Source organism: Tamandua tetradactyla, chromosome 2 (genome assembly GCF_023851605.1).
Source record: "Tamandua tetradactyla isolate mTamTet1 chromosome 2, mTamTet1.pri, whole genome shotgun sequence".
Classification (NCBI taxonomy): Eukaryota; Metazoa; Chordata; class Mammalia; order Pilosa; family Myrmecophagidae; genus Tamandua; species Tamandua tetradactyla.
This window is the reverse complement of record NC_135328.1, coordinates 42,104,492-42,176,580: the sequence shown is the minus strand read 5'-3', so window position 1 is coordinate 42,176,580 and position 72,089 is coordinate 42,104,492. Positions and strand designations below refer to the sequence as shown.

The 72,089-nt window shown below is 39.2% G+C and overlaps 1 pseudogene; it reads left to right on the top strand.

Moving 5' to 3' along the window:
* Positions 1-28,913: 28,913 nt before the first annotated feature.
* On the top strand, positions 28,914-30,189 carry LOC143659803 (zinc finger protein 550-like; annotated as a pseudogene).
* The last annotated feature ends 41,900 nt before the right edge of the window (positions 30,190-72,089 follow it).

The window sequence follows — 72,089 nt, the reverse complement described above, 5'->3', positions numbered from 1 at the left end:
GACTTTCTGATAGGAGGGCTAAAACTCAAGAACATCTCTGCCTTAAAAGCAGTTGGTTACAAAACCAAGAAACAGGCATCCCAGGAAGTAAACCACATAGTTAATATTTACATGCGCAGTGTGGAACAAAACAAGATATAAGAACTGATGGCTGATACAGAGGAAGAGCCCAAAAATACAGAAAACACCACTTAAGAAGACCAGAAGGTGACATGCCAAACAAAGACCTTAACAAAATGATCTTAAGAATGTACAAAGAGATGAAGGGAAGTATAAAGAAAGAACTAAGGAATATTAGGAAAACAATGAATGAGCAATAGGAAAGTCTTAGCAAAGAGAAATAAATTTTAAAAAGGAACCAAACAGAACTACTGGAGTTGAAGACCACAATAACTGAAATGAAAAATTCCCAGGAGGGTTTCAAGAACAGATTGGAGCTGGCAGAAAAAAAAGAATATGTGAACTCAAAGATAAGATACTTGAAATGACTTGCACTGAGAAGCAGAAAGCAAAAAAGAATAACAAAAATCAAATATAGCTTAATATACCTCTGGGACAACATCAAGCATATCAGTGTATGTTTTATGGGATCCTCAAAGGGCAGAAAGAATACTCAAAGAAATAATGATACAGAACACCCCAAACTTAGCATAGGATGTAAATATGCACATTGAAGAAGCTCAGAGAACACCAAACAGCTTAAACAAGAAGAAAAATATACCTTGTTATATATCGATTGTATTATAAAATATAAAGGATAAGGAGAGAGTTCTGAAAGCTGAAGAGAAAAGTAGTGTGTTATATACAAGGAAATGCCAATTAGATTGAGCACCAATTTCCCATCAGAAACCATGAAGGCAAAAAATCAGTGGGTTGAAATACTTAAGGTGCTGAAGGAAAACAACTGCCAGCCAAGAATTTTATACCTAGTGAGACTATCTTTCAAAAATAAAAAACATCTTTAGACATTCTTAGGTAAACAAAACTGAGGGAATTTATCACCTCTAGTCCAGCCCTACAGGCAGTGCTAAAAGAAGTTCTTTAGACTGAAAGGGGAAGAATGCTAGATAGTGGCTCAAAGCAGCATAAATAAATAAAGACCTGTGGTAAAGGTAACTATTTGAGTAATTATAAATACCAGTATTACTGTATTGTATTATTTGGTATGTAACTCCAATTTTTACTTCCTATAAGTGCTAAAATGCAAACACATAAAAAGTAATGATAAGTCTAGATTTTGAGACATACAGTGCACAAAGATAAAAGTGATAACAAGTTTAAAATGGTAGGGGTATAGAGGGGCAAAGGAAAAGCATAGGGCATGCTATTGAAGTTAAGTTGGCATCAAAACAAATATGGTTATATATTTAGGATGTCAAATTTTAACTCCATGATAACCACAAGAAAACAGATGAAAAATATATTTAGATAGAAATGAGTAGGCACCTAATAGGGTAGAACACACCAAAAAGAAAATAAATATAAAACTATCCTTTAATGGAAGATAAGGACAAAAAGGATACAAGACTTATAAAGGTTAAATGGCAGAAGAACACTAGGAAGTCCTGCATTATTGGTGCTGACTTTAAATATAAATGGATTAAACCTTCCAGTCAAAAGACAGAGATTGGCAGAATGGATATCAAATAAGACTAAACTTTGTGATGCCTGCAAAAAACGTAACTTAAAGTCAAAGGTATAAGTAGGTTGAGGGTGAAAGAATGGGAAAAATTGTATCATGCAAGTAGCAATGAAAAGAAAGCTGGGGTGGCTATAATAACATTGGATAAAATAAACTTTGCCAAAAAGTTTTGAGAGATAAATATGGTCATTATGTACTGATAAAGGGGACATTTCAAGAGATGTGACAATTATAAATATATGTGCACCTAACAGTAGAGCCCCAAGATATATGAAGCAAATATTGACAGATTTGAAGGGAGAAATTGATGGTTCTACATTAATAGTATGATGATTTAGCACTCCACTCTTGATATCAGGTAAAGATCAATAAGGAAGTACAGGACTTGAATCTTGCACTAAATAAATAGAGCTAACAAGCATATATAGAACTCCGTACCCGGTGAAAACAGAATACCCATTCTTCTTGAATACACATAGACCATTCTTCAGGATAGACCATATGTTGGATTACAAAACAAGCCTCAATAAATTAAAAAATATTGAAATCATATAACATATCTGGCCAACGGAATGAAGCTATAAATCAATAACAGAGGGAGAAATAGAAAATTCACAGTATGTGGAAATTAAAAACACAGTCTTAAACAACCAATTAATTAAAAGAGGAAATCAAAGGTGAAATTAGGAAGTTTCTTGAGGCAAATAAAAATGAAAATACAACATACCAAAACTTATGGGGTGCAGTAAAGGCACAGCTGAGAGGGAAATTTATAGCTCTAAATGCTTAAATTTAAAAAGAAGGAACACTTCAAAAGTAGATACCTAACTTCAAAACTGGAAGAATTTTAAAAAGAAGAGCAAACTAAACCCAAAATGAGCAGAAAGAAGGAAATAACAAAATCAGAACAGAGATAAATGAAATAGAAAGCAAAAAATAGAATCAACAAAACCAAAAGCTGGTTCTTTGAAAAGATTAATAAAATCAACAAAACCTTAGCCAGATTGACAAAAAAAACAAAAAAGAGCAAAGACACAAATAATGAAAATCAGAAATGAAAAGGGAATATGATGATATTGTGAGCCATTGCTTGTATACCATATATGGAATGTTTGTATGTTAAGAATGTATGCTTATGTTGTTTTATTAATAAAAGTATTGTTTTTAAAAATGAAAAGGGGGACATTACTACCAACCCACTGAAATAAAAGGACTATAAGAGAATATTATATATATTTATATAGTAAAATATTATGTATCTATAAAATACCATTAAATTAGATACCATAGATTAAAGAGACAAATTCTTAGAAAAACACAAACTACCTACATTAATGCAAGAAGAAATGGACTATGTTAACAAACTAGTTACTTTTAAAGAGATTAAATCAGTAATCAAAAACTTCCCACCAGGGTAAAACCCAGGGAGCAGATGGCTTCACAGGGAATTCTACCAATTGTTCTATGAAAACTTAACTCCAATCCTGCTCAAACTCTTTCAAAAAATTGAAGAGCAGGGAAAACTCGCTAACTCATGCTATGAGACCACCATCACCTTCACATCAAAGCAAGATAAAGATGCCATAAGAAAAGAAAATTCCAGACCAAAATATCTTATGAATATAGATGCAAAAATCCTCATCAAAATACTAGTAAACCAAATCATTCATTGCTCCTGGCAACGTAAAATGCTGCAGCCACTCTAGAAGACAGTCTAGCAATTCCTAGGAAAGCTAAGGGTAGAACTACCATATGATCCACGAATCCCACTACTAGGCATTTACCCAAAAGAATTGAGAAGAGGGACTCAAACAGATATTTGTACACTGAAGTTCATAGTGGCATTATTCATATTGCCAAAAGATGGAAGCAACCCAGGTTGCCATCAACCAATGAATTGATAAATAAAATGGAGATTATGCCTAAATGGAATATTATTCAGTCATAAAAAGAAATGAAGTCCTGACAGATGTGATGATATGGATGAACCTTGAAGACATCATGTTGAGTGTAATAAGCTAGATGCAAAAGGACAAATCTTGTATAAGCTCACTAATTTGAGACAATTAGAATGAGCAAACTCACAGAGTGAGAATTTAAGATATAGGTTACCAAGGGACAGGTGGGGATAGGCAATGGGAGGTAATGGCTTAAGATGTACGGGGATCCTATTTGAACTGATGGAAAATGGATGGTGGTGATTGTAATACATCAATATGAATGTGATTAACAGCACTGAAATATATATATCTGAATGTGACTAAAAAGGGAAAGGTTACATTGTATATATGGTAACAAAGGAATTTTTTTTAAATCCATGAAACTACCCTACACAAACAGTGGGCCCTATTTAAAACATGGACTTCAATAAGTTGTACAATTAGAAAAATGTGTTATCATCAATTGCAACAAATGGTTCACACCAATGCAGGGTGATGGTGGAGGGGTGGTATATGGGACTCCATATTTTATGCATGACTGTTCTGTAAACCCTCAACTTCTTTAATAAAAAAAAATAATAAAATCTAAGAAAACAATATTATTACATTAATTTTAATTAAACTCCAGACTTTCTTTGTATTTGCCCAATTTTTACACTGTCTTCTTTTCCTGACCCAGAATCCAATCTAGGATACCACATTTCATTTAGTCTTCATATCTTCTTAGTGTCCTCAGGTCTGTGACAGCTTTTAAGACTTTTCTTATTTTTCATGCCTTCTGAGTTGTTAAGACTACTGGTCAGGTATTTTGTAGAATGTCCCTCAATTTGAGTTTGTCTGATGTTTTGTCTCATGTTAAACTGGGAGTATGGATTTCTGGGAAGAATTCCACAGTGGTGAAGCTCTCCTGTCATCACATCATATAAGGGGGTACATACTATCAGCATGGCTTGCTGCTGATGAGGCTTACCTTCATTCGGGTAAGGGTATGTTTGCCAGGTTTCCTCTTTGTGAAGTTATTCTTTTTCTGCATTCCATACTTTACCCTTTAGCTACAAGCCACTAAATACAATTCACATTCAAGAAAGTGATGTGGGGAAAGTGTCGGAGGAGGAAATGCCTACTTTTGTTTTTAACCCAAAAGCAAAGCCATTATACACACTGAGTGTACTTTGAAATAAAAGTAGATCAGTTAAGTCTCTTATCTAACACCTTTCCATGGTTTTCCACTGTCCTTAGATTAAATCCAAAATCTTACTCCTTTGGTGTCGTCCACCTGGAATGCACCCACCTTGCCCACCCCTAAACACACATATTTAACTCCTTACCTGCCTACTTCCTACTTATCTTTTAGGTATCAACTCAAATGTCACTCTCTCAGAGAGGCTGCTTTGTGTTCCCAGAAATAGAATTTAGTTTTCCCTAGTATTACCTGCTAAAGATGTAGTTTTTCCTCATAGAGATACTTATAAATTATCACAATTAGTAATTAAGTATTTATTTGTATGACTATTTAATTAACATTGGCCTCTTCATTGAATCTTTTAGGTATCATGCACTCAGGTCTGAATATCTTTGTCCATCAGCTATACAACTCTTAGCATAAACACGATTCTTATACGTAGGCAAAAGAAACTAACTCTGGATGATTAAGCAGAAACAAATTGTTTGAAGGATATGAAGTTGCTTTCACAGAAGTGTTGAGGGTAAGGGTGCTAGAGAATCATGTTTTGAGTTGAAATTTCAGAAAAAAATGTTCAAAACCATCCTGTAGAACTGGGGTGATAAGGACACCTCTGTCACAGCTGTGCCCTAATGTGTACTCTGAAGACGAAACCACCTGGACTTGACATTAGAATATTACTGTCACCAAAAAGTGGATGCCTCTGAGACCACCCTTTTCAATAGGAGGGATTCTAAGTAAGGCTTCCTTTCAGGTTACTGCCTCCAGAGTTCAGCATGGGTGAATCTCATTGGCAGAGCCTGTGTCACAAACTGTGACCCACCTGCAAAAGGGACTGTGAGCTGACTTTTTCATTCTACCTTTATGAGACAGAATTCAGAAAGGTAGAAACCTTCACATACATAATGTGGGAATTCAAAATATGATGGGTAACCAGAAAATAATGAAAAGCGTCCCATTCATTAGTACATATAGTAGGTTTTCAATAAATACTTGTCAAAAGAAGTAAGAAAGGATCTTAGGGTTGCCTGATTTTGTAAGTTAAAAAAAAAAAAAGTAGCATGCCCATTAAATTTGAGTTTCAGATAATAAGTCATTTTGAAAATGTAAGTATGCCTGATGCAATATTTTGGACATGCTAAAAGTGTACTTGTTGCTTTTCTAAAATTCAAATTTAATTGTGTGTTCTTTATTATATCTGACAATGGAAAGAAGGAGGGAAGGAAGGAAGGAAGGAAGGAAGGAAGGAAGGAAGGAAGGAAGGAAGGAAGGAAGGAAGGAAGGAAGGAAGGAAGGAAGGAAGGAAGGAAGGAAGGAAGAAAGAAAGAAAGAAAGAAAGAAAGAAAGAAAGAAAGAAAGAAAGAAAGAAAGAAAGAAAGAAAGAAAGAAAGAAAGAAAGAAAGAAAGAAAGAAAGAAAGAAAGAAAGGAAAGAAAGAAAGAAAGAAAGAAAGAAAGAAAGAAAGAAAGAAAGAAAGAAAAAGAGGACAGAAGAAATCAGGTAACTTTGTGCCACTAGATTTTTGATTCATCTTATTTCAGATTTACCAAGAAAACATCTGATTATAATTTGGCATTTCATGAGGATCTAGCCACTGGGAAAGAGTAAGCTGGTAGACTGCCTGGAATTTCCCACTGTTAACTGACAAATTGGCATTTGACTAAGATGTGGTTGTTTGGTACAGGGAAGGAATGTCCTGGTCTCGAGTACACTCATATTCCAGCCACGTGAGGACTATATTTTGCAATGTAAATTAATGAATTGTAATTCTAATTTTGTACTTCATTCCTGAGTTTAATTAATGTGACTCTGACTCTTGACTTTACTCTCAATGGATATGCTTGTGAGTGTGGACAATGCAAGTCTCTATAGTTATGTTGGCAAAATTTTATTTCTTAAACTGGGTATTAATTATTTTATTATTTGGTCCTTTTTGTTTATCTGAAATATTTTGTAAGCATTTTAAAATAAAATAAATTCCACTGTGGTGAAATCCTTATGGACAATTGAATTTGGTTTCAGAAGATACTTGTTTAAGCCCCAGATTAGCTACTTTTTTTCCCTTTCCTTCTATTTTACACTCCAGAAACATTAAATTAATTAGATTTTCTCTTCCATCTCCTGCTATGCCATTTCTTTTCCAGTTCCCTGCCTTATACTTTGCCTTCTGTTTCGGAAAGCATTCCCTTCTTCTTTCCTTCAGTCACTCCCACAGCGTTTTTTATGACAACTCATAAACACCCTACAAGACAATTCAAATTCAGTAATCAGTAATTTTCTTTCTCCTGGGAAGCCTTCTCTTTCCCCCACTCCTCATTCCCTGGGACATCCACCAGCCCCCACTCTGCTCCATCTCATCTCTCCATCCAACTGTGTTGTCAGTCCCTGTGTTGCCCCCACCACATTGCTCATGATTAACTTGTAACAAGTCCTGTCCTGCCAGCAATTGAAACTCCTCAAGGGAAGGTACTGAGCCTTATTCAGAACTCCACCTCCTGTACCCAATAACAATATGGGTGCCCATGTTTACAAAACTCGTCTTAGGAAATTCCCATTTCAGAACCTCAGTTTCCTCCTATAAGGCTGCTAGATGGATATTTGTATACACTACCCCCCAGACCCCCCCCCCCACATATATATACACACAGTGCAGCTTAGAGTAAATTTTCTGCCACATATAAACTGCTTAAAACAAAGCTCACTTCTTGGTATTCTCAGAGCATTACAGCTATGCCAACTTCCTTCTTTTCAAAATGGCAAAACTAAGGTGCAGAGAGGGAGAGCAACTGGTACAGGATCACACAGGATGGGGAGCCAATCCATAACCAGAAGCCAGGCTCCTTCCCAGGGGACCTGTGATGGGTAATCATAAGCAGGTTATCAAATCTCCCAACTGCCCTATTCTGAGAAGTCAGATGGAAGAGTTCTCATTGCAACTTCCCCTAGCCAAATCAGGTCCAACTTCCAAAGAGCAGCTGGGACTAGTGTCTGTGGACTATTAACACAGCATTTTCACACTTGCCAGTGTCTGGCCCAATCTGGCAACCCTGCTTCCTTCTGGTCAAAAAGTTCATGGCACACAGAGTAAGTAGCATTTGTAGACTCTTTGAAGGTCTTTCCCCTAGAGTCTCATTAGCTTCAGCTGCTGGAGTCTCTAACTGAGGCTGCCCTTACCTTTTTCTGACGACCTGAGGTTATTTGGTATGAATGGAAACAGAGGAATTGGCTCCTTAGAAGTGTATCCTACAAAAACAAGTTACTTTCTTTTAAAGTTGCAAATTCCATTACCTAACTAGAATGGCCTTTATGGATTAGGCATCAGATATGGGCTTGCCCTTCCCCACCCCATCACAATGTTGGAGGTAAGAATGTTCTATCCTTAAGGATTTTCAGTGCCAATGTGGAGGGAACATTCTGGCATGCTTCTCTGGGACTGGCTGTCCTTTCTTTGGGAAAGTGTCATCTTTTTTATCACCTATCCCCATTGCCATGCTGGTGGATGAATGACCAGTTTATCATGCACTACTTCTTTCCTTTGTCCCCTGGTTCTATGGGGAAATTTCAGGATAACCCTGTCTGGTCCCAGATGAATCCAAGAAGATTCTCAAAGCTAGAAGGGCCCTTCCACCTCACCTTGGTGAAGACTTCATTGTTACAAATGGGGACACAAAGCAGAGAGAGAAAGAACCTTTCACAAATGCTCACAATATTAGAATTGGGCTGAATTCAGGATTTATTGTTTCCTATCAAGATCTCAGAACTATAAGGAATTCTCAAATGATTAACAAAAAAGGACCGCAAACATTGATACTATTTCTCAAAAATGTCCTATTGTCTCATTTTTCAGATGCCCTTTCCCATTTCTCTTTCTTTTTTTTAATATATGAAAAATATTTTAATTTGCATTTGAGATTGAACAGTAAGATATTGTTTTTCACCTGTCAAATCAGAAAAGATTTCAGCACTACCATGCTGAAGAGGACAAGGTAAAATGGGGCAGGGTTATATGCTGTTGGGGGGGAGGTTGGGTGCAGAGGGTATAAAGGGGTAGTTAGAAATCACTTTGAAAATATCAAGAGACCATTTGAGAGAACATATTTAATAAGTGAGTTGAATATACAGAAAAAAAAGGTCTTTCAGGCCCTGGCACTCCATTTGATCACATACATATATGTGTATGTAATCAAGAAGGACTGTGAGCTCCTAGGAAAGGGCTATATTTGGGGTTCAATTTTGATACCCTCATCACCAGTGCCTTGAGCATAGTTAAGTACCCAAATGTTCATCAAATTAACGGGTATTTTAACAACAAAGAGACCCCTTTGCTATGATCTAATTTCAGACATGGAGTAATTTTTTGTGAGTGATAGTACCCAGAAGTGAAGAGACAGAAAGCCCAAGAGTGTTCTACAAACAAAAAGGTCTGAGTAGACCCAGGGTGTGTTGGCATCTATTCCCTGTTACTCCTAACTCACTATGGCTTGGACAGTAAAGCAACTGTGAAGGCCTCAAAGTTCTATGAGAATGTTTCCTCTTGGTTGCATTTCATCTCCCTTCTGTTGGAGTTCTCACAGTCCATTTCCCAATCAGTGGTGAGGGCAAATCTTCCATCTAAGCATCTTGGTTTTTCCTAGTAATCCATTTACAATCATTTTTCAAACAAGCAGAAAATGGCTTTCTGGAAAAATAAAGATCACAGCTTTTCAGCCTTTACCCATGTTTAATGAGAGCAATTTGCCCCGCATGTAAATCTTCACTAAAACAATGGAGACCAACAATTTTCATGTTTTTCACTACCACAAGACCAGTTCTCATCATCTGTTTTTTGTCAGTAGGTACATTGACTATGTCTTCATTATCTACTAAGGGTCCATGCTTTCCTTCTTTCTTTTTCTGATATTTTTGCCTTTGGGCTTATGAAGCTGGGAATAGATCCATCCAGAGACTGAGGAGAGTGAAAAGGTTGACTGTGGAAAGCCTTGGTGTTTGATCGATCATACTGCAAGTCTGGGGACTGACTGACTGCACCATCCCAGCATTCTCCAGGTATTGCTTCTGCCCTGCTTCTTTCATCCCAGCTCTAGCAGCCTCTGCTGTCCAGGAAGACTCTCTCTGTCATTCATGATCTTGGCCCCAGTGGCTGCCCTTCCTGCCTCCTCCCCTCACTTTCTTTATTCATATTTATTCTTAACTCTTCATTCATCCATATATTTTGTCAATTTGCCAGAAATCCCTCTCAACTGTCTTCAACTTCAAATCCCTCTCAACTGTCTTCAATCAAAACTCAGCTCAGAGTCATTTCTCTATGAAATTCCCCCCCCTCACACTTCAACTGTGCCAGTTTGAAAGGATTTATACACCCTAGAGAGGCCATGTTTTAATCTTAATCAATCTTGTGGAAGAAATGATTTCTTCTAATCCCTATTCAGTACTATAGGTTGGAAACTTGATTTTGATTGTCTCTAAGGAAATGGGATCCAATCAATTGTGGGTATTAAACTTGATTAGATGGAGCATGTGTCTCCACCCATTCTATGTGGGTCTTGATTAGTTTACTGGAATCATATAAAAGAAGAGACATTTTGGAGAGAGTTCCTTTTGAGAATGAGGAGAGAGTGGCAGAACTATGACAACAGGATGAGAGAACCACAGAGCCCATCAGCCAGTGACCTTTGGAGATGAAGAAGGAAAATGTCTCTTGGGGAACTTCATGAAACAAGAGGCCTGGAGAGGGAGATAGTAGGCATCACCCTGTTTGCCACGTGCCTATCCAGTGAAGAGAAAAACCCTGAACTTAATCAGCCTTCTTGAACCAAGGTATCTTTCCCTGGATGCCTTAGATCAGACATTTCTATAGACTTGCTTTTGGACATTTCCATGGCCTTAGAACTAAAACTAGTAACTTATTAAATTCCTCTTCTTAAAAGCTGTTCCAGTTCTGGTGTATTGCATTCTGGCAGCTAGCAAACTAGAACACCAAACTAGATTGATAGTTCCAAACTGTGCTCCATCTGAATTCCTGGGGTACTTTGTGCTGGTGTGAAAGTTTTATGTATCTCATAAAAGCCATGATTTAATCCTGATTCAGTCTTCTTGAGACAGCCATTTCTTTTAATCCTAATTCAATACTGTGGCTGGAAACTTTTTTTTTTAAGCTTTATATATTTTTTTTATTTTTTAATAGACAACCAAAACATATGAACATGAACATTCTTAGCACACAAGCATTTCATACATGGTGTGCAATCAATGGCTCACAATATCATCACACAGTACTATATTCATCACCATGATCATTTTTTAGAACATTTATATCACTCCAGAAAAAGGAATAAAAAGAGAAAAAAAAAAACTCATACATACCATACTCCTTATCCCCCCTCATTGACCACTAGTATTTCCATCTACCTGATATATTTTGACCTTTGCTCCCCCTATTTTTTATACCCCTTACCACTCCCTTTCATTGATCACTAGTATTTCAATCTACTCAATTTGTTTTAATATTTGTTCTCCCTATTATTTATTTTTAACTCATATGCTTTACTCATCTGTCCACACCATAGATAAAAGGAGTATCAGACACAAGGTTTTCACAATCACATAGTCACACTGCAATAGCTATATCATTATGCATTCATCTTCAAGAGACATGGCTACTGGAACACAGCCCTACAGTTTCAGGCACTCCCCTCTAGCCTCTCTAATACGTCTTAAACTAAAAAGGGGATAGCTACATAATGTGTAAGAATAACCTCCAGGATAACCTCTGCAACCAAAGAGGTTCTTTGGGGGTGACTCTTAAGCCTAATTTTAAGTAGGCTTGGCCTATCCTTTTCACAGATAAGTTTCATATGAACGGACCCCACGATTGAGAGCTTGGTCTATTGAGTTGGTTGTCCCCATTGCTTGCGAGAATATCAGGAGTTCTCCAAATGGGGAAGTTGAATTTTTGTAGGCTGGAAACTTTTGATTAGATTCTCTCCATGGATATGTGGCATGCCCAATTGTGGGTGTGATCTTTTGATTAGATGGAAATGTGACTCCACCCATTCCAGGTGGGACTTTATTAGATTACTAGAGTCTTTGAAAGGGGAAACATTTTGGAGACACCTCAGAAATGACAGAAGCCTCAGAACCAACAGAGCAGAGGTGACAGAAGTGACATGTCTGACACATATTCTGACATGTGGAGATTCTTGGAGCCCAGCAGTCATTGTGTATCTTCTCAAGAGATGTGAAGCCAGGCAGAACTTGGAGAGAACCATAGGAAGCCAGCAGATAACAGTAAGCTTCAGAGGAGCAAAGTGAGGAGACCCCACAGGAACAGAGGCTGTAAACAATGAAGCCAGGAGCAAGGGATCAGCAGATCCCAGCCACATGACTTCCCAGCTGATAGAACTGTTCCAGACACATTGGCCTTTCTTGAATTATGGTGTCTTTCCCTGGATGCCTTAGTTTGTACATTGTCATGGCATTAGAACTCTAAACTTGTAATTTATTAGATTCCTCTTTTTTAAAGCTGTTCTATTTCTGGTATATCGCACTCCAGCAGCTTGCAAACTAACATATACTTGTTAAAAACAAACAAACAGAAATTCCTGTACTTTATGTCTGGAAATTCTTAAACTGGAACCCTGGAGTGGGTACAAGACTTAGAATTTTTAAGAAGCACACTGGTTAATTATGCATCAAGTGAAAAGAACAAAGTTTGAGACTCTTATCAGATTTTCCAATTTAGAGTAGAAGTGGAGGGCACACATACCTCTTAAGGATGAAATTATTGGGCTTTTTCTTGGAAACTTTGGTAAAATTCACATTCTTAATGATTGTGGTATTCACCTATATACCACTAGTACCTATACTTATTACTAGCAGATTTATTTGTTAAATGAAAGAATGAATGAATGAAGGAGTGAATGAGTGAATGTCATTTCTGCTGGGCTACAGTTCTATGATGGCAAAGATTGATCGTGTGCATCCCTGAACCCTCAGCTCTCAGCAGACTGCCTGACACAGGCTAATATGTTTTACATTGAATTATATTCATTCCTTTAAGATCATTAATCTAGCTACAAGGTTTAATTGGGAACACCCTGCCCAGTGGAAGTCCATTCCCATTACCATTTTTATTCCATTTTTTTTCTCTGCCAGGTATAACTTACTTTCCTCATTGTAGGCTTATTATAAGTGTATTCTCTTTCATTCAGACTGTAAGGTATTAATATGGGCTTCTGGAATGCTAATTTTGTAACAGAAAAAAAGGAGAAAGGATCAAATACCTTCTTTGTTGCAGCAAAAAATATGGAGAAGAATGAAGATAAGATGCTTGTGATGAAATTTGGAATGGTAAATTTATTAAAGTACCTTCCTCTCACCCCTCATCTCCATGAGGAAACAAAAGAAATTTCAAAGATTCACATCATTAAAGAATGAAAAGAGGGGAAAAATCACTAAGTTTATTCTAAGTAAGGAAATGTCAGAGTCATTCTTTTCAAAGATTGATGTAAAGACAAGCATCAGAGAATGGCTTGGTCCTAAGGACCATCCCAGACCAACTGCATTTAGGAGTCTTTCCAGGTGATTCTTAGAGAAAATTTGAGTACCAGTGGCCTAGTGAAGGAGGCTCTATAAAGAAGAAATACCTCTCTAAGGAATAATAAGATTGCAGAGACACAATCCACACTTACAACTCTAATGGGAAGGGATTTGGTAGACTGAATGACAGATCCCAATTCTTCATTCTCTTATAAAAATATTAATCATTCATGCCCTTGCTATAGACTCATGGTGGTAGAGTATATTCTCTACCCTGTGACTTTGAGGGTGGCAGCTGACTGGCCTTGTCAAGGGGACTTAGCTGGCATGACTGCAGCATAAATAAGAAGTGTGTCTGTCCTCTTGGACTTGCTATGTCTGCCATCACCATGTGAACATGCCTTGGATGACCACTGCCCCTTAGCCTGGGCTGCAAAATGAGACATGAAGAATAGACCTGAATCAGACCTGTGGCCTGAAACTAAGTCCAGCAGAATCCTACAGTGCCCAATTGAGGTCACAAGGTATTCCTCAAACCAGCCAGAAAGGTCAGTCTCAAAATGTTTCCAGAAAGGAAAAGTGTTATCTAAGTATACATATGAACTGACCTGGGGACAGTAGCGGCACACAGGAATTTATATCCAAATATCCTTATTCTGAGATAAGGTTTAAATATTTACTTACTCATTAATTTATTCAGTCATTCATCCAAAAAAATTCTGTACATCTTCTCCTATACAGTCTAAGATTTGGATTTTTAACCCTCTGAAATATTAGCTAAAATTCATCCTTTTATATGTTTTTTCTGGGGAAAGAAGTTTTGGCTTTCCTCAGCTATCCAAATGGATCCTTAAAGTCCAACCAAATGGAAAGGATCCCTTGTGTAAGGATTCCCAGGGGGTTGATTTATTTGTTGCAGAAAGACAGTATTGAACAGGAGTGTTACAGCTTCTCCCCCATGAACGCAGACTATATAAAATATTCTGTTCAAATCATTTGAATACTGCTAGGAGGATCAACCAGGAGGCCTGGATTTTATTGCACTAATAACTAAATTAGTACATTATTCATTTGCAATGATCACCCACACTGCTTTCAATTGGCACTCAAGCAGTATATAAATTGAAACCTAAAATTATAACAAAACTGCTAAATGTTTGTAGATATTATCTTAATTTCATAATTAGGGTTCCATTATCTTTCAGTTAGCAGCCTGAAAATTTGTAGTATTATAACTGTTTTGCTCCGTTACACTATTGCCAGCCCCTAGTAGTTATTTTATGGCTGACATTTTCTTTTCTGCTTGTATAATTACTTTAATATTCTCCACTCTTATGACTTCTCTTCTCTGCATTTCCCAGTTTATATTGACCCTCTTAAATACATCAGCCCAAACTGACCAGACTCTACATGCAAACAAATGCTTAGCCTGCTACCCCACTCTCCACTGATGTCTAACAGAAAGCTTGACACACAGTATGGCTTCCATGAAGTGATTCATAGGCTAATCTCTAAGATTCCAGTCCTAGGAGGTCATTTTTAATTTGCCCAGAATTCACATACGTCTTTGAGCCCAGCAGGAACCCCTGAATGCATGCCAGACTCTCCCACTGCAGCTCTGAATTTCTGGACTTCCAGTGCCTTGCAACCCATGCCAGCCTTTGGGGAGCTGACGGCTTCTTGGGGAAGACACCACTTGTATGATTAATATGACAACCATCTGTGTTGGCAGTCAGGGATGGCAGAACTTCCTAGGGAGGAGACCATGGTTGGCAGATTTCCTGCCACCATTCAGCTCCTGGTGGCCCAGAAAATTCACGTGGTTGGGTCTGGTGCTCCAGGCTTCACTGGTAGGAATCCTAGAGACAGCTGGGACAATATTCTCCTCTTCAGCTACTAGGCAACACAAAAGTTCAGTATTCCTTAGGAATTCCTTATAAAGGACAGAGGAATATCTGCTGTCACCCGCACTAGCACATTAGATACTTAATACAAGTGGGCAGTATGAGTGGCTCTCTTTAATTTTCTCACTTAAAAAATGAGACTCAAAGTAATAGAGTATTTAAGAAACATGATGCATTCCACTATTTTCAAATGTTTAGAAAATGGATAGATAGGTAGTCACACAGATAGACAGAAAGGTAGGCATATAGATGGATAGATAGAATGATACAGCAAGTACAGCAAAATGTTAAAAGTTGGTAGATTTAGGTATCTGGGTGGGAGGTATGTTGGAGTTCTATCTACGGGTTTTTATTATGTCTGCAACTGTCCTAAAAGTTTTAAATTATTTCAAATAAACAATTTGTTTTTTTTAAGTATTGTACAGCATCATTGTTGGGATCAGATGAGGTAAGGTAGTCACAAATGTTCTATAGAGGTCATTAGTTAATGCTGCCCTCACAGGGTACTGTTCTAAGAACTGTCAATACACTGTTCATGTAAAGTTCACAATACCCCAAGACAAGTTGTGCTGTGCCTATTCTACAGATGAGGAAACTGGGTCATGTGGGATTTATTGACTTTTATGTGTTCATATAGCTAGAGAGAGTGAAATTTCTTTCCCAGGGCTTGGAGCATAATGAGCTCTGAATTTGAACTTGCTGAATTAATAAAAGTACCAGGTTTTGGTTTTTAATTCAGGCTGACTTCAAAATCCATGTCCCTAATGCTTGTGCTATATTGCCTAACTGTAAAGTGAAGAATGCTGTTACTGGTGAGGGATTGTTCCCATTTGGTCATCATTTCTGATGCCCAAACTGATTCACCTGTGAGTCAGATTCCATTAGACATCCTAGATTTTATGTCCTGCTCATTTGCATGTTTTGTGGGCTAAAATCTGGTGAATATTCTTCTTTGGGCAAAAAATAAAGGAAATGTTAGTACTGGCTCTATGTTTGAGAACATCATGCTCCTGCTGGGAGAAACGGAAGAGGAAAACTGACATTCAAAGGGAATACATAATATTAACCACATCATACTTTAAACATTCAGGGCAGCTGAAATACTTTATCCTCACATAACCTCATGAGGTAAGGATCATTGCTATCTTTCTTTTGTAAGGTAGGAATCTGAGAATATTCATTTAACAACTAGCCCATGCAAGTTTTCTTCATCTTCTCAAAGAAAACTATCGTGATTAAGTCATGTTCTCTATCTTGAAAGACTTGGTTTAAAGTCTTTAAATGGACAAAGGGCCCATCATGATACAAGGACCCTGGGTTCAAATCCTGCTCCATCAGTGAGTCCTGATGAGTCAAGCAAAAGGTGGGGTGCCATCTCCTAGCCACAGATTAAAAACCATTTCTAACACTAGCTGCTGGACTTTGAACCAGACACTAAGAGCTTCTATTTCTTCATCTGTGAAATGGGGAAAACACCCTGTTGAAAAGATTAACTGATAAAATATGTCCAAAATGCCTATATCCTAGTGGGCTTTTGAACAACAGTAGCAATTTTTATCATTGCTTTTACATTAGTTGCAATTACAAAAAAAGACTTGCTTCCTAGAGTTAGTGGCTTTTACTACACATGGTGTCTTATGCTTATTAATATAAGAGATCACAAGGCAGTTAGCTGAGTCATAACTTTGAAAGGAAACCTGTGTTTGGAAGTAGGCACAGAGAGAAACTCATTTCCCAGTCCAGGAAAACATGTGGTCAGTTAATGCGTGTGTATGTGCAAGAGAGAAGCTGGAACAAAGTAAAGAGAAACTTGTAGATCTCCAGAGCAGGTAAGTGTGGTAAGGTACAGTCCTAGAAAGGCCTGCCACCTTTTCCTGAGATCAAAAAGTATATCTTGTGCTCTGCTCAGGACCAGGTGCATTGGCCTGGAGGGATAAACATGGTCCTCTGTTAGATAAGGGGACTGCTGGTACATTCCTTCCCTTATTGTTCCAAGCCAGTAAATAATCACTGGATACAATCTAATTCTGATGGACATGTGCTATGACATCCAGCCCACACCCAGGTGGTATGGTGGTGTTTCAGTTCACTAAAATTTCCAGAATGCAATGTATCAAAATGGTTTGTTTTTACAAAGGGTATTGTTCTAGTTTGCTAGCTGCTGGAATGCAATACACCAGAAACTTGAATGGCTTCTTAAGAAAGGAAATTTAATAAGTTGCTAGTTTATAGTTCTAAGACTGTGAAAATGTCCCAATTAAAGCAAGTTTATGAAAACGTCCAAATTAAGACATCAAACAGAGTTTACCTTCACCCAAGGAAGGCCAGTGAAGTTCAGCGTTTCTCTCTTAACTGGAAAGGCACATGTCGAACACAGCGATGTCTGCTAGCCTTCTCTCCAGGCTTCTTATTTCATGAAGCTTCCCCAGGGATGTATTTCCCCTTCATCTCCAAAGGTCTTGGGCAGTGTAGGCACTGGTTCTCATCATTTTCATGGCTTAAAGAAAGGGACCCTCTCCAAAATGTTTCCTCTTTTAAAGGATTCCAGTCAAGGCTCACCTGGAATGGGTGGAATCACATCTCCCTCTAATCAAAAGTTAATACCCACAATTGGGTGAGTCACATTTCCATGGGAATGTATTTAAAAACTCCCACCCAAAGTACTGAGTGAGGATTAAAGGACATGGATTTTCTGGGGTCCACAAATTCAAACCAGCGTAGGGATTTACTAGATTACAAGTTTACAGTTCTAAGGCCATGAAAATGTACAAATTAAGGCATCAGGAGGAAGATCCTTTCTCTCAGGAAAGGCTGCTGGCATCCGGAGTTATTCTTTCATATGGAAAGGCACTTGGCGACGTCTGCTGGTCCTTCTTTCCAAGATGTCTCTGGGTATTTCTCTCTTAGCTTCTCTGAACTCTCTCCATAATGTTTCTGCCTTTTATCCTCTCATAAAGGGCCCTAGCAAGGAGATTAAGGCCCATCTTGAATGGACTGTGTCACATCTCCAAGGAAGCAATCTAAGGAAAAAGTCCCACCCACAATAGGTTTGCACCCACAGGGATGGATTAAAAGAGCATAAGCTTTTCTGAGGTAATAAAGATTCAGACCAGCACAGGTAGTATACCAGTACCTGGTGGGGAGAGAGCAGGATTCCTTTCCTATAGGACACCAACACAAGAGAGCAGTGTTGCACATAGAACATCTCACTATTAGAACATCCCCTGTATTTTCTGTGGACATCTCCCTGGTTTTGGGGAGCTGACACTGACTAGTGCAGCTGATCTTGTTCTATTTCTCTTCCATGTGAGTAAAACTTTTTCTGCCCAAAACTGCGTGAGAAATTCTGTTGGTGACTTGACACCTGTATTCAAATGGGTTGATATCTCTTTAGATGTCTCACCACCTGACTGAAAATAAGAGTACTCAGGAATAATTGCAGATCAATCCTTCAGCACTTAGGAATCGTTTCAATAGCATGGTTTTTATCACACCTGGTTGGGTTCTATGTATCCATGCATTTTTAGAGACTTGTTTTGCTACCACATTGGACTGGTGAGATTAAGAAGGTCATGTAACCCACAATGACTCCAAATTGAAGTCTCATCATTCATATTCTTTATATCTATACTTTAGAAAGTAGAGTTTAGACCTGGCCATACTGCTAAACATTCCAGTGTTTCACAAGACTCTTATAGCTGAAAGGTTTTGAAGGCGAAAGAGAGAAGAGGCAGACCAAGAAACCTTAGCATGAGTGAGTTTATCCCTGTGCTCCTGGGCAGAGCTTATAGGATTCAAGGTCGGGACTTGTGAGTTCACCATTGGGTCCTGGTGAGGGTGGTTTTTAAGCAAGGAGGTTAGGTGACGTCTAGAAGGGGCAGCACATTTTACACAGCTCCAGTCATGGTGACCTTCCCTGTCCCCTGACCTAACATTCCAGCCTTTTTGTTATAATAGGGTGCCGAGATCTTTCTGGCTACTTCCTGCTGCATTGGAGTGGTGTGGGTTTATAGGCCAGAACCGTCATAATCAGGAGAGTGGGGAGGTTGGCTATAGGAATCTGGTGAGGAAGGCAGGTGGTGATAATGATGTAGGAGCATTTGGTTGATTGCCACCCACAACAGTTCTTTTATGCATCCTTGAAGGAGGTTGAGACAGGGAGCTAGGAGAAAGAAATGACAGATTAGAATAATTGGTCCTGGTAGCAGGAGGAGCCATGTCACCAGGGGCAAAAAGAACCAGGTTAGGGCAGAGTTGGTTCCCTGTTTTCTATGGTAACAATCTTCTTTTAGTTTGTTTAGGGTGTGAACATTTTGTTCTACCAGACCCAATTTGTTGACATAACAGCAGCATTCTTCTTGGAGGAATATGCACATCCCTCCTTTCTCAGCTGTTAGCAGGTCCAAGGCCCATCGATTTTGAAGAGTCACCTGGGCCAGTGAGGTAAGTTGATGCAGAGAAGATAGGGATTCTGATGTTGATTCCAGGGCTACCTGCAGTCTAGCCTCGAAGTTTTGAGAGGTTAAAATACCATGTCCTAGCACTCCTCCCGATGCTGCTGAGGCTGTGACTGAGGCAGCCAGGCTGATGCCTACTGGGATAGAAAGGAAAGCAGCCCTTTTGGAGTGAAGGGGGACAGTAGCCAAGTTAGCTTGTATTCACTGTAGAGGGTTAAATGAGGAATTATGGTCACCAAGAAGCATGGTCCTGGGGTAGTGGGGCTGAGGCACTTGGTAAGAATTCCATTACACCAGAAATATTGTCCTTTAGGGGTGTGGGTGGAGTTATGGATGGTGACGTTAGTTTGGCATTTGCTATGGAGCTCTGCTTGGCTCACGGTTGTGTGGGTGAAGTAGCAGAGCCTAAGGGGGTAGGGAAGGTTATTGGGCTTTGGTTCCCATAGGGGGATGTTCTTTAGGGTGGTATGGAAGGAATCAGGGTTATGATTGTGTATTTGAGTAAGATTTATAGGGACAGCTGCTAATAGAGGCCTTCCCAACAAAGGACAAAGGAAACAGTGGGTTACATTGGGAAGTATTTGTGTTTGGTTGAGGAATTTTAAGGTGTGTTGGAGGATTTGGAGCCCTGCTTGAGGGGATGTTGGGGCAGAGAGTTTGGCAAGGTGGTTGGAGAGGTTCTACTCTGTTTGTAAAATGTTGATAGACACTTGGGTATGAGTGTTATTAATGAGAATATACTCATGATGTATTTCAGTGGTGCTTACGAGGTACCGGGACCAGCCGCTGTAGTACAGTTTGACTTGAAACCCCTGTCACCCATCTAGTGTCCCAGGGATCTGTAATATTCATGTAAAATCACTTGGAACTGATGTAGAAGAGTCCTGCCCCACCATCAACATCATGTATTTTGCATGACCAATAGGGGCATCCCCCAGATATGTCGTTATAATTTTCCTGGTTGCAGTAAGTTTTAGTTTGATCATATGGAAAGCAGGCAAATGGCCCCCAGTTGCTAGCGACTGATTTAAGAGTTTGGGGGATGGTTAAAGATTGGCTACAGCCCGCAAGAAGGCAGTCTCCTGCACCAATTATATGGCTGGTCGACTTGCCGTTTTGGTTAAAAGTTTCCCGGATTTTGAATTTCCATATATAGGACGTACCCTCAATGGGAGTTAGGAGGGTGAATAGTGCAAGTGAGGCAGATGTGAGTGGGCCCCAGAGGGTGACAGGTGTATGGGCTCTCATTCTGTTTGTATAGCTTGACCCATGACAGATGGTGCCAAGAGGGGTCACCTAGAAGTTTTACCCCTGTAGGAGTGGTAAGAATTACCATGTATGGGCCAGTCCACCGTGGTTGGAGTGGTCTGGGCTGGAGCTGTTTAAGGAGTATTTCATCTCCTGGCTGGAGACCATGGGGAGGATCAGCGGGATCAGTTTCCCCCGGTTGTGGCAGGAATCGATCGTTGTGTTCCTGCAGCAAATGCCTGATTAAGGAGAGATATGATAAGTAAGAACCCAGAGGAGGAGGTTGCACTGGCAGATGGTGATTGAGTAGGAACGGATGACTGTACATGAGCTCAAAAGGGCTTAAGAAAGTAGGTGCTCATGGAACGGCATGTAGTTGGGCAAGGGCCAGCGGAAGAAGGTTGACCCAGGACTGTCGTAATTCAATGGCTAGTTTGGTTAATTGCGTCTTGATAAGACCGTTAGTTCGTTCCACCTTACCCGAGGATTGGGGTCTGTATGGGATATGTAGTTTCCAGTCTATTCCCAAGGCAAATGAGGCCTGCTGGACCACCTGAGAAATAAAAGCTGGGCCATTATCGGATTGGATGGAGGTAGGCAGTCCAAAGCAGGGAATGATTTGTTTTAGGAGGATGTCAGCTACCACGTCAACAGTTTCCCATGTAGTAGGGAAAGCCTCTATCCAACCTGTTAAGGTCAATTATAGTTAGTAGGTATCAGAATTTTTTGTGGGTGGGCATGTGTGTGAAATCAGTTTGCCAGTCCTACCCTGGAAGGTGGCCCCTTAGTTGATGGGTTGGGAAAGTGGGGTGCAACCCTCCTTGGGGGGTTGTTATTTGGCAAGTGGGACTGGAGGAGCAGACAGATGTTATGAAGTGAGTTAGGGATGGGTGATGGAGTAAGGACTGGAGGAACCGTGTGAGGGCCCTGGGTCTGATATGAAATGACGAATGTACTTGAGAAAGAATATCGGGGGCCTGTTTGGTTGGAAGAGCCACTTTGTTATCGAGGAAGATCCAGCCCTCTGGTGTAGTAGAGCCTCCCTGTGCAAGGAGGTCTTCATGTTCCCTGGAAGAATAGGTGGGTTGGAGGGAGGGGAGAGTAAAGAAAAGAATTGGTGCTGGAGGGTTTAAAGATGAGTGTTCATTGGTCAATTCCCATGCAACAGCATTGGCCCAGTTATTTCCGCAGGTGATTTTGGATTTATCTGTTTGGTGTCCTTTGCAATGGATGATGGCCACCTGTGATGGTAACTGAAGTGCTTGAAGCAGGCATTGGACAAGCTTAGCATTAATTACAGGTGAACCTTTGGTGGTAAGGAACCCTCGCTCCTTCCACTTAGATGGCTGAGTGGCAGTGTGCTACCAGAAAAGCATATTTGGAATCTGTGTACATGTTGGCAGATTTATTTTCAGCTAGGTGTAAGGCCCTGGTGAGAGCGATTAGTTCAGCCTTTTGGGATGTGATTCTCTCTGGGAGCCATACTGCTTTGAGTATTTTGGTGGAAGAAACTACAGCGTATGAAGCCCTGTGCTTTCCCTGTTGGTCTATTATTGAGCTGCCATCAATAAAGAGGGTGATGTCTGCCTGTGACAGTGGTGTGTCTGAAAGGCCCTGGCATGGGGAGGCAAGTTCTTCCATGATTTCGGTGCAAAGGTGAGTGAGCTGTGGAGAGGGGGTTGATAGGGGGCTGTGAGGGAGAAGAGTAGCAGGGTTGAGGCCAGGTGAGACAGAGAGTGTGATATCCAAGTTTTCTAGGAAGAGTAAGTGAAATTCCTGGAGATGGGAAAGAGTGAGCAGAGAGAGAGATTTATGGGATAAGAGGTCTTGTACATGGTGGGGTGACAGTACTTCGAGAGGCCTACCCGGATTAAGTTTAAGAGCTGTATGAGTTAGAGTGGCAGCCGCAGCCAGTGCTCAGAGACCGGGAGGCCACCCATGGGCAGTGGGGTCCATTTGCTTAGAGAGGTAGGCCACTGGAGTATAAGTTGGTCCCAGGGGTTGGGTTAAGACTCCCACCGCTATTCCTTGCTTTTTGTCGGTGAAAAGAAAGAAGGGCTTGTTAGGATTTGGAAGAGCGAGCAGGGGAGAATGAAGTAAGGCATTATGGAGAACTGAAAAAGCTTTGGCTATAGTAGAAGGGTTGTTTAGGGGTCCTGTGGGCGTCACCTTGGCTGCTTCATAAAGAGGTTTTGCTAGGAGGGAAAAGCTGGGGACCCAGTGTCAGAAGAACCCCACAAAACCTAGGAAGGATAAAATTTGTTCAGCATTTTCTGGAGGCTGGAGTTCTTGGAGAGCTTGCTGTCTGTCTACTGTTAGATGTCAGGATGTGGGAGTGAGGTGGAGCCCCAGGTTGGTGACGGTGGAGGAAGAGAGTTGAGCTTTGGCGGGAGAGACTCAATATCCTTTGTTAGCTAAAAAATTTAATAGGGTGGCTGTAGCCTTTGTGGAAGTTTCTTCAGAAGGGCTGCAAATTAATAAGTCATCTATGTATTGGAGAATGATACTGGGAGCTAGATTGCACTCTATTAGGTCCCTGGCTAGGGCTTGGCCAAAGATATGGGGGAGGTCGCGAAACCCCTGAGGTAATACCATCCATGTAAGCTGTTGGGCAGCTGAAGAGTCTGGATCTTCCCAGTTAAAGGCAAATAAATTGTAACAGGCAGGGTCTAGAGGGATTGTAAAGAAGGCATCTTTGAGGTCTAGGACAGAATACTGAGTGGTGTGAGGGGGGATGTGTGAGAAAATCGTGTATGGGTTGAGAACTACTGGCTGGATGAGAATGGCAGCTTCAATAATTAGTCAGAGGTCTTGGACTAGATGATAAGAACCATCAGGTTTTTTGAAAGGAAAAATAGGGGTGTTATATGGCAAGTTAGTGGGTATGAGGAGTCCCTTTCCCTGGAGCTGGCTAATGATGGGTTGAAGTTCTTTCTGATGGGTTATGGAGATGGGAAATTGTGGCCAAGACAGGAATGAGGAGGAGTCCTTTAGCTGGATAAGAATCGGTTTATGATGTGAAGCTATTAGGGAAGTTGAGGTATCCTATACCTCTGGGTTCACTAGGTGAGGCAGTAGAGGAGGTGAGGGAAGGGTGAAACCCTGGATGGAGGTGAAAGCCACACATAAGGGTAATAGTAAATTCATTTGAGGTTTTTGTATCCAGTGAAGTGAGGCTCTTAATTTGGTGAGAAGATCCTGCCCCATTAGTGGGCTGGGGCAGGAAGGCATCACTAAGAAAGAGTGTGTAATGGGGTAGCCTTCTATTAAACATGTAAGTGGTCCAGTAGTTAAGGGGCATGAAGGATGGCCATCTATGCTCATAACTGTGACTTGGGAAAGGAGAAGTTGACCTGAGTAAGAGGGGAGGATGACAAGCCCAGGACTGTCAACGGTGGGTTAGGGGTTGGAAGGATGGCCCTTCCATGGCTAGGCACCGAGGGGAAGTCACTTTTCCAATGTCCCTTTTTCCCACAGAGAGGGCATGGTCCCTCGGGCGATCGAAGATTGGGGCACTGGTGGGACCAGTGCCCATCGAGGCCACATTTGAAGCATTTTCCTGGTGGCGGATTAGTCGTAGCCAGCTTCTTGTCAGTTGAAGTGGGCTGCAGGGCTGCAATCAGGGATTGGGTTTGTAAGTTCACCTTTCGGTGGTCCCAGAACTCTTTTTCTGCCCTCTCTAATTCATCATGAGTATTAAAGAATTTAAAGGCCGTGTTTACCATGTCATGAATAGGGGCCTGAGGACTGTCCTCAATTTTTCTAAGTTTGCGCCTTATATCCAGAGCTGACTGGGATATAAAATGTGTGGCCAAGACGGTTTTATCAGCCTCCGAGTCAGGGTCTAGGTGGGTATATTGGGAGAGGGCTTCTGTGAGCCAGTTTAGAAAAGCAGCAGGATTTTCTTCAGGACCTTGAGTAATTTCCCTTAGTTTATGAAAGTTTACAACTTTATGGGATGCTTTTTGCATGCTGGCTATGAGGCATGTAAGCATTTTGTCTCACCTAATCCATCCGTTTCTCCCCACTGAGGTCTCAATTTGATAGTCTCACCCTGGTTCTTGATCTGGTACTGCCTCGGCCCCCACTGGCATGGTGTGGTCGGTTATATGCACCTGGTTAGCATGAACGCTGGCCACATTGAAAATGCGGTCCATTTCATCTGTAGTTAGGGAAGAAGAGCAGATTACATGAATGTCATGCCAGGAAAGGTCGTAGGTGTTAGCCAGATATTGGAATTCTTTAGTATAGGTAGTTGGATTGTTGGTGAAGGAGCCCAACCATTTCTCGGTGTGAGAGAGATCAGCCAGGGAGAAGGGAGTGTGTACTTGAGTTAACCCTTCAGGTCCTGCAACTTCCCTGAGGGGACAGAATTAAGTACTTTTTGAGCGGGTTTGGGAGCTTACATGTGAGGATGGCAAGGCTGTTGTGGATGGTGAAGGATTAGGCGGTGGCGGAGGAGCCGGTGAAGGGGGAAGGGGGCACGGTGGTGGTTGGAGAGTCACTGGTGTAGAAGGAGGAAGGGATGGATAAGATGGCAGCTGGAAAGCTGCTAGAGCAGAAGAGGAAAGAGGAGGACAAAATGGTGGCTGGAGCACTGCTGGAGCAGAAGGGGAAAGAGAAGGGCAAGATGATGGCTAGAGCACCACTGGCAAAGAAGGAGGAAGAGAAGGGCAAGATGGCAGCTGGAGCGCTGCCAGTGGAGAAGGAAGAAGAGAAGGGCAAGATGGCAGCTGATGTGCCGCTGGCGGGAGAAGAGGGTAGAGCGGGGGTGAAGGGGGTAGTTTATCTAAATATGGTGGAGGCCCTGGTTTTTTAAAGGAGAAGGAATCTAGGAGGTCAGAAAAGGAGGAAGTTTCATTGGAGTGTTTGTCCAGGAGTGTGGGCTTGGGGATTTCTTTGGCTAGAAGAACCTGAGCCATAGAGCAGGAAGTGCAGAGAGAGGGGTAGGAGCACAGAAGATAAAAAGCCTGGGCATAAGAAATTTTGGCTCATTTGTCATTCCTTTGGTAAAAGTTGTGAAGGTTTGTAAGGATATTAAAATCAAAAGTCCCATCCTCAGGCCAATGAGCATTGTTGTCCAATAGATATTGGGGCCAAGTCTTATTACAAAAGTAAGTGAGGCGTTTTGGCCAGATGTCCGGAAGTAAATCCAGCATTGATAGGTTAGTCAGGAGACAACACAGGGGGTAGAAGGTTTGGCTTTCGAGGATTTTTTGCCCATACTGACAGGTCTCAAAGGCCCAGGGGGTGTCGGTGTCCCAACGCCCTGAGAGAGTCCTCAGAGCACTTACAAGCTGGGGCTCATCTCCCCAGGGGACGTCTCACCCTGGTTTGAGGCCCTTTCAGGTCTTGGACCAGAAAATTGGGAGGGAAATGAGAAGTGGGGCATCCCCATGACTTTTTGAGTCCTGGGAAAGGGTGTGAGGTTTGCAGGCATTCCCATTCACCTCAGCCCTCGGAAGAGAACCTGACGTGAATTCACGATTTTCAGAGGGTAATTTATGGACAGGTTCTCTCAGAATGGTAAGACCCAACAGCAGGGCTAGGAAGGAAGGGACTTACCCAATCTGTGGTGGGTGTGGTGGTGGGCCAAGAGATCCCCTGTCAGTTGAAATGTGGAGAGAGGAGCCCGGGTCACCCCGGCCAGGTGGGTGGCACCCGCACTTTCCTACCAGGTTTTGGCACCAAAATGAAAGGCTTTGAAGGAGAAAGAGAGAAGAGGCAGACCAAGAAACCTTAGAATGAGCAAGTTTATTCCTGTGCTCCCGGGCAGAGCTCACAGAACTCAAGGTAGGGAGTTGAGAGTTCCCCCCTGGGTCCTGGTGCAGGCGGTTTTTAAGCAAGGGTGTTAGGTGACATCTAGAAGGGGCAGCACATTTTACACAGCTCGAGTCATGATGACCTTCTCTGTTCCCCCAACCTAACAATAACATCTGAGTTTGTCCAGCTGTAAAGCCCTCCCAGGACTTGGAATTTTGTAGGAGATACATAAGATACATATAATATATATATATATATATATATATATATATATATATATATATATGAAAGCATTATAACTGTTAATAGTGCTGTTCTTAGTGAAAGCATAAACCACTGTACGAACTGATAGGAGACCCAACTTAAGCAGTATTGGTGGCCAAGGCATAATAAATTAACACAAAAGTGACCTTTAGGTTGAAAATGAGGTTTTTTTTTTTTTTTGGTATGGGCAGAAATCGGGAATTGAACCCGAACCCAGGTCTCCAGCATGGTAAGCAAGAATTCTGCCACTGAGCCACCGTCACACTGCCCCAAAATGAGGCTATTTTAAGACAATAACCAAATGGGGGTAGAGGAAGGAGGGAGGTTGGATGGAGACAATGACCCTGGCTGAAGGAACTGCAATGTCCAGAAGCATGGAGATAAAAGACAGCATGGTACATTCCAGGAATTGAACAAAGATCAGCCTTAGCTCAAATGTAGAGTGGTTAGTGGAGAATGGCAAAAGATGAAGATGGAGAGGAAAAAAGTTGCCTGACCGTGATGGGACTGATAAACCATGGAGGGAGATTGGTAATGAGAGGCATGTGAAATGTTAAGCAGGGGCATAACAGGATCAAAAGGTGGACTGAATATAAGATGTGATGAAGATGGAGAAGGAAATGTAGAAAAGAGGAAGAGGTGGGTATAAAAGAGGGGTAAGAACCATCTTCATCTCCCACCATCACCACCACCACACCAAATGTAGTCAAGAAAGCAAGACCCCTTCTTGTGACCTTAGATGGCTCTGCCCAATGCAAGAATATGGTCAGCCCATAAAAAGGACTTAATAAATGAACACCAGATGTTATATTCAATTTCATAGTTCTTGCAATGGCTAGAATGACACTCTTAGAATGTGGCATCAGAAAGGTGATTAATCTAAAAGAGTAAATATCAAATAAATGTATTCATGTATGGTTATTATAAATCACAAAATAAGTTACTACATGTATTGCACAATTTTTACAAATGGGAAAATTGTCTGTTTAATCAAAACTGATACAATAACCAAATAAATCACATCAACTTTTACCGATTTTGAGCATTTTCTTATCTAACTTCAAGAGAAGTGGCAGTATCTACCACTGTCAACTGGATTAGTTGTCATGTGACTGTCAATCTTCTGTCTTCATAACTATGTTTCATTTCAGTGCAATAACTGAGTGCAATCTTTTATAAGCAACCATTGAGGATCCAAGTTAATCTCAGCCAAATGAGGTGCAACATATGCAAATAACTCAAGTGATCATCAAATGAAAGGGCATTATCTACAAACAGCTAGTTTGCTCAAACAAGGCCGAGTGGCTAACAACTATCATTTGACATTGTGCAACATGCAACTTAACTTCAGAGGCATTAAAATCAGAGGGAGAAGAAATGCATTAGAGTTAAGTAACTGAGCGCTTTGCAATTCTGGTGTTTTATGAACCACACTTTGGGAAATGCTGTTGTCTTTCAACAAAGAACAATGCCCTAGAATCTTCCCAAGTCTCACCACTGTGTAACAGCTCACAGTTGAGATTCACAAATATGCAGGTGAGTCTTTAATTTCTCAAGGTTTTAGTATATTCACCTAACAGTAATTCCATCTTTCCTCTGGGGACTCAAATTATTTCAAGTTTTCAATCAGTGAAAATTTCTTGAGATTTTAAGACTTCTGTTACTCAAAACACGCATGGTCTAAAAATGTTGAAGATACCTAAGACTTATATTTTATAAGTAGTATATTCATCTATCACTGTCCTTAAAATTTATTTCAGATTTCTTACTCCTGTGCTGGCAGGGGCAGGACTTCCGGCCAGGGTGGGTGTCGGGTTTGGGCTTCCTCGAGTCAGTTCACAACACTGCGGGCGCAGGGGGAGGGCTGCCCGGGGCTCGGCGGGGGAAGGTGACCCGGGGTATGGGGCCTGACACGGTAAGACCCGGCAGAGAGCACAGCTGAGCCTGTGGCTGCCCCCGCCTCCTCGCAGGGGTCATGGCGGCAACAGCGCTGCTGTGCCCGGCTCCGGTGCTGGTTATCTTCAAGGACATGGCCATGACCTTCTTCCAGAAAGAGTGGGGCCAGTTGGACCTGGCCCAGTGGGCGCTGTACAGGGAGGTGATGCTGGAGATCTGCAGGCTTCTAGCCTCGCAGGGGAATGTGGTTCCCAGACCAGACTTGATCCATCTACTAGAGCATGGCCAGGAACTATGGATGGTGAAGAGACACCTCTCTTCCCGAGTCCCTGTCTAGGTAGGTCCAGTTGATAGAGAAAAATATCAGACCAGAGAATCAACCCCTTCTCAATTGGTCTTGTCAAAGGAAGTCATGTTCCAAGGAAACCTAATTCAGGAATCTTCAAGGGACTCCAGTTTATGGCAAGCCAGGGATCAAGAAGAGTTTTTGGAAATGCAGAAAAGGCACATAAAGCAAGAGACAGATTCCTGCAAGGGTACTCATCCTGGGAAGATGAGCCTTGATCGTTTGGGAAGAGATAATATTCTGCCCTCAAGGGTATTACAGGAGCGAGTCATTCCAGGAAATATTCTTCCTGACTGTGACTCACATGACCAGGAAAAGACTCCATGATCGATGAAGGGAAAAACCCCTATGAATGCAAGGAATGAAGGGAAGATTTTAACAGGAAGTGGAACCTTGTTCAGCATCAGCAGATTCACACTGGTATGAAGCCCTTTGAATGCAGCGAGTGTGGGATGGTCTTTAGCCAAAGCTCAACTCTCATTCAGCACTGTTATTTATACAGAAGAGAAGCCATACAAGTGTACTGAGTGTGGGAAGACCTTCAAACGCAGGTCATACCTCATACAGCACCTTCCAATTCACACTGGTGAGAAACCCAATGAGTGCAATGAATGCAAAATGGCCTTTTCCAGTCACTCTACTTTTATTCAGCATCATAGGACCCACACTGGAGAAAAAACCTTTGAATGCAAAGAATGTGAGAAAGCATTTTGCAATAGGGAATACCTAATTTAACACTACCTCATCCACACTGGAGAGAACCTTTATGATTGCGAGGAATGTGGGAAGGCCTTCAGATGCAGTGCAGAATTCACGCAACAACAGTGGATTCACACTGGAGAGAAGACCTGTGAATGCATCCAGTGTGGGAAAGCTTTTCACTGGAGTGCAAACCTCATTCAACACTCTTGTCATCCATACCGGGTAGATATCTTACAAGTGTATTGAATGTGAGAAGGCTTTCAGACGCAGATCACACCTCATACAGCACAATCACATTCACACTTGAGAAAAGCCCTGTGAATACAGTAACGTGGGAGAGGCCCTCATCTGCCACTCTGTTTTTGTCTTTCATAAGAAAATTCACACTGGTGCCAACCTTTTGAGTGCAGAGACTGTAGGAAAGCCTTTTGTCACAACTCTTTCTTAACTAACCGTGTGAGGAGTCACATTTCAGTGAATGTAAGAAAACCTTCAGCCTCAGCTCAGACCCTAAGGAACTTCAAAAGATTCTTACTGCAGAGAAATGTGGAGAAGCCATTTACCAGTGGGCCAATTTCGATCAACATCACTGAATTCATACTGAGGAAATTTCTGAATAAAACTACTAAAGACAATCTATAACAAAAGGAAAAATCTTATTTGCCATCCGAGAATTCATACTGCAGTCATAAGTGTTATCACTGTAAGAAAGCCTTCTGTGATCATGACGTGTCATCTAAAGAGTCATATTAGAATCTAACCCCACTTGGACTTCACTTTACTTGTGAGAAAGCATACAGAGACAAAGTCCCTGGTTATTATGAACCTATAAACACCTCCAGCCCCTGATGTCTCCTTGATTTATACTGGAAAGTCAACTCAGGAATATTTTTTTTTAAGAAAAGAAAGAGGAAGAGGAGATGATGGCATAGAAGAAAAGGGAAATAAAAGACAAATGCTTTCATGAAAGAGATTCAGCAACTTTTTTTGACTTTTATGTTCTTTCACTCCTATCATGTCTCTGGGGAGTTGGACAATTAAACTTTAAACAAACATTTATTGAACATCTTCTTTGTTTCAAACATTTCTAGCCATGAGGAGCATAATTCTTTGTGAAATATATAAAGGCTTGAGTCATGAAATCTTTGAATCCATAAGACAGTAAAATTCTGAAAATGCCATCATATGATGCTTACTTCCTATTTTATATCTATAGGAGGGAGGATCCACCTATGGATAACATATTTTACTGTGCCATTTAAGACTGCTTAAGGTTTGGTTTTTATTAAAAGCAAATCACAACACCAAAAATATATATTTTTCACTTTCTAACTTTTTATATCTTTACTCACTCATTTTTCTTACATTTTTATTTTTCTCCTTTTGAAGTTAACACATCTGAATGACATTTTGAAAGCTGTCAAAAGAGGCTAAACTAAAACATATATCTTAAATTTGAATGAATGTTTTGCCAATTGATAAATATTGCTAAGAAAATTAGTCCTTACTTTAGAGAGGGAAAGTGGCAGTTTATAGTTTGATTATTGCTTTATTAAGTCAAAACACAGTCTCTCCCTGGATCAGAGTCTATCAAATGCTAATGGTTTCAAGCAGGTATTGTGAGGGGCACAGGAACTACTTCCATTGCAGGTAAATCATTTAGGACTGTGTTCTAAATACCACTAAGTTTCCTATAAGAAACTGAAAGTTCTCCCTTTAATACTTGTAGGGCATTGAATGGTAACCCTCAAAAAGAAATATCCACATCCCAAACCCCAAAACTTGTGAATGTGAGTGTATTTGGGAAAAGGTCTTTGCAGTTAAGGATCTTGAGATGAGATCATCCTGGATTACCCAGGTGCGCCATGAGTCCAAGAACAAGTGTTCTTGTAAGAGACAGAAGAGGAGAAGGCCATGTGAAGACAGAAGCAGAGAATGATATACACAGCTAAAAGCCAAGGAACACCTGGAGCCACCAGAAGCTGGAAAAGGCATGGAAGCATTGCCCCTTAGAGTCTTTAGAGAGTGAAACCCGTCTGACACCTTTATGTTGGTGCCTTACCTTCTGAACTTTGAGGAAATAAATGTCTGTGGTTTGAAGCCATGGAGTTTGTGGTAATTTATTATGGCAGCTATGGAACACTAATTCACTACTCAGATACTCAATGCCCCCTCCATTTGTAAACAGTTAGATACTAATAGTACAGGATTAAGAACAGTATGAGGATATTGACTTTAGATTTTATTTAAAAACAGGGAAGGAGTATACTTTCTGTTCCTCTTGAGATTGTTGGGGGGACTTGAGGATGATTTTCCTTTAATAAAGCACATTGTGAACTGTAAGTTCTATACATGTGGTAATTGTCAAAAATCTTTCTCTGTACCATAAAATTTAGTACCTCATATTTTACTTTGTTTGTTTACAATTAATTTATTGGGGATTCTTTTTTTATATTTCCCACAAAATATTGAGTGAGATGAGAATGCCCCAATAGCTTTCATTCTCCTTGCTGGGCCTCAGTTTCCTTACACGTAAAATGGTGATCATATGATCACGCCAACTTCAGAGAGTTGTTGATAATCAAGTTAATACATGTAAATAATATTGGAGAGTCCCTGACACATAATAATGGTTCTGGAAACTTGAATTGTTACTTTTAATGTTACTAATATTATGGTAATTATGGTATTATGGTTCTCGTGTTTACCAAAATCCTAGTCATGAGGTGGAAACCCAGCACTTATGACCTGATTAAGTACTTAGCCTGAGTTTGATTTAGCTTGTTGCAATAAGTCTAGTTTTCTATTTTGTATGGAGAAACTTTTATGGTCTTTCTTCAAATTACCAACTACTTCAAATTACTCACTAAAGTGAGGCATCTTGGATTTTGGAGCAAGACATACCTGAGCTTAAATACTTGTTCAATAGTGAATTTTCTGTGTAACCAGAGTCAAATTACCTAATAGATATATCTTAGTTGCCTACCCAATCTTCTTTGTCTTCCCCACCTATGTGGTAGGAATTCCAAAAGCTATGAACTAGTCAGAGGTTATCAAGTTTTGAATCAAGGTTGAGGATCTAATGCAAGCTGAGTCATCAGAGTATCTTTCCTGAGATTTAAAAAATGACCTGAGAGAAAAAGATTATTTTTTTCAGAAATAAAAGCCCATAAGTTAGTCTAGAGAGGGAAAGGAAAGAAGATAATGAAAATGAGATAAGACATGCTAAGTGGAGCAGAAAGGAAAGAAGAAAAAGCTTCTTCGTTTTCAAGATTGGGTTGTATCTCTGCCCTTAGGTTCCATGAGCTGCATCTCTACACTTACAATAAATCCTACCTTTTTTTTTATCTTTTAGCCAGTGGTGTTTTGTTGTTGTTGCTAGCTTTGACACTGCTACTTGTATTTATTGCAAAAATATTATCTACTCTTTTTGAGTTTTTGCTTCTTCTTTTAAAAATTAAACATATGAAAAATTATCTCAAATCATAGTTTTAAGAATAAGAAATTGTGCCTTTAGAGGGTGTACCTCTAAGTATGGGACAACAACACAAAATGCCCTTTTTCTTATTGTAGTCTTCCTCCAATTCTTCCTTTTCCTTCTTCTCCATTCTCCTCTTTATTATTCTCATGGTCCCTTCGCTCTCCTATAAAAAAACAAATCATAAATGACCGCGTTGGTATTTGGATCATGGAAAGGACATGATAATTTTGGAATAAATACTTACAGACTCAATTATGTCAATTCTCAAAGTCTTAATAAAATCCATGGATTTAATGGTATTGTTTTTTTCTTAAGGGCTTCAACTAGGAATAAAAGATATCAAAGCATTTAGTCAGCCATATTTTGTCTACATTAGTTCAAGCAAAGAGATGTTTCCAAGTTCTTTTCTGAAATTGTTTTGATATGTGCATACATCCATTTGCTACTAGATGGATGATTTTGGTTAGTTTGATCAATTGAGTCAAATAATCAGTCATTCAGTTCAACAATCAGCCTACATCTACCCTTTTTTCCTCACCAAATTGGCTTATTTGATTATATAATTGATAAGTTTTACATTTAATCTTCAAGCCTTTCCTCTTAAATAGAAGACTCAGGCATAAAATGGCATAATAGAATTTCTCAAAAGTAAAATAGGGATAGATCCAGGGAATAGACTTGAGAATTTTGATTTTCATAGTAGCTCCTTTTCCTCTATAGATTACATGCTCAAAAAAGAAGGAAAAAAGCAACTCCCTTTGCCCTGAAGCACATCAAGTTATTTTTATTTTACCAGTGGGAAAACTGAAATTCAGAAAGACATGATGACTTGTCTAAAATCACAGAGCCCTAAGGCACAGGGCATCCCAAAGAACCAAGCCATATCACACAAACTGTACCTGCTCTTCAGTAAGTCACAGTACCTGCATGACTGGAAGCTGGCCTTGGGCTTCAAGTAACACATATTTGTCACAAAGCTAAACCATCAAAACTGATGGTGGATAGCTTCTGGCAAAAGGAAGGCTGGGGTACTCAGTGTATGGAGGGGCAATTCATCTCTGTGGCTCAAACCTAAACTGGAAAACTGAAGGGAGGGGGAAAAATCTGAGCAAGAAAGTTTGGCCTAGCAAGCTACTTTGTTTAATTTTGTGAAAAAAATATATAATCCAAGAAGCACTGCCAATAGTGAACTGGATGGGCCATTTGCCTAGAAATAAATAAGCTGATCTATAGTTTTCTGTTCATTTCCAGCTACTTCATGTTAAATGAATCTGTTTTCTCCAATGGCTTATGTGAGGCAGTAAACTACTTGAGTCAAGGACTTCATCTTCTCTGCTTTATACTCAGGAATCAGCAAAGAGCACAAGAAATACTTGTGATGCTGAATGGATATTTAGACATGACATTCCCTCAGCTTTAAATGTCTGTTCCTTGCTGTTGACTCTAAAAGGTCCAGGTCAAAGGCCATCTTCTTCAGGAATCCTTTCCCATTCCCACTCTTGCCCCATTAAAACAAATGCCCCTACTCACTTTTATTCTGCTTGATCATAGCATTAGTTAAGTGATATATGATAGACTGCCCACAAAGCTGTAAGGTCTCACAAGTTTGTAAGCATTTCTCACTGAACTCTCTTTTTTTTTTTTTTTTTTTTTTTTTTTAAAGGAAAGACAGAGAGAAGGAAGGAAGGATAGAAGGAAGGAAGGAAGGAAGAAAGGGAAACATTTTTAAACATTTTCTTGTTTTATTGTATTTTGTTTTTCCGTTTTTTTGTTACATGGGCTGGGGCCGGGAATCGAACCGAGGTCCTCCGGCATAGCAGGCAAGCACTTTGCCCGCTGAGCCACCGCGGCCCGCCCTGAACTCTCTTTTACCTTAGTACTTTGTATAGTGAATTTCGATTATCAGGAAAAAAGTTTGGTAAATAAAAGCAAACATTAATATGGTTATTGCATTTGTTGCATTGCACTAGGGAAGACTGGTAAAGTTTGCTCTTGGTATCATTCCCTTAAATTCTTAATGGTTGTGATTTCTTTCTTTCTTCCTAGTTCAGTTCTCTTCTGTTCTTTTTCCCTCCAGGATTGTTCTCATGAGATTATCACAAATTAAGGGAGTTTCATTTTAACCTTGAAAAGGTAACAAATTGAAGAATTTGAAGTTGGTGAGCTGCTGAAGATTATTTTATTTGAAAGAGTAGACTCAGTAAACAGTGTTTCTTAAACTGCCCAACACCTATATATTTTAGAACATATTTTACCATATAAGAGATGAAGGTGTGGATAATTGTAATTGGAAATGAAGTAACAAGAATCCTGATTTTTGAATTATAGTTTCAGCTCTATCAATTCAGTGACCCCAGATCACATACATTGAGTCTTAGATTCATCATCTGTAAGAATTCTGGTATCTTCTCCAGATTTTCTTTTCATTATTTGTAGACTATCAGTTGAAGATAATAAAATGCAGTATTCACAATGGATTCCAGAGGTAGAATTGGATACTAACCAGGAATCACAAAATCAAACAAATGAACGGTTGATTCTAACTTTGAGTCAAGGATCATCCTAATATTTTATAAAGCTTTTTTAAAATCCAAAGCCAATAATGGAAGTAAGGAGGGAATCTCAGAGTAATAACCATTTCACCCAGCCAAACATGGGGAGAGATAGGTAAAATATATGGGAATCGGTCATTAGAAAGAAGGCGAAAGGATGGCTGGATAGGAAGGCAGTAAGGGATGGTGGGAGGGAGGGAGTGAGGAGGGAAGAGAACAAAGAAGGAAAGAAAGAGAGTGAGAGAGAGAGAGAGAGAGGGAGAGAGAGAACAGTTGAGACCTAAACTGAGCACATTAAATATTGGCTGACATTAACTGCTGAAAAATAGACACATCCCACAAAACCCAAGTGCATAGTAACTGACATAAATATTTTTTTTCTGCAGAAATCCACTTCATCCCTAATTCTGTCTGTTTTTGATTGATGGTAATTACATCTTGGCCCAAGAGAACAATCTTTAGTCACTTAGGCTGGTTTTAATTGCCTAAATATAAATGCACTTTAGAGTTCATAGTTCTTAACTAGGTAATATGAACATTGGACTTGGCTGATGGAACACCAGTGAGAAGAAATCACCCCCTGCTCAGATTTTCTCTTTGAGAGGATCATAATCAGAACCTTGTACTGATCTTTTTCATTTTCTCTTCTTTGTGATTTCCATGGGATACAACTATACAAGGGCCAAATGTATTTTTCCTCCAATCTGATTTATACTAATAATTACAAATATTGAGTGTTAATTGGATGTTGCTTTCTGTTAGTATTTTGAATTTACTGGGTACATATATTTTTCAGTTTTCAGAATACTCGACATATTTTCTCACATAATCCTTCCAACAAGGATTGCTAGTTAAGATATGCTAGATGTGCTGCAATAACAAAAATAGTCCTAAATCTCAATAGATATACACAACTAAAGTTGATTTCTCATTCACACCAAGTCTGATGGGGATCAGGCCACTGTCCATGGCAGTTCTTCATGTGGTGATGCAGGTGACCAGGATTCCAGTCTGGGGCTCTGCCATCTCAACCCATGGTTTCCTTGGTTGCTGTAGCAGAGGAAGAGACAGTATGGAGAATGCAACTTTGCTTCTAACATCCTTAAACTGGAAGTTTAACTTGTCACGGCCTATTGGCCAGAAAGAATTGCATGGTCTCCGCCGAATTGCAAAGGAATGTGGAAAATCTTCCAAGAAGGAGAAGAAAACCAGATATGGTAAGAATTAGTAATTTCTACCAGAGTAAGTTTGCATTCATTTCTCCATTTTATCTAAAACTTACCCTCCCAAAGGGTCTGGTTTTCTTAGCACCAGAGAAAATTCAGTCTTATTCATGACCAATTGCAAACAAGTACATGCACCGTATTTATTTACTCTTCTCTGTAGACCACCTTATATCCTAGAGGAATTAACACTTAGAAATTCTTCTTTCTTTGTCTTGCCTCTTTCCTTATCTTCCCTAAAATATCTTATCATCGCTATCTGATTTCAAATTGCCAGAAAACCTGTAGCCTGGATTCTCATATCTTTAAAGAAGCCCACTACCAAGATAAATTTAACTCTATAATGCTACACTAATATCCTCTTGTAGTATAACATTGATGTTATTACCTTAAAAAAATACCATGTGAGGAGAGGATAGGGAGGAATAAATAGTGCAATAGGAGAAAGAGCTTTATCTCCCCACATACCAAAAGGGAACTAAGGCTCAATGATATTAAGGAGTTTGCTCAAGATTGCAGAGCTTTTCAGTGTGGCTGGTGTAGTGACAGTGCTGTTCATGAGCACGTGATGGTTTGGGCAGGGAGGGCAATAATATATGGACCAAGCACTCTTCGACAATTCTGAAGTCGTCTCATGTCAGAGGGGAAGGGATAGCATTCATCTTTGTACTTGTTAATTTTTTACTGGAAAAATTAAAGGACAGCGTCTATTGTTGTGAAAAGATTTCCCTATTTTGAAGTTCTTCCCATTCGCAGATACTAACCTTTGCCAGGTGAGGCAATGCCATTTATTTTTTGTAGCAAATATTTGTTGAATAATTGATAAATGCAGTGTTTTAAGTGCTAAGGATATGGTGCCTAGTTAAATAAACAAGTTCTCTGTTCTCAGAATTCAAATTCCAGTGGTGGAATGTATAAAATAAATAATAAATAAATACATGGACTATGTAATTTCACATATTGGGTAACGTCATAAATAGATCAAAATAGAGTGATAGGGATAATTATATTGGGTTATTAAGAATGGCTTCATTGAGGAAATGTCATTTGAAGTGAGACCTGACAACAAAGAGATTATGGGTGATCATCAAGGCTGAATACAAATATTTGTTTCTCTCTCTTCCAGACTCTTCCAGACACATGATAGGATAATGTTTTCACATCCCCAATGAACTCAGATAAAGTCTGAGTGTTACTTGCTTTTGCCAGTGAAATGTGACTGAAAGCGGCATTTGTCCTTTCCAGACGGAAGCCTTATGAACCAGAGTACAGTTTGCCCCCTTTGTTTATCCTTCTTGCCCAGGTATAAGCAATTGTCCCCATAGCAGCTGCTCTGTCAGCTATTTGGGGTGGTAATAATTCAAGCAGGGCTCCAGCTGACCTATGATGGATAGGTAGTGTGGGTGAAAAAGTAAGCCTTCATGTTTTAAGACACTGAGATTTGGGGTGGTTGTTATTATAGTAAAAGCTAGCCTCTGCTGACTGACAAATATCATCAACCAAATTATATGAGAGGCAAGTCCCAGGGAGAGCCATTAATAAGTTCTAAGACTTAGGTGAATGAATTTGATTCATGTCAGAGATGAAAAACAAGCTCAATGAGGCTAGCACATAGTATATGTTCTGGTTTGCTAGCTGCTGGAATGCAACACACCAGAGATGGATTGGCTTTTAATAAAAGGGGATTTATTTCATTATTTCTTCAGAGGAAAGGAAGCTAACTTCAACTGAGGTTCTTTCTGATGTGGGAAGGCACAGGGTGATCTCTGCTGGCCTTCTCTTCAGGCCTCTGGGTTCCAACAGCTTTCCCCAGGGTGATTTCTTTCTGCATCTCCAAAGGCCTGGGCTGAGCTGTGAGTGCTGTGATGAGGTATGCTGAGCTGCTTTGGCTTTGCTACATTGAACTCTCTCATTTAAGCATCAGCCAATGAAATCAAACATCATTCTTTACAGCAGGCACAACTCTTAGCTGACTGCAGATGTAATTAGCAACATATGAGGTTCATGTACCATTGGCTCCTGTCCATAGCAACAGAACTAGGTACTATCACATGGCCAAGTTGACAACTGAATCTAACTACCACAGTATGCAAAAACAAAATAAAAATATAATGATTTTGGAGGGCCTATCAGTAGACAAATCATGGAAATACCATGTAAAAGAAATTTTGAAGTAAAAAGATGCTAATGAGCAACATTTCAAAAGTCTACATGATTTTTCAGTCCATTACTTCTCTATCCTCATCTCCTCCTCTTCCCTCCATTGTCTCCCTGTTGTTCCTGCCTGATCATGACCTCAGCCTTTGCATTTGCTGTGCTCATTGCCCAGAATGTTCTTCTCCCAAATATCGATGTAGCCAGTTCTATCACTTCCTTAGGGTCTGCAGCTTTCTGATGCTGGTTTGATACAATCCTTGCAGTTCTTCATCTTTCATTTCTGCTTTTAGCCACATGGGAAGATTTTTTTCCTTGTGTCTGCTTTTCCTGTTTCTGCTGACTTCTTACTTATCCCTATGTCTTTCCCTGACTTTCTGGCTTCTCTCTAGAAGTCCTCCAGTAATTCGGGCTAAGGCCCACCCTGGTTCAATTTGGTCACACCTAAGTAGGATTTTAGAAGTTCCTATTCACAAATAAGCCCAAACCTTAGTTGATAATACATCTTCATAAAATCCTACTTATAAAAGTGTTCAAAGTCGCAAGGACCTGGATTAAGATTAAGAACATGCATTTTGTTGGAGCATATGGTTCAATTTACCAACTCTACCCTCTGGACCACAAAATGCATGCTCTTCTCACAATACAAACCACATTTGCCCTATCACAATATCTCAAAAGCCTTAAGCCATTTCAGTAACAACTCTCAGTGCAAAGTGTCATCAAAGTCAGCTATGGGTATGATTAGTGTAAGGCAAAATTCCTCTCCTACTGTGGACTTGGGAGACTTAGAACGCAAGTTATTGGCTTCCAAAATACAATGGTGGGGCAGACATGGTAAAAATATTCCCATTGCAGAACGAAGAAATGGGAAGGAAAACAGGGATCATGAGTCCCAAGCCAGTCTGAACCCAATAGGGAAAACTTCATTAGATCCCAAGTTCTGAAAATCATGGGTAAATACTGACTCATCTTCCAGACCTATGTAGTGGCAGTGCCACCCTTTCTAAGCACTGTGGCAGTGGCTATGCTCTTCCTGCACCAGGGCACACGTGTCCCCACTCCCCATTCCACATCTGGTCATCAAAGTGGCAGCCAGACTCTTCCCCCACCCCAGGGTGCAGGTCCTCCTCTCCAAGCGTTGGTGTGGTGGTTGCACTCCCCAAATGCTGGGGCAAAGGCCCCACCCTATCTGAGCACTGGGCTGCAGCTGAACTTTCCTAGAGATAGAAGACCCACCCCTTCAAATGCTGAATTGAATTCTAGCCACAAGTTAATCCACAAGTTGATAATACATCCTCAAAGGGTCCTATTTGCAAATGAGTTAACAGCCAGAGGAGCACAGTCTAAGAGCAGGTCTTCTGGGAGGGTATTGCGGTACGTGATTAAAGCTAACAGTGTCTTTTTGGATGAATCTTTTCCTGGCCAACCTATTTAAAATTCAGCCTTCCCCCCAAATGATCTATGTCCCCTTCTCTATTTTAGTTTTTCTCCTTAGCACTTATAACTAACATACTTTGCATTTTACATATTTATCTTGTTTATTGTTTCCTGCTCACCTGACTGCCCCAGTAGAGGGAAAGATTTTGTTTTATTATCAACATTTTCTAGAATACTTCCTGGTACATAGTAGGTACTCAACAAGGATTTGTTGAATAAATAAAAGATTGAATGAACAGGCTCTCAACCTCAGTATAATATTCCAGTTTTTCCACTCCTTATCCAAGTTAATACAGGAAATTTCTTACTCTGTGTACCTCTATTTCCTTAAGAATTAAATAGTGGTAACAAGATATTAATATACCTAAATCACTGCATGGAATGAAAGTGGTACTGCATGTAAAGTACTTAGCATATGACTTCACAAAATGTTAGTTATCATTATTGTGTCATTTTATTACTAAAATGCTTTGATAGACGTTTGCTATTATTATTCCATTGTTTCTTATCACTGTATTTGCCATTTACCAATTTCTTGTTCACACTCACATACATATTAAGACTTAGGAGCCTGGCTTAGAGTCATCTTTTTCCATCCCCAACTACTGGAATCATTTTGACCTCTGGTCCATGTTCAAACCCCATCCAGCAGCTCTATTTTAAAGTTGCTTGAGGTCTTTATCCTAAAAACCTTTACCACCATTCCAACCCATAATTCCATCCTGCACCTTTAAAATCCTCCCTGAAATCTCCAGTTCAGTTTGTCTTGCACAGCTGGACCTTAATCCACTCATGCAGAGGCACCACTGTGAGCTAACACTTATCACTAAGTGCCCTGCTCCCTATCAGCTGCAGTAGGGCACTGCCACTTTCCTCTTTTTTTCCAAAAGAATCCAGGAATTCCCCGAACTAATACAAAAGTAAGTACAATTAGATGTATTTAACTTGACAGAGGCATATTTTTCTCCTAAAGTAGTGGAAAACCTGACATCATATTTAAACTTAATCCAACTGCAGCTGAGAATTGAAATGTCAGCGGTATCCCCATAGCTACTGTGCTCTGGGTTAAAGAGAATCATGGAAAAGTGTGTGTGAGTGTGTGTGTGTGTGTGTGTGTGTTCCCTCACAGCATTGACAAATTACCAGCATGAGGATCTGAGTCTGGGGAATTGCAATATGATTAAATAACAAAGAAATGTGAACTAATCTAAGATTTGGGTTCTCTTTGGGTGGTTTGAAATTTTCTTGAGACATATACAGAAGGAAAAAAACCTGCAAACATAAAAGGCTCCTAGTATTTTGTGTCTAATGCAGCCTTTTACATAAAGTTTCTTTTTAGCTTCCTTGTTTTCACTTTGCCTCAGAAAAATTTTCCCAAACAGGCTAGAAAGCTTTTCTAGAGAAGGAGATTTGGACATTCGAAATATGAAATTTGCTAGTAGGTAAAGTTTAAGTTTTTTTTTCCTCAAATACAAGGAGCTGACTAATAAGCAGTATATATTTATATCATTATTTCCCAACTGTAAAGAAACAATGTGTTGAATTAATGTATTAGGATAATCGTTTGCTTTAAGATACTCCCCTTGCTTATGTATTCTTTTTATTACTGAGCCCATTTCTCTTGCCCCTTTTTCCTGGCCACCACTTGTGCCAGGAATTTGGGAGCACACTTAACTAGTTTTATTGTAGGGCACGTCGTATCCTAAGGAATTAACTTCTCAAGTAGCTCATGATCTAACTATGTCATCAAGTGGTTGAAGCTATATAAAATGCTTATATATAATGAAGCTTATATAGATAAAGCTATATAAGATACGTGATTAAAAAGAAAAAAGAGAGCCTGATTCTGCTTAGGAATTTGGGGAACTGTTTCACAGAATAGGTGAATTCTGTGTCTTCCAACCTGTAAAATTAAAATGACACAAACTGGGTATTATGGATATGAAAAATGCATATGATGTATCCACATGGCTCCCAGATGGCACATTACTTGGGGTGACAGGCTTTGTGGCTTCTCAGGGAGTTTCCTTCAACTCACTAAATAAAATTATTTACTGAATCTTATTGGGTAGTCATGGCAAACCAGTATAGAACCAGAGATTGGAAGAGAACTGAAATATATTAAGCATGTTTTAATTCAGGACAACACATTCACTGCAGACTATGGTGGTAGCCATGGGGGGAACAGAGTTTAGTAAGATGCTGCCCCTGCCTTCAGGAAAATCACAGCCCAAGACATAGAATAGAGAAGCAGAGTGGCTCCATTTCTTCCTTAACTACTGCGGCTTATTGAGTTTCTACTATATGCTAGTCGTGTTTGAAGCAGGGAAGAACACACTTTTGTACCTGCTACATCTACCAAGGAACTATCTGTGGGGGGAGTATTATTACCAAACTGATGTATGCAAGCAGTAATACTGTAAGAAGAATTACAGACAAAAGGACTATGGAAGGCTTTCCTTCAGAGTTCTGTGGATGGAGGACAAGGACTGGATAATTAATGGTATATAATTATGTATGAAGCTGGAAGTTTTACAAATAAAATCCCATAATCCTCACAACAGCTCATCAAAATAGACATTCCTAATTCCATTTAACAGCAGAAATAGCATAGTTTAGATAGGTTAACTTAACCTGCCCCAAAGTAACAATTGCTAAAGGTAAGGTCGAGAATTTAGGTCTTCATAGTTATGTAGTTACGTTCTTTCCACTGTATCTGGGCTAAACATAATTAAGAATAGCTTTGAGAAAGAGGTGGCTCCCAAGGAAACCTGATTCTGACAGTCTCATAAAGACACAGCCTTATGTCAGGGACTTGATTCTTCTAATAGAAGCTGATCAGTCTGTCTCAATTTCCAAGGAGCTCAAGCTTTGACAACAGAGAAACAAATATCCCAAACATAAGAGGCTTGTCTTGTGTGCAGATACCGGAGTACTTGGCATGTGATATTTGTGTGTCATTTCTGACTTGCTTGTAATCATCCGGCACCTGATGTATGGCTGGAACTAGTTTGCAATCATTCCTATTTATTTTTTCACATTTATAATAACATTGGATCAATTAATATTAGCCCATGTACATTTTTTCTTGCCAGAGGATACATTACAAGAATCTGTAGTACTCTAAGTACAATTGTAGTTGAGAAGACACATCACAGCTTCTGGTATTAAAGATGTCAAGATGTGAACATTCACAATTCAATGGGACAAAGTATAAATGATGTTGATTTGAAGGCCTGTCACTTGAAATGTGGACAGAGCCATGATAGGCCTTGGGGGATTATTAATAATACCTGAGTTGACATCTGCCTTGTAAGGACTTCGGTAATGGGACCCAGCTGCCAAACGCGATGTTCCTTTGAGCTGTAAGGGAAGACAACATTTTTTTCAAACTGATATTGTGTGTTAAGATCCATGGCTGAATGCCATTTGTTTTTGTACTTCACAACAATTCAAACCAGATTATTTTATAAAGCCACAGAAAAACAAACTCTGCTGCCAGCCCACTTCTTTTGGTCCTTCCTGACAGACCAGCTCTTTTGTTCTCAGAATGCAGGTTGGAAATGGGAGCGGTTTATTAAATTTTTCTAACTGAAGTTCAGTGATGAAAAGCTTTCATAACTGAGCCTGAAGTGCTGGATGCTTATAATCAGTGTGACGGATTTTAATTAATCCCATGGTTTCCCCCTCTTCCAGAAGCTCAGGCATAAGGTTATATTTCTCCAAGACATGTTCTAGTAGAGGCTGAAAGACCACTTCAAGCGCCTGGATAGAGAATGCAGAGAGATCTGTGCTGTGCGACAGAAGACCTGAATTTTGTCTTGTTTCTGCCATTCTGTGTTTGTTTACTTGTCTTCAAATCAAGGAAGTTTAAAGAATGACTTCATGGCCACTGGTCCATGATTCCTGATATTAGGAATACATGCAGTTTAAGTTTATCAGTTTTTGCTCAATCACTGACTTCAGAGGCTAAACCTAACTTGTGAGTTCTACTCACATTTTTTGAAATCATTAAGTCAAACCTAAATAGCCATAGCTGCATGGGCCACTCAGTTCATTCTCTCTTAATGTGCTGGTTTGAATCTGTTATGTACCCCGCAAAAGCCAAATTCTTTAATCCTCATTCAATATTGATGGGTGGTATAGTTTTGATTGTTTCCATGGAGATGTGACCCACCTAATTGTGGGTGGTAGCTTTTGATTAGATGGTGGTCTAGTTTGCTAGCTGCTGGAATGCAATATACCAGAAACAGAATGGTTTTGAAAAAGGGGATTTAGTAGGTTACGAGTTTACAGTTCTAAGGCCTAGAAAATGTCTCAATTAAAATAAGTCTATAAGCAAATCCATAAAAATGTCCAAATCAAGGTATCCAGGTAAAGATACCTTGGTTAAAGAAAGCTGATGATGTTCAGAGTTTCTCTCTTGGCTGGAAGGACACGTGGCAAAGTCAATTAGCTTTCTCTTCTGGCTTCTTGTTTCATGAAGTTCCCCTGGAGGTGTTTTCCTTCTTCATCTCCAAAAGTCACTGGCTGATGGACTCTTTGCTTTGTGGTTCTGTGACATTCTGAAGCTTTCTCCAAAATACTTCTTCTTTTATAGGATTCCAGTAAACTAATCAAAACCCATGCAGAATAGGTGGAGACATGTCTCCATCTGATCAAGTTTAATACACGTAATTAATTGAGTCACATCTCCATGGAGATAACCTAATCAAGTTTCCAACCTATAGTACTGAATAGGGATTAGGAGAAACCATAGCTCCCACAACTCTGATTAGGATTAAAACATGGCTTTTCTAGGATACATAAATCCTTTCAAACCAGCGCAGACAGTTTGCATGGAGATTTGTCTCCACCCCTTCAAATGGGGTTGCTTCCCGGAGCCCTTTTAGAGGGAATCATTTTGAAAAAAGCCTTGGAGCCCATGCAGAGACCTTTGGAGATGAAGAAGGAAAATGCCCCCAGAGGAACTTCATGAAACAAGAAGCTGAAAGAGAAAGCAGACTTCACCAAGTGTCTTTCCAGGTGAGAGAGAAACCCTGAACTTCATTGGCCTTGAGTGAAGGTAACCTCTTGATGGTGCTTAATTTGGACATTTTTCATAGCCTTGACTTAATTTGGACATTTTCATGGCCTTAGAATTGGAAACTTGCAACTTAATAGATTCCCCTTTTTAAAAGCTGTTCTGTTTCTGATATAACGCATTCCGGCAGCTTACGAACCAGAACACTTAGTGTCCTCATTTGTAGAATAAAAGGATAGGCCTCGGGGAGAATTTATGGCTGCCAGGGTGAAAATCATACTCCCTGGCTTGACACTCAAGTTCCTTCAGGGTCTGAACAGTCGACACCCTTCCAGATTTACCTCCTGATAGCCCCCTGCACAACCCTATGTCCTCAGTATTAACTCCAGAGATCCATACTGTTTTATTTTTTTGTGCCTTCTGACAAGTTCCTGCATCTGCCTAGGATTTTCCTTATTTTCTTTACTAAGCAGAAAAAATAAATGGTGGAGACATCAGAATTGTCTTAAATGAATTCCATGAAACACTGGTCTCATAAACATTTTTCTGGTGTGTTGGATGGGTGTCTTTGGGGATGAGTGAGAGAAGCTAAGTTTTCATGATCAGTAAATTAGGAAAAATTATATACGGTCTACCAATCTCTTGAAGAACCACAAAACACAGAAGTATAATAAAGGTTCTGAGAAGTCCTGGAAAAGGGAGAGCCAGCATTTCCCAAATGCACGTGGTAACAAATTCTTTCTCTTATATAAAAGCTACAAACATCCTGCAGATCATAGTGAGAAATGTCATGTTAATACAGAGCACGTTATATGCAGATTATACATTTCCAAGGAGTTATGATATGCATTAAGCTTACCAATAAAATTTTAATTAAATCTTTATTTTTTGAGATAATTATAGTTGTAACACATGGTTGTAAGAAATAATAAAGATGCTTTGTATGCCCTTTAGCCAGTTTCCTCCAGTGACAAAATCTCAAAAAACTATAAGGCTGTATTACAGCCACATTACTGACATTGATAAAGTCAAGATAGAGAATATTTCCATCACCACAAGATCTTCCATACTCCCTTCTTATAGCCATACCCACTTCCCTCTTTCCTCACCCCTTCCTTAAGCTTTGACAACAACTGATCTGTTCTCTACTGCTGTAATTTTATCATTTCCACAAGCTTATTTAAATGGAATCATATAGAATGCAACCTTCTGGGGTTCATTGTTTTCACTCATCATTATTCTCTGGAGATTCATGAAAGCTGTTGCCTGTATCAGCACTTCTTTCTTTTTTGTTGCAGAATAGTATTCTATGGTACGATGTATCCCAATTTGTCTAAACATTCACCTATGGAAGGACTTCTGGGTGGGTTTCAGTTTCTGACTGTAGCTAATATAAGCATTAGTGAACAGGTTTTTCTCTGAACATAATTCTTCAGTTCTCTTGGATAAATGCTCAAGAGTGCATGGTTAGGTCAAATAGTAGTACAATGTTTATTATTTTAGAGAAACTGCCTAACCATCTTCCAAATAGCTGGAAATTCCCACCAGCAATGTATCAGTGATTCAGTCTCTTCACATCTTCCCCAACATTTTTTATTTAAGCTTTTAAAGATATATAGTGATATCTTGAGGTTTATTTTGTATTTCATTAATGGCTAAAGATGTTGAAAATTATTCATGGGCTTATTTGCCACCTGTATATCTTTTTCTCTGTGAAATATACCTTTAGGTCTTTTTTGCATGGGCAGGCACTGGGAATTGAACCCAGGTCTCTGGAATGGCAGGCGAGAACTCTATCTGCTGAGCCACCATGGCCCATCCACCATGTTCTAATTTGATTGTTCACCTTTTTATTATAGAATTTTAAGAGTTGTCTATAAATTCTAGATAAGTTTAATATCTTATCTTTTTATCCTGTACCTTGTCTTTATATCCTCCTAATAGGTCTTTTGCAGAGTAACAGATTTAATTTTGGTGAAATACACCTTATCAATTTTTCTATATATGGCTAATGCTTTTGAAGTCTAATCTAAGAACTCTTTGCCTAACCTTAGACCTTGATGATTATTTTCTCCTATTGTTTTTTTGTTTGTTTGTTTGTTTGTTTGTTTTTGCATGGGCAGGCCCCAGGAATCGAACCCGGGTCTCTGGCATGGCAGATGAGGAGAACTCTGCCTGCGCCCTCTCCTGTTGTTTTTTAAACAGTATTACATTTGAATTCATTTTTGTGTAAGAGGTGAACCTTAGGTTGAAGTACATATTTTGCTTGTCTGACTGCTCCAACACAGTTTGTTGAATAGAATATATCTTCCATTGGGTTGCTTTTGCATCTCTGGCAAAAATCAATTGAGCATATTTGAGTGGGCCTATTTCTGGATTTTCTGCTCTGTTTCATTGATCTACATACCTATCCCTTTGCAAAATACCACACAATGTTGATGTAGCTGTGGTTGTATATGTAGCTGTGGTTAGAAAGCATTGTTGTAGCTATATACTAAACAGTAATCAGATAAACTGATACCTTCCATTTTACTGTATTTATCAGTTTATTTTTAGTTATTCTATTTCTTTTGTATTTTCATATGAATTTTAAAATAATCATATGTATGCAGTATTTACAAAATATTTTACTGGGAATTTGATAGGAATTGCGTTAAACCTTTATATCAATTTGGGAAGATTGACACCTTTACTATGTTGAATATCCTAGTACATAAGCACGGTGTATCTCTTTCATTTATTTAGATCTTTAATTTCTTTCAACAGTATCGTAGAAATTTAACCATTCAAGGACTCTGTGTATTTTGTTAGATTTATATCTAAGTATTTCTTTTTCTTCTGAGTGAATAAGAATGTTATTGTATTTTTTATTTCTGTGCCCATGTGTTTAATGATAATAAAGGAAATACACTTGGATTTTCTTATTTTTATTTTGTATTCTTCAACCTTGCTGAACACTCACTTATTAGTTCTAGCAGGCTTTTATTTTTTGGTAGATTCCTTGAATTTCATATTGTTCTAGTTTGCTAACTGCTGGAATGCAACACACCAGAGACGGATTGGCTTTTAATAAAAGGGGATTTATTTTGTTAGTTCTTCCAAGGAAAGGTAGCTAACTTTCCACTGAGGTTCTTTCTTATGTGGGAAGGCACATGATGGTCTTTGCTGGCCTTCTCTCCAGGCCTCTGGGTTCCAACAACTTTCCCTGGGGTGATTTCTTTCTGCATCTCCAAGGGCCTGGGCTGAGCTGCGAGTGCCGAGATGAGGTATGCTGAGCTGCTTGGGCTGTGCTACATTGCGCTCTCTCATTTAAGCACCAGCCAATTAGTCAAATGTCATTATTGCAGCAGGCAGGCCTCCTAGCCAACTGCAGATGTAATAGGCAATAGATGAGGTTCACATACCATTGGCTCATGTCTGCAGTAACAGAACTAGGTGCCTTCATCTGGCCAAGTTGACAACTGAATGTAACTACCACACGTATGTCAGGGAAATGATAGCTATATGGAAAGAATTGGAAGTGTTCCTTCCTCTTATATTTTCTGAAAGAAATTGTTTAAGATTGGTGCTATATCGTCTTTAAATGTTTTGGGGAAATCTCCAATGAAAGCATATGGGCCTTGTGGTAGTTAGAAAGGAATCACCCCAGGGAAAGTTGATTGGAACCCAAAGGCCTGGAGAGAAGGCCAGCAGAGACCATCCTGTGCCTTCCCACATAAGAAAGAACCTCAGTGGAAAGTTAGCTGCCTTTCCCCTGAAGAACTAACAAAATAAATCCCTTTTTATTAAAAGCCAATCCATTTCTGGTGTGTTGCATTCTGGCAGCTAGCAAACCAGAACAGGCCTGGAGATTCCTTTTTGAAGCGTTTTTTAAACTGTGGATTAAATTTCTGTAATAGTTATAAGGATTATTCAAAGTATCTGTTTCATGTTGGGTGATAGTGTATGTGTTTTGAAGAAATGGTCCATTTTGTCAAATATATGTGTGTAGTCTTGTTTGCAGTATTCCCTTATTATCATTTTGATGTCCACGGGATCATGGTGATATCCCTTTTTTTCAATACTCATATTTATGATTTGTATCTTCACTCTTTTTTCTTTATTTTAATCTTGCTAGAATTTTGACAGTTCATTGGTCTTTTCAAGGAACCTACTTTATTTTAATTTTCTGTAATATTTTCTTTATTCAATATCATTAATTTCTGTTTTTATCTTTTTAGTTTTCTTCTATGTGCTTGCTCTGGGTTTAGTTCAAGTTTTCCTCTTTTCTTGTGTGTGCATTTAAAACTATAAATTTCACTCCCCACACTAGTTTAGCTGTGTCCCAGAAAAGCTGATATGTTGCAATTTCATTCACATTCAGTTCAGGGTATTTTTTTAATTCTTTGAAACTTCATGTTTGATCCATAGTATTTTGAGATGTGTGTAGCTTAGTTTGCAAGTGCTTGGAAAATTTCTTGTCCTCTTCTCTTATGGATTTCTAATTTAATGACACTGTAATAGAGAAAGCTGCATGATTTCAATTCTTTTATATTTGTTGAGGTCTGTTTTATTGTCTGTTTGGTATATGATTTGTAGAAACTTGAAAAGAATGTGCATTTTGCTGTTGTTGAGTGCAGTGTACTATAAATGTTGATTAGATCCTATTGGTTGATGGGGGTGTTGTGTTCCATATCCTTCCTGATTTTCTGTCCAGTTGTTCTATCACTTGTTGAGAAAGGGATGTTGACATCTCAAACTATACTTGGAGATTTAACTATTTCACCTTTCAGTTCTGTCAGTCTTTGCTTTACATATTTTGCAGCTCTGTTGTTTGGTGCATACATGTTTAGAGTTGCTATGGCTTCTTCATACGTTGACCCCTTTTTTGTTATATAATGTTCTTCTCGGTCTCTAATGATATCTTAGGGTCTGTCTTCCAACTAATTTTTTGTTTTCTGTTTGTAGTCTGTTTTTCATTTATCTTTTTCATTTTCCTACCTTCCTGTGGGTCAATTGAACACTTTTTAGTGTTCCACTTTGATTTAGCCATAGATTTTTGAAAGTAACTCTTTTTGGTTGCTCAAAGTATTTATATATATTTATATATATCAAAGTATATATATATATATATATATATATATATATACACATATATATACACATACATATATATATACATATTATATATATAACATTCCAGCCTGCTTATTTTGTCATTTTATCAGTTCAGGTGAACTATGGGAACTTTACCTCTCTTTATGTGACTCTATTCACCCACATTTATGTTATAATTATTTAAAATATTTTTTCTATATACATTTAAATCCACATCAAACAACGCTATACATTTTGCTTTGACCATCGAATACAATTTTAAAAATTCAAGAGGAGAAGGAAAGCCTATAGATTTATTCATAGTTTTGCTTTTTTATGTTATTCCTTCCTTCCTGAGGTTGCAAGGTTTCTTCTTTTGTTGTTTCCTTTCTGTTTGAAGAACTTCCTTTAGTTTCTTCTCTTTTTTTTAGGGTTATTCTGCTCTTGACACATTCTCTTATTTTTCTTCATATGAGAATGTTTTGCTTTCTTCTTCCTCCCTCAAGGATATTTTCAGTTTGTATAGCATTCTGGATTGATGATTCTTTCAGCCCTTAAAAAAAAATAGTGTTACTTCCTTTGGGCTGCCATGGTTTCTGTAAAAAAATTCATTGTTACTCAAATTGTTTTCCCTCTACAGATAAAACATCATTTTTCTTTGACTTCTATCAAGGTGTTTTCTTTGTCTTTAGGTTTTAGCAGTTTAATAATGTTGTTTATTGCATGGATTTCTTTGGGCTTATTGTGTTTGGGGTTTATTCAGCTTCTAAAATCTGTAGGTTTATATCTCTTGCCAGATTCATGAAATTTTCATCCAGTATTTCTTTGAGTACTTTTTAAGCCACACATTTTTTGTCCTTTTCTTCCAGGACTCAGATGATATGAATCCTCTGTTATAGTCACAAGTCCTTGAGATTCTATTCCCTTTTTTTTTTATTCTATTTTCCCCCTCTTGTTTAAACTGAATAATTGCTTTTGTTCTAGCTACCAGTTTACTGATTCTTTCCTCCTTTATTCTGCTGTTGAGATCATCCACTAAGCTTTTTATTTCGGTTATTGCATTTTTAAGTTATTGCATCTTTTACTTCTTTGCTAAGGCTTTTTCTTTTATCACTTGCTTCAAGTCTGTTTCTAATACTATATGAAGTATTTTTAACACAACTATTTAAAAATCTGTGTCAAATAACTCTAGCATTTCTATTATACTGGTGTTGATATCTGTTGACTGTCTTTTTATTCAGTTTGAGATTTTCCTGGTTTTTGGTATAATGAATGATTCTTGATTGACACATTGACACTTGGACATCTGGATCTCATTTACACCATTGTTGTAAAAAGAACTGGCTTTTCCTTACACTGCTCTAGCAAGAGAAGGGGAAGAATCCTTCTTGTTACAGCCAGGTGGAAGAAAAAGTCCAGGTCCTCCACTTGGCCTTTGTTGACACTCAAGTGCGGGAGTCTCATCACCACTCCTGGGCAGGGGTAGGAGTTAAAGCTTCCCTCATGGATGCCACTGGCATGATGGTAGTTGTGGCTTCATTACCGCTGGTCAATGATGCAAGTTCTGGTCCTCCACTAAGCCTTCTCTCACCCTGTCCCAGAAGGGAAGGGAATGGGTACCTTATCAATCACTGGGCCAGATGTCCAGGCATCTGTGTGTTCTCCACTGATATTGGTCGGAGGGGCTCATTCCTGGCTGATGGGGATGAAAACCACATTTCCCTACACATCTTCTCTGATACCAGTTGGAGCCGGGATATTGAGCCTCATCAGCCTCAAGAGGGTGGAAATCTAGGCTCCCTACTTGGCCTTTGATGGTGTGAGTGGGAATGAACCATATATTTTTGTGTGGTGTTTAGTGAAGTAGATTGATTATTATCTGAAAGTTTTCTGCCTTGCTAGGCTGCTCCTTCCCTTTGGCTAGAGAAAGCAGCTTTTCTGGGACATGTTTTGTTTGTTTGTTTGGGTCCATTGGCATTTCTGGGTTGCCAGTGTCTTCAGTTCTGCGTGTGGGATAAATGAAGCAGAAAGAAACTTAGGTAACTTGCAATCATGTTGTTCCTCTGGTCTCAAGTTCTCTTGGCAGACTGCCTTCCTCTCTTCAACTTTCAGAATCTTTGTATGTGAGTTTATATGTAATGCTCAGGGCTCATAGTTGCATTTATAAAAAAGAGGAACAGAGAAAAGTTTTCCTTCTTACTGGAAGCAGAAGTCTTTATCTATTATTTTAGCAAATTAATTTTGAAAGCTTGTTATTTCAAGGCACAAAATGATATTATTTTATTTATTTATTTTTCCTAATAAGTAATGAGTGAGGTATCATTATCTCAATTTAATCTCAGGGACTGAAGTTCAGAGAGGGTGAAACATGTGGCTAAACAACCCAGATCTCTCGCTCATTTTCTTTTCTTTAATAAATGCCACATTTTAAAGTGATGCTGCCAATTCTGCTCTATCCAGGACTGTTGGTCTACCTCTGGAGATTTTTCCTTTTGAATTTTTAATGACTTGAAGCATGTTTTAGAGTGAATAATAAAAATGATAAGAAATCTAGAAGTCAGGACATATGAAGCATAACTGAAGTAAACTAAAAATTAAGAGTTGACTGTGTCTTCACATATTTGGACAATTCTCATATGGGTGACACATTGGAAATATTCTCTGGTTCTCAAGAGAACATGACAGGGACTCATGATTAATATCATAAAATTATAAAATTCAGTTTGATTCAGTTGCAGATATCTGCAAATGGAACTAGCTCTCTATGGTGGCAATGAAATTGCATCTCTGAGTGAGTTCAAGTAGAAGCTGGATAAACATCCTGCTCTGAGAAGTATACAGAGATCTGGCAGAAATGCCTCAAAGCCTCCTTTATTACAGTATTTAGTGCAGGCTTTGCCATGTACCAGATGTGCAATATTGGACAAGTTACTTAGGAGTTCATTGTGAATATTTCATGAGGTAGTGGGGTAGGATGTTTAGCATTTTGCCTGCCATGTAGATAGCACTGAATAAATATTAGCAGTGATGATGATAATGATAATGCAGGATACCAAGTATTGCAGGATTTTTTTAAGTGTTCAGGATGTTGTTATAAAAAAGATAGGTTGAGGAATTAGTCTATAAGGGCTTAAATAATATAGATAGAGACAATAAAGAATTTACTATTTTCAACCTGTTGATGCATATTTTATTATTCTATAATCAGCCTGAATATATGACTGGTACTTGAAATTGTTTGTATTTGGGATATATCCCTGCATAGAGCAAGTCCACAATGAAAGTTATTCGTTATAGGTATCTAGTTATATGCTAAATAAAGTCCTTCAAAATTTGCCCATCATGTGACTCAACTAGTCTCTAATTCCAAATTACTGTTCGATCTTTGGAAAGTCTCTTATTCCCTCTTAGTCTCCAACTTTTCCTTTTGTAAAATGAGATTAAAGAAACTTGTATCTAGGCGCTGACCAAGCTCTGGGATTTAATGATCTCTTTTGAAATGAACCTGCATGACTAAAGCAGTCAGAAAAGCTGTATTGCTGCAATTGCCTAGTCTCTCCCTATCCCAGTGTCTGTTCCATAGTGACCAATCAAGAGTATTTATATGATCAGGTCAGTGTAATACTGAACCCCAGCCATTCTAGGTTTGTCCTAGTTTTGGAGGCAATGATTCCATTGACCACTATCATCTCTTCTGGGCTTCACTTTCTTAGATGAGTTAGTTATTCCCAGCATTGCTTGTCTACAGAATTCTTGTCTCTATGGGGAAGAAGTTAGTATCACTTATTTCATTTTCTTTGAGAGGAAAAGGCTTTAAGAAGTTAATAATTGGGACTGGTTCCAAAAAGACACTTTCACAGTTAGATCACTCCTAATGATGAAATCTTTTCCAGACAATCTGTTTGAGTATTTCTATCTATTTAAGCACTGTGGGCATCAAGGAGGTATCTGTGTCCTTCTATCAGTCTCCTCTATGAAGACACCATCTTCCAATGGCTATGCTGCATGCCCTGTCTGTCATGAAAGCTGTGTACAACAACTACTATTAATTAGTGATGGAAGACATCTTTGAAAAAAATCTCTCCTTCTTTTGCCTTTCACCCAGTTGATGGCACCAATGGTTTCCCTGTAACTAAAACTCAAACCTGGAACTGACTTTACTCTCTGTCAACTCTCTAATCCCCACAATCAGTTAGCTTCCAAATCTGGTCCATGCTACGCCTAAGTTTTTCTTATTTTCAGCTCTTCTTCACTATCAAACTTCCAGGAGCCCAATCTATTTCTTGAACTATTACATGCATTTGTAATTCAGTCTCTTTGCCTCTTCTCAATTCAACATCTTCCAAATTGTTTGATGGAGTCATTATTTTCAGTTACAAATCTGAAAACAACCATTCCTTGTACCAGACCTCTCAATGTCTTCCCATTATCTACAAATACAGTTTAAATCTCATGTTTAGCATGCAAACTTTCTCATGGTCCAGCCCATTCTCCTTTGTCAATCTTATCTCTCTCCCAGCAGGAACCTCTTTGCATCCAAAGTCCAAAGCAGTTCATCAACATGCTGTATCCTTTCATTCCTCTAAACTTTTGCAATTCTATTCCCTTTGCCTATAATCCCTTTCCCCTCAAAATCCTTACACATAGTAAATTCATACTATTGTGCATGAAGAAACACTTTATTTATATCCTCTTCTGCCATACCTTCTCTAATCATCTAAGCTTTTTTCTATGTTCTTATTGTGTTTTTATAAAAGTTGTAATAATATGTTTATTTGACCATGTTTTCTTTTGTCCTTATAGACTATAGTGCTAAAAGGAAAATGATTTTCTTTCTTGTTTTTATCCATGTAAATGTATGGTACAGTATTAAAGTATTACAGTAATTGATAGGTACCTATCTCGTTGGGGACAACTACATAGGTCTTACTCAGATAAGACAGCACTTTGGGAAAAGTAACTGCAGCTCTTTAAGAATGGCTGTAATCTTTGTAGGTGTCTGGTCTGTAAGACTGCAAGGGTTGTAAAGGTCTTAGTTGGAGGTTGATTCCAAACTAACTGTGGGTTAGGATTTTAGTAATCCTTGCTTGATTGGAAGTCTTGATTGGAATATAGCAGTCACCAGGGAAGGAAGTCATGCATCTATTCATAACATTTACCTTCCCTCTCTGTTTTTGACCATGGAAGGAATATTTTGAAGAAATAGTTATGTAGAATAAGACAGCTCAAGAATCACCTTCTCTCCCTCCCACCCCTAACCACAGATTCCAGGTGTTACAAATATTAGTAACAGAAGAAACAAAGATGAAGTGGAACCTTAACTCTATGTCCTTGGGAGTCTAGAGTTTTTGTTCAATCACACCATGGAAAGAGAGCTCCTGTGACTGGATCTAGGCATCGCCATCCATCCATATGGAGGCAGCAACCTAAATGCTATATCTTGGTGGTGGGGATAAGCACCTATGCTTGATTTGACCATGCAAAGATGAAGTTATAAAAGCAGCAAAACAAAGGAAGATAAGCAAGGGTGGATTCCAAAACTGAGTGACCAGCAAAGGTAAGGACACTTAAAGAAACGAGGCATTTTTCAATCATCCTATATGGGTAGTTTATCATGTCCTTTCTGGTTCTCATCACTTACATTGTTAAGACCTCTGCTGCCTTCCCACTCCTCTATTCTATCTTTGTTATCACTCCCCTACCAGAAGGTTTTGGTAATTTTCCAAGTCTCAACTCAAATCCCATCACTTGCATTAGCCTCTCTGACAAGCTTTCACAAATGCTTAGCCACATCATTACCCTATTTGGCACAACTAAAGGGGTGTGGTTTTAGGAGGATCCCCCACAAAACACCTCTCCCTTGCTAACTGTGTGTCACTGATATATTTGTTTGACTTCTCTGTACCTTAAGAGCCTTGGTTCACATCTGTGGATCAGAGCAAACACAGAGACTTCATATAACATGAAGGTGCAAACAGCTTATATCAAATTATTTTCTTTTGTTTGCATGATAGAGGGAAAGGCAGAAAATACGAGGGAACTAGGAGTTGCTAGGGCGATAGCACAGAATAATGGCTATACAAGTCCTAATTCCTGGAACCTATGAATATGTTACCTTACGTAGCAAGAGGGACTGTGCAGATGTGATTAGGATGGGGAGATTATCCTGGAGTATCTGGGTAGGCACAAGGATCCTTATAAAAGAAAGGCAAGAAGATCAGACTTAGAGAAGGAGATGTGAAGATCAGAAGCTGAGATGAGAGAGAGAAAGAGATTGGACGATGCTATGCAGCAGGTCATGAAGATGGAGGGAGGGTCCATGAGCTGAGGAATGTTCACAGGCTCTAGAAGTGGAATGGATTCTCCCTCAGAGCCACCAAAAGAAACACAGCCCTGTCAATACCTTAAGTTTAGTCTCATAAGGCTCATTGCAGACTTTTAACATCCAGAAGTGTAAGATAGTAATGTTGCTCTGCTTTAAACCACAAAGTTTGTAGTAACTTGTTACAGTAACAACAGGAAACTAATACAGAAAGATAGAACAATAATCATGACACACAAGCTTCTCATTTCACCCTCCCAAGCACAAGCATCACAGCCTGAAGACTGGACTGACATCATGTCCAGGAGAGTAAAGGAAAGTATGTGCACAGGAACTTGCTCCCAGGAGCAAGATTTCTTGATAGGAAAGAGACATGGTTGATACTCCTTTCCCCCACGAATGCCATGATATTTGCTACGTTCCTTGCAGTTTTGATGTTAATATTAACCATCTTAATGTAATCATCATTTTGTAATTTGATTTCATTTTCTTGGCAAATCAGATGACTTTCAAGCTAATTGACATTTATGAACAAGGGACACACTCCTTTCATTGGCTTACTTACACAGAAAAAGTTTGAGGTGATTAGCTTAGGCGAAAGCTCATTTCTAAGCTATTCCAGTCATCTTTTTACATTTGCCAATAATTCCTATTCCAAAAGCAATATTGGCTGTGGTACTGGAAGAATGTGTAAGTATTTTCAGACAGGCTGCAACTACCAGCAAAGTTTACTGACCAGACTGTTACTAAAACCACAGCGATGATAACTCTTTTCCTCCTGGGAAATCATATGATCCACTTCGTCTTTGTTGCTGACCCCTGCTACACAAGTTACAATGGTCAGTGCTTAGGACAGAAAGTCCTAGAAATATGGTGCAGCATATTTTATTGGCTTTCCCCAGCTGAATCTGTTTCCCACCAGACCTCATTCTTTCATATTGATGTTACCAAGATATTGACTCAGGTTTCAAGTAAAATGTTAGGGAGTAAATAACTTTTATAGTAATTATTGCTACTGGAACTAGAGAGCGTCTTATACGCCAGGTAATGTGCTAGGCATTTTTGTATTTATTTTATTTATTCAGTCTGAGATTTCATTTATTAAACCCAACATTGACTACTGTTACTGCACTATTTGTTAGAGTCACAATCTGGTGTGGGAAATAAGAAGCTACAATTCTTAATACTTAGAGGGTTTCAGGGAAATAATGTATAATTCTGTTCTCTTTGTCTTAAGAAATAAAGCATTTCCTTTTTACAGAGGCAGAAGATGATTGTACCATTCCAGGCACTGAATGGGTGATGCCAGGTGTTTATTTAAATGCATGTAAGCATGCATGTACACACTAATACTTTGAAACAACCTTTGAAGAATAAATGTCACAAACACATGGAATGTGCACTCTAGAATTAGACTCTCTAATTTGATCCTGATTCATTCATGCATGTATTTATTTATGATTCCACAAATATTTATTACCATTGATGAGCTCACCTCTGACCATTGGGATACAATGTGATCAAAATTTTCTTCTCTTGTGAAGTTTATATTCTAATTAGAGAAATAGGCAACAACTGTACAAAAAGTCATTTTTGTAATATATTGTCATACAGTGAATAAATATGTGGATAAAGAAAGCAGAGAGGGAGACAGAAAAAGATAGGTTGCGTCAGAGAAGACTTCTCTAAGACACTGTTTGAGCAGAGACGTAAATGAAGTCTGAGCAACAGGCCACACTTCTCTCTGGAAGAACAACAAATGCAAGCGTGGCCCTCATGTAGGACAATGTCAAAAGCATCTTAACTTGGGTTTCCCAGATTCCTTTATAAATGATTCATGTAAGAACTGATTGCAGGAGAAACTGGTAAGGGAGTGGAGGACAAGAAAGGGTGAAAATTCAGGTCAAGTCCTGGCCTCAGCTTGATCCCTTCTGGAGCTTACACTATTCCTGAGGGACCAAGGCAGCAAACTCTCTGGACTCTGGCTCTTTGTAGGATAGGAATGAATACTGGTTCCAAGTCTTTTAAAGCAGGCCACTTTTGGGAGCTATTAGAGGAAAATTCAGAAGCTGGAGTCTGAAGGCACAGAACCAACAAAGGGATCCGAGAAGATCTGGGTGGAGCATCAGCTGGGCCTGTTAGAGTGTTCTAGTTTCCTAGCTTCCAGAATGCAATATACCAGGAATGGAATGGCTTTTTAAAAGGGAGATTTAATAAGCTGCTAGTTTACAGTTCTAAGGCCGAGAAAATGTCCCAAATAAAACAGGTCTATAGAAATGTCCAATCAAAGGCATCCAGGGAAAGATACCTTGGTTCAAGAAGGCTGATGAAGTTCAGGGTCTCTCTCTCAAGTAAGAAGATACATGGCGAACACAGTCAGAGCTCCTCTGTCAGCTGGAAGGTCATATGGTGAACACAGCGTCATTTCCTAGCTTTCTCTCCTGGCTTCTCTTCATGAAGGTCTCCGGGAGGCATTGTCCTTCTTTATTTCCAAAGGTTGCTGGCTGATGGACTCTCTGCTTCTTATGTCTATGTCGTTCTACTCTATCAGAATCTCTCTTTCTCCAAAATATTTCCTCTTTTTTAAGATTCCATTAAACTAATCTAGACCCACCTAATCCTTTTTAACAACCAGTTTGATCACTCAAGATCACATCAAGATGTGACTTCCTAAGTCATATCTCTGGGGAGATGATCTAATTAAAGTTTCAAACATACAGTACTGAATAGGGATTAGAAGAAAATGGTTGCCTTTACAACATGGGATTAGGACTAAAGCATGGCTTTTCTAGGGTACATACATCCTTTCAAACCAGCATGTAGAGTCAGAGTGGAAGACAGTGAGCACGAGAGGAGAGCTAGAAAACTGTGTCACAGAGGTGGCCAGGAGCTGGGTCACACACAGGCTTTGGGTTTTTATTTTAAGGGTGATGGAAAGACTTAGAGGTATTTTGGGTAAGAGAATGGCATGATTGGATTGACATTTTAAAAGGATCATTCAGGCCACTGTTGAATCATAGCCTGAGGGGAGTAAGAGTTTAAACTTGGAAACCTGTTCAGAAGCCATTGTAGAATTCTATGGAAATTATGCCCTTAGACCTGCACTGCTTGATACAGTGGACACTTACCACATTGGTGAATGAGCATCTGAACTGTGGCCTGCTCAAATCCACATGTAAATGTTAAATGTGCATCTGACCTCAAAGGCTTAGTAGGAAATAAGGGATTTAGAATGCTATATGAATAGTTATTTTATGCCAATCACAAGTTGAAATTAATATATTTTAGATCCACTGCTTTGTTTACTTTTACTTTTTAAAATGTGGCTACTAGAAAATTTTTAATCACATATGTGGCTCATATTATATTTCTTTTGGATAACTTAGACTCAGGTGATGAAAAGTGCTTAGAGTCTACATATTATACATGCAGAGAGGACAGGATCTGCTGATGGATAGTATGTATGGTATAGAAGATAAGTACTGAATGATGGTGGTGTTTATGAGATGAAAACAGTGGAGGAAGAACACATAGGGAAGGATTCGAAATGGAATTTAGTTTTGGACATAACTGGAGATGTTTAATAATGAATAGGATTGGGTATGTACTCTGGGGTTCCTTGGAGAGATCCTGGCTGAACTTATAAGTCTGAGGATCAGTATTATATAAATAGTTTTTAAGTCTTTGGCCATCATCAAAGGAGTGAGTAGAAAGAAGAGTTACGTGGCCAAACCCTGAACTTGTCAGTCTTGGGAAGGTTAGGAAATGGTGGAGGGATTGTACGACTGAGACTTGCTAGCTGTCTGAACTTTGTCAAGTTCCTCAGCTTGGTTAAGCCTTTGCTTCATTATATATAAAAAAGGGACTAATAATAAAACAAACTCACAGAATGGATGTGAGAAATAAAAAGTGCGGATGTGAGAAATATCCACACTTAGCACAGTGTCTGGCAAGCAGTAAGTAACCAGTAAGTGTTAGGTATTGTGTTAGTCTTCCCTTTGTAGATATCTTACTGGATCAGGAAGTCCTAAATTCTGGGGTGTTTGTCCAGTTTTTCTTGTGTGAGAAAAATTAATCTTTTTGGTCTCTCCACTTTGTCAGGCACAGAGTTAAGCACCATGTTTGTTCCCCTGCCTTTGCTTCCATTCAGACACTGTTCCAGGTACATATATCATATCTACATGGGCCTGTAATGATCCTAATGGGAAAATCTGCCTGGCTTTTAACAAGAACTGGAAGGAGGAGATTCAGTGTAGGAGCTTGAGCTAGAGGAGGTCAGGCACCCATACTGCTTTGTCCAGAGACACAGCAGAAGTCTCTTCTTTGTTCACTCAGTAGAAATGTCAGTCTAATTAGATAAATTTCTCACAGCCCAGTCCAGAGGCTGCCACTTTGGAATGAAGACTCTTTAATGATAGTCCTGTTTTGGTAACTGTGGTAACCCCTTAAAGATGTCCATATTCTAATCCCCCGAACCTGTGAATATGCTATCTTACAGGGCAAAAAAGGAGTTTGCAGATGGGGTTCAGTTAAGGATTCTGACATGGGAAGTTCCTGTATTATCCAGGTGGTCTGAGTGCAATCATAAGAGTTCTTTTGAGAGAGACACAAGAGGATCAGAGTCAGAAATAAGGATGTGAAGAAATAAGCAGAGGTTTGAGTGATACAAGAAAGGAGCTACAAGTCAAGGAATGCATGCAGTCTCCAAGCTGGGAAAACGTGAGGAAACAAATTCTCCCATAGAGCCTCAAGAAGGAAAGCAACCCTGCATGTGCCTGGATTTTAGTCCAGTGAGACCCATTTTGGACTTCAACCTCAAGAACTCTAAAATAATAGCTTTTGGGCTAAATTAAATGCTTGCGATAATTCATTATAGCAGCAATAACTAATATAGGAATTTTCTGAAGTCATAATCATTGAGTAAAGTTATGATGAACATGTATCCATCTAGAACTCAGTCCTCCAATAACCTCATAAACCCAGAACATAGGTGAAGGGGAATAAAACAGGAGAGGCTTCAGATCCACTCATATGGGCACCATTTAGTTATAAACTAAAACCCTCAAACTTTAATGGGGTCAGAAGCTATGAACTGCTATTTTAACAAAAATTCAACCAACTCAGCCTGCCACAAATTAGAGGTATCAAATTAGAAAAAGGGTAAGGAGTTTTTGAAGCAGAGCCATTTGACAGCAGTGAAAAACAAAACAGCCACCAGCCCCACAGGAAGGATAAATGGTGAGGGAAGAGGGAAGCAGCATCTCACAAAGCTTATTCATGGAGGAATATTTAATGCAGGAGAGAACAGCCAGATCCACTGATCGGGTCATCAATATAATATATATATTGAGCAATAAAGTTAACATTAAATCCGACTTTGAAAATTGAAGAAAAAAATTTTGAAATGCTCCAAGAAAGATCTGAATATATTTTTTTGTAAGGTCTCCCAGAAAAAGTGATTGAATGTCTTTTTACATCAAGTTTTGTCTCTCAAAAGTTTTATCCCTAATTGAGCAAGAAGCCAAACTACAGGAGTGGCTTAGGTGATTTCTCAGTTGTATATCTACATATAAGCATTGCTAAAGGCCATAAGCATCTGTTTATGTCTATACTTGGGACAATTTGAGGAAAGAAAATTGAGAGATTGCAAAAGGGAGATGGATGGGAAATTACATAAATGTTCCTTACTCTATGCACTGTGCTCTATACTCAGCATACATTATTTTGCTTGATTTTCACAAATTGTCTATAAAAATGGTGCCAGTGGCTATGAGGATTTACCTACTATCCTGGGTCACAATCCCAGCTAGTTGTATGTTAGGTCTTGAGTGTAGGTCTATCTGACTTAAGATGTAGATAATCCCTCCACCCCATTGAGTAGTCAAATCATATTCCTTCCTAACATTATCCCATGGATAGCCTAGTGATGACATTGATCAATTTCTGCCCAGGAACTTGCAAAGGTACGGCAACCCATCTTCTGGCTAACCTTTTTGCAGAGTGTTATTTTTTATTTGAAAGTGGCCACAACCACTTGAAAGTGGTGACAACCTATTCACATTACAGATGAGGAACTGAAGCCCAGATGTGATTCTTACACCTCAGGTCACACATTTAATTAGAATCAAGACCCAAGACCAGGATTCCTGCTGTCCTATCCTAAACCATGTCGCCTTCAGTTGCCTCTCAAAATGCAGCATAAGTAAAAGGCAGAATATTTAGGTCTTGCATGGGTTCACCTGGAAATGTAGAAGACTGAATCCCCATCCAGAACTGAACATCCAGAGGGTCTTCACCTGAGCCTTCTGAGTTGCCTACACTCTTTCCCAGGCTCCTGGAGGAGGATTTCTGCTCCAAGTACCCATGGCTTTCTGGGTACTTTCCTTCTATGGGGTACAGGACTCTACAAGTGCACTGCCGTTATGGGGAGCACTTGTTTGCCCATAGGGGTATTTTCCCTTTTGAAATTCTCTGGGGACACTGCTCACATCTCAGGGAGGATTGATCAAAACTATAAAAGAGGACCTTGACAAGGATTTTCAAAATTGCATGCAGATGTGTCCATTTTGGAGAATTGGAAACACGAATCTTTTGTGGATTGCTGTAGCAACAAGGGAGAGACAAAACAACACGTTGCAAGAAGCTGCCCCATTGGGACTGACAGCAATTTGGGGGAGTGAAGCAGAGTCTGGGCCAACATGTGCTGAGGCTGGGAATCCCGCCGTGGAACACAGAGCTTGCATTCTAATGGAAACCACCAGTCTCTAGGGCAGTTCCCTCGGCCTGAGCCCCAATGTGCGAATGTGAAAATGGGAAAGGAAGGAGGCCAGACATAAGGCTGGGGCTGCAAATGCCACCTTCTTGGCTCAGCCTCCATTTGCCTAAACCAGTCCTCTGGATCTTCACTGGTAGAATGCAATAAAGTATTCACAGCACTGTACCATTAACAAAATGTTTTTCTATACCTATCATCTGAGTTGCTCGTCACAATTTAGAAAATGGATAACCAGGGCTCCGGATTGGACCTAGATTGGGGTTTTAATTTAAACCCTTCTGACTCTAAATCTGTAGTGCAAATCAAGTTATACTAACCAGAGGACCCTTCAGCTGCTTTCTTGTTCCTGCAAAATTTTAACTTTCTTCTTATTTTGCCTGTGAGAGCTGAGCTTCCCCTTACAGACAAACTGCTGCTGGCAGAAGAGGTTCTAACCTTTATTTCTGAATTATTAATTGGAAAAATGAGAAACTGTAAAGTTCAGGGTCAAGTAGTTAGCCAGATGTTGGAGTCAATTTACAAAATCAATGTCCAAAGGATCTATACAGACCTTCTAAGCTAATCCTTTAATGATGCATAATTCTTAAACTATACCCTCAAATAAGCAGTCTCCTCATCACATCTTGACCCTCGGTTAATTGTGAATAAAGCTAAAATGTTTAAATGGACCACCTGACAATAGCTGGCTGTATAATTGTGTTTATAATTAGCCAATATGTTTCACTACCATTTCACATCATGTTGCCCTGAACTAATGATTCTTTTGTACAAGATATGAAGGTTAACAGAAGAGGCTGCTTCAAGGACACAGATGACCAATCCAAGATCCTGGCCACCCCAAGGAATGAGGGAAGCAATATCTGTGGATGCCTTCTAGTTAAAGCACTCTTGATGGAGAACTCTGCATTCGTTACAAAACAATTAGAGTAACTTCACTGGGGTGGGGAACAGAGGATAAATGTTTTCGATTATGTCTTGCTACTTACAATAGCACTGACAATTTATTTCATGGATTTGGTATGCTGTTTTGAAGCATTTTAATTCTTTTTCTAATACAAACTCTTTTCTGAACACAATAATGGCAATAATATTAATAGTGCCTCAAATATACTGACAATAAGGATCTGGTATATGTCAGATGAGGTTCTGAGTGCTTCATACATTTTCTTTTCAGCCTTTCCGTAATCCTAAGAGCTGCTATTTCCATCTTCATTTTACAAAGGCTAAGCTGAAGCCACTAAATCAAAAAAAGAGTTTGTCTCACGCTACACAGTTGGTAAATCCTAGGGAAAAGACTTGAATTCATATTTGTTTGGTTTCCAGTCCATTTCAGAAAAATACATGGCAGCAATAGTGAAAAAAATAGCTAAAGGAAGAAACTTGTAAGTAACAAATTAAATGGAAGAAAAAAGGAGAAGAGAATGTGAAAGGGAGAAATGACTATACAAGTTCGGTATGGGAAGAAGAAAAGAATGAGAGGGCTAGATTAGTGCATTTTAGTTTGTTTATTTGCTTTAATGTATTCTGGTTACTATTAGTTCTACCAGAGCCTCATTGGAAAAGAATTGTGAAGGCCAAATAAGCCATGTACTCTGTCTTCTTGTGTAACAGTTATAAATATACTATCATAATAAAGACTTCCTTCAATTAAAAAGGAGTGATGAGGAGGGTTAGATTCAGTTTGACATAGTGTTTCCAAATTTATTTAGCAACATTACTGTCTACTTCAAATTACCTAGTAACATTCCATGGAAGTAGTAGTCCCAGGAAGATATAAACAGGCTATATCCATATGTCTAACTATAGTAGAAAAGTTTCCTTCAGGTTTACCAGGAGATCCCAGTATAGAAAGAAAATTCTGAAGACTCCATATAAATTTTATTGACTGTATCTAATGATGGTTCAGCCATCAGTCCAGGAATCGCAAATATTAGGGCTATGAAAGGGGGTGAGGGTGACTGTTCCCATTTCTCTTAGGCAAGATAGATAGTATTCCCATTAGAAACTATAAGGATTTTAATTTCAAATTGCAAGTGATTGGTGTCAATATCAATGGACATCTCTGAAGAGAATGTTGAAACTAGTTAGGGTTTCTGATGCTTGAGCACTTGAGTCACAGGGATGGAATGTGGGTGCTCAGCCTTGTGTCTTTTTGCCTTGCCCTTACTGTCTCTTTCTTTATTCTGCATGCTCCTCACAGCTGGGCATGATTAAATCACAGATGTTGACAGGCAAAGGGTGTGACAATTATTGTGACATGGCTCTTCTGAGAACTCAATGGGTGGGATTAGAGGTATAAGCTGGTGTGGCACTATATTTAGCTCAGTAAAAGTTTAGACTGCAAAGGCATTTATGAATTTTTAAATGCCACATGGAATTGCATATGAAGGGCATGGACTTTGAAATTGAGACCACCAGATAGGAGACCTCCCTGGCTGCAGCATGAGTGAAGATGGTTTCAACCTTTACCAGGAAGTCAATAAGTCAGTCCAGGCACCCCAGGCTTGGAGTCCAGTCTGAAGCCAGGGACAGAAGAGGTGTCCTCTCTGAAGATTAATATAGAATTTTTTAAGTCAACTTGAAAATTGGATTAAACAGACCATAGAGCTGGGACTCAAAATATCTGGGCTCTAGCTTTCTTCTAATACTAGTTTGTCTGTGACTTTGGTCGCTGGTGAAATTTAGCACATTTATAGACTGCATAGTGCCAGTGGCTTTAGAAGTTATCAAGGTGAAGAAAATTGTGGGACTCACAATTTAAGGGGAGGAGAAGAAGAGAGATGATTCCTACTTGAAGTAAAATAGAAACCTATCGCTAAGGATAATGGCTCAGTCAACCAAAGGAGCTATAAAAACTGGATGTGATTTCTGCACTAATCCTTACAGGATTTTATCAAGTAGGGTCCAAAGCCAAGGAATAAGACAAAGTCAAAGATAAAGGAGCTTGAAGACATTTGGAAACTATTTGGGAAGCTGTGATTTTAAGGTAGGGTTTGATGGGTGATGATATTCAAGAGTAGGTTTAATTTAACAGGGGACACAAATGTGATGCTCAGGAATAGGGGGCTGCCAAAGTCTTTTGAAAAATTAAAACATAATTCATATTATATTGGGGGATAAACAACAATAAATTTCATCTCTCCAGCCCCAAAGTGAGTGTTAGAAAATACAGATTTTAGTCCTGACTTTGTCACATTAACATATGGTGGAAACTTAATGCAGTTGTTTGCCCTTTCCAGACTTTAGTCTGAAACGAGAGGGTTCCATTTTAGAGCCTCAAAGGTTCTTTTCAGGCCCAAATCACAAAGTCTCTGTGATGATCCAGGAAATGGAGAGGTATGTGACGTATTATCCTCCACCTGGAATCTTGCCTCTAGACATTAGAACAAAAGGTAATCCATGAAATATTTCAAGTCAGCTTTCATATTTTAACTGATCAGGCCTAGAGTGCTGACTCAAGGGTTTCTGCCCTATTGTTTCTTAAGTAGCTTTGAGGGTGATGCCATTTTTCTCACATCAGCCCTGGTTTCTTTGTGAACAGAGATAATCCTTGGTAACAGCCTTCATTAACAATTATAAAAAGCAGCTTTTATTTTAGTTTACTTTGGAGACATGCTCTCACCTCCAAGCTACAGGCTCATTTTTGATCCATACACTAAGATTGTTCTTAAAAGTTAATTAAGTCACATGCCTCCCCAGCTGACAGAGAAATCCCTGATGCCATTCACCGTTTCCTGAGTCAAGGTATCTTTCTCTGGATGCCTTAGTTTGAATATTTTTGTGGCCTTAACTGTGAAATTCTAACTTAATAAATACCTGTAATGAAAGAAAAAAAATTAAAAAAAAAAAGAACAAGGGATTCTGTGCCTCGAGACTTTGTTAAAAAGGTGAAGAGGCAGCCAACTCAAAGGGAGAAAATATTTGGAAACCACTTATTGGATAAAAGTTTGATATCCTGTGTACATAGAGAAATTATACAGCTCAAAAACAAAAGAACAAACAACCCAATAGTAAAATGGGCAGAGGATATGTATAGAAACTTTTTTAAAGAGCAAATACAGATGGCTGCAAAGCACATGAAGAGATGCTCATTTTCATTAGTTATAAAGGAAGTGCAAATTAAGATGACAATGAGTTATCACCTCACACCTATAAGAATGGCTGCTATTAAACAAGCAACTACAAACATTGGAGAGGATGTGGAACAATTAAATACTTATTCACTGTTGGTGGGAATGTATAATGGTGCAGCTGCTGTGGACGACAGTTTGGTGATTCCTTAGAAAACTAAATACAGAGTTGCCCTATGACCCGGCAATAACAATACTCGGTATATACCCAGAAGAGCTGAAAACAGTGACACGAACAGACATTGGCACACTGATGTTCATAGGAGCACTATTCACAATGGCCAAGAGATGGAAACAATCCAAGTGCCCATCAACAGACAAGTGGATAAACAAAATGTGGTATATACGTATGATCAAATACTATGGAGCAGTAAGACTAAATGATGTCCTGAAACATCTGACAATGTAGATGAACTTTGAGGACATAATACTGAGTGAAATAAGTCAGACACAAAAGGACAGATACTACATGATTTCACTATTATGACTCTGGTAAAGGTAATCTCAGAGATCATACTGTAGAATACAGCAGATGTAGAGGGAGGCAAAAGCTAGAGATGGGGAAAGGCTACCCAAAGAAGTTGAATCCAAATGCAAGGGAATGGATGGAAGTGATGATAACTAATTAGATGGTTTATAAGGAACATTGCCATACATGAAGATGAGTATGATTGAAAGGGGATTTATAGTGCCATGTATCCCAAGGGTAAAATTATGATTATAAATAAGTTCTCACATGAACTCTTTCAATGGTTTTATAGTGGTCAAAGAATCGATAACAGACTCTAATAGTAGAGGGATATAGGGGGAGAACTAAAAATGCATGCCATAACCAACAGTTAACAGGAAGACATCAACAGTACCACAGCACTACCAGGGGTAACTAACTGGTGGGGAGGTACAAGTGATGGGGGTAGTTTTGATTCCATACCTGGTGATGCTGTTTGTCTGTTCTTTGTCTCTATGGACCAATGAAAATTGTCTAAAATTGAGAGTGCTGTGATTATAGAATCAAATAAAGATACTGTAAGACAAAAAAAAAAAAAAAAAAAAAAGAATTATAGGGTAGGTCTCCATAGCAAAACCTTCATCAAAAGGAAGGAATTCATTTATAACAATCCCTAAAATGCCACCCCTTATTAAAGACCAGTTAAAGAACAGCCAGGAAGAAGACTAACAATAACACAATTTCACACCAATATCTCTCAATTCAAGGTTTCAATAGCAAGAAGAGCCCATAAACATCCACAGATTTTCACCACCATTGAAATTCTATTTTTCAAAATTTCATATTGAGCCAATGCATCAAGTTAACACAAAGACAATGGTAAGTATACACAGCAACACATGCAACCAACCTCAAAATCAGTGTATATGCTTGATTAAGTCCCTTTCCCACTCCCAGTTTGTATTCCAGTTTGTCATAGAAGTTTGGGATTTAAACTGGATTTCAAAGGATGGTCAGGACTTGTATACAAAGAGGCATGATAGCATATGGAAGAAATGAGATGTTCAATGGTTAGGCTGAGCCCTGTATATAGGTAGAATAGAAAAGAGAGAAAGTGTACAGACTGATTTTATTAAAATCAAGAATCCTGAGCTAAAAACATGAGCCAGGGGTGTGCCTTTACTTTGAAATTCTTAAACGCCAGAATGAATAGCTTTGAATTTTACTTCAACTTTTATTAAAGCTCTTCCATATATAATAACAATTTATTTTCACAACCAAGTGAGGTGGGTAGTACTATGCCCATGTTATAGAAGGTCAACAGGGCATGTTATAGAAGGATAACAGGGCTACCTATACAGGGTAACTGAGAGAGATGAAGAGGTGTGTCCAGGAATTAAGAGCGGGGAGTGGTAGAACCAGGCAACAGCACAAGCCTTCGGTCTCCAGGTGTTTGATCTTTCCAACAACAAGTAGCCATTACAAGTTCTGGTTTCAACCATTTAACCACAATCCAAATGCAAACAAAGATTTTGAAAAGCAAAATGTTCTTTAACAAGTGTGCATAACTCTCCTCTCTGAGAATATTGCTTGACCAGTCCTTCCCTGTCACAGAACCAATAACATTATAAAGTAATGGTATTATTCTTTTGAGGAAAGTGAACAGAAACTGTCCTAAATCAAGCATTTTGGAATTCCTTCTTGAGAATACCTAATCTCTAGAAGATGTCAAATTTAGGATATATTCCATTGATTGTTCTCATGTGTTCCAGGCATGTTGCGTGAGAGTTCTTAGATGTTCCATGAGTATAATTCAAACACTATCTAATCTTCCAGGGTCTTTTAGAAGCTATTTGCCTTTAATGGGATGTGAACATTCTCTGTACTTCAAAGCAATGTATGGAGAGTTGGGGTGGGGAAGGGCAGTGTCTTTGAGTGCTTTTCTGGGAGAGCTTATCACACATACTGTCTGATTCCACAGCTGTGGAGTCACTGATTTTGCCGTGGGAAGAGCCAAATGCTAGCTCAAGGAAAAGGCAAGATAATTTGAGACTCCTATTTTGAAGCAATAGTATATAGGAAAGCCTCAAATAATTTCAGAGATATTGAACACTTTCCCTACATTCTCTTCACAGTATTGAGTACCTAGATGCCAGCCACCAACGTGGGTTCGAGGCCATAAATAGCAATGTCTGAGGGATCTCTGTCTTAGAATGAACAGCCTAACAGCCCAACTCAACCAAGGAATCACTTCTACATCATCTTTGACACAAAGTCATCTTATTTCTCTGTTTGGGAATTTCTAGGGACGAAGGTCCAATACTTGCCATAATTTCCAATTCATAGTTGACTCTAAGTAATGTGTTTTCAATTTAGTTTCCACTCTCGTTTATAGAGATCTATTAAGTACCACTTGTAATCACTTTCTTGTACTTCTGTTGTCTCATTTATGTGAATCCTCAGCCAATACTGTGAGATGGTATTCATTACCCTGATTTTTTTTCCCCAGATGGGCAAACTAAGATTTAAAAAATAATAGTACTAAAATAAGAATTATTTTGATAGAAAAGCAAACTTCCACAATGGTATTACCCTTCCATGTAAGATGTGAGTATCTAAAAGATATAATGGAGGTGACACTGTATTGTATATGCAGCTGGTACTGTTTTCTAAACAGTAAGCAATGGAGCTACATTGTTTTGCAAACACAGATTTAAGGATGTAGGCATAGAATCCCCTGCTAAGATTTCAGTTGAAGCCCATGCATTTCTGAATCTCTGGTACACAGAATAGGGTCTGGTCTAGAGTAACTGAGTCGGTACATGTTTGCAAATGGGGAGTCTTAACTATGTCCATTCTTCTGGCACAATTGAAATATAGGCAAAGAGAATCAAGCTGTCAGTGAAGAAGCAGGTAAGGCTCTGGTAACAAAGATGGGACAGAACACACAGAAGCAGAAAAGATAAAGAAAAAGCATTTGGATGACTACAATCACCCCATAGCAGTTCAGCTCATCTCATCCAGCCTTATTCCAGGGCCCCAGGAATCATGTTCAGACTTCAGTCATTTTCAAGATGTTATTTTAGCACTAGGCTGCAGCAGAGCTAGGTCTTCTTTTCAACTACTCTTCTCTTCACTTTACTGAGGCACTGATGAAATGATGCAACTCAGTTATCAGAAGGGTCTCACTATCCTACAGAGTAACAGCAGACTTGGGATGAATTCCCTAACATACCATAGCACGTTAAGCCCAAAGCTCTTGCTAAAGTCTCTGTTTATTTCTGGGGTTCATGTTTACCTGTACAAATGTCTTGCATCACCAGGTGAAGTCTCCTTCTCATGCTTGCTTCTAGGCACTGATCTCAGACATGTTGTGAATCCCTGGAATGACTTTCCCCATCTAAGAGCTTTAGTAAGCAGTAGATAATGTTCTTACATGAGAAATAGCTGGAAACCTCCATGTCAGCCATGTTACACTGTGCACTCTCCATTTCAGGCTTCACTCTGTGTATACCTCTGGCATACTCACTGCTACACTGTGAGTGTTTTTCCAGTAGAAATGGTTATTGCCATCATTATCTCC